This window comes from Podarcis muralis, chromosome 13 (assembly GCF_964188315.1).
Source record: "Podarcis muralis chromosome 13, rPodMur119.hap1.1, whole genome shotgun sequence".
Taxonomy (NCBI): domain Eukaryota; kingdom Metazoa; phylum Chordata; class Lepidosauria; order Squamata; family Lacertidae; genus Podarcis; species Podarcis muralis.
In genome coordinates this window covers 22,387,024-22,458,226 of record NC_135667.1, presented here as the reverse complement: position 1 = coordinate 22,458,226, position 71,203 = coordinate 22,387,024, and the positions used below count along the sequence as shown (strand labels likewise).

The 71,203-nt window shown below is 41.2% G+C and overlaps 6 protein-coding genes across 6 annotated transcripts in view; all 6 read right to left on the bottom strand.

Annotated features, from left to right (window-relative positions):
• Window positions 1-2,960, bottom strand: part of LOC114583171 (vomeronasal type-2 receptor 26-like) — an 8,423-nt gene extending 5,463 nt beyond the window's left edge. Inside the window, exons 1-2 of the mRNA XM_077918167.1 lie at window positions 2,861-2,960; window positions 1,589-1,662 (exon numbers count right to left, since the gene is read on the bottom strand). Coding sequence (XP_077774293.1) covers window positions 1,589-1,662; window positions 2,861-2,960 — 174 coding nt within the window. The remainder of the gene's footprint in view (window positions 1-1,588; window positions 1,663-2,860) is intronic.
• A 9,410-nt stretch (window positions 2,961-12,370) lies between these two features.
• Window positions 12,371-20,320, bottom strand: LOC114583170 (vomeronasal type-2 receptor 26-like). Its single transcript, XM_077918166.1, has 6 exons — window positions 20,109-20,320; window positions 18,434-18,725; window positions 15,817-16,515; window positions 14,517-14,738; window positions 14,013-14,139; window positions 12,371-13,272 (listed from the first exon to the last, which is right to left on the bottom strand). Exons 1-6 carry the CDS (start codon window positions 20,318-20,320, stop codon window positions 12,371-12,373), a joined length of 2,454 nt encoding a protein of 817 aa, XP_077774292.1.
• Window positions 20,321-25,886: 5,566 nt separating this feature from the next.
• On the bottom strand, window positions 25,887-38,168 carry LOC114583169 (vomeronasal type-2 receptor 26-like). Its single transcript, XM_077918165.1, has 6 exons — window positions 38,011-38,168; window positions 32,647-33,388; window positions 30,476-30,703; window positions 28,195-28,260; window positions 27,207-27,333; window positions 25,887-26,788 (listed from the first exon to the last, which is right to left on the bottom strand). Exons 1-6 carry the CDS (start codon window positions 38,166-38,168, stop codon window positions 25,887-25,889), a joined length of 2,223 nt encoding a protein of 740 aa, XP_077774291.1.
• A 5,029-nt stretch (window positions 38,169-43,197) lies between these two features.
• On the bottom strand, window positions 43,198-53,263 carry LOC114583176 (vomeronasal type-2 receptor 26-like). The gene is made up of 6 exons (XM_077918164.1): window positions 53,046-53,263; window positions 51,648-51,939; window positions 48,022-48,870; window positions 47,283-47,504; window positions 46,868-46,994; window positions 43,198-44,099 (listed from the first exon to the last, which is right to left on the bottom strand). The coding sequence occupies exons 1-6, from the start codon at window positions 53,261-53,263 to the stop codon at window positions 43,198-43,200; spliced, it is 2,610 nt and encodes an 869-aa protein (XP_077774290.1).
• A 1,088-nt stretch (window positions 53,264-54,351) lies between these two features.
• Window positions 54,352-67,663, bottom strand: LOC114583177 (vomeronasal type-2 receptor 26-like). Its single transcript, XM_077918163.1, has 6 exons — window positions 67,518-67,663; window positions 66,157-66,448; window positions 65,021-65,878; window positions 63,753-63,980; window positions 62,993-63,119; window positions 54,352-55,262 (listed from the first exon to the last, which is right to left on the bottom strand). Exons 1-6 carry the CDS (start codon window positions 67,661-67,663, stop codon window positions 54,352-54,354), a joined length of 2,562 nt encoding a protein of 853 aa, XP_077774289.1.
• Window positions 67,664-70,400: 2,737 nt separating this feature from the next.
• Window positions 70,401-71,203, bottom strand: part of LOC114583178 (vomeronasal type-2 receptor 26-like) — a 6,461-nt gene continuing 5,658 nt past the window's right edge. Inside the window, exon 6 of the mRNA XM_028704518.2 lies at window positions 70,401-71,203. This exon is cut by the window's right edge and continues 108 nt beyond it. Within this exon, the coding sequence (XP_028560351.2) occupies window positions 70,401-71,203 (803 nt within the window).

The window sequence follows — 71,203 nt, the reverse complement described above, 5'->3', positions numbered from 1 at the left end:
TTAATCAACATACACTTATAAGTATTTCAATGAGAAGCATGGGCCTGGTTTTGGCTAATGAGATGGTCAATATCCGGTTCCATATTTGTCACTGCTAGTCGTAGCAAGTGATGCAACTGTTCATCAGTTAATCTGGATCTTGCTGGAGATTTCAGATGTTTCATGTGGGGAAAAGTCTGTTCACAGACATAGGTGCTGCCAAAGATGGTTGCAATTTTGAGTGCATGGTTCCTGAGATTAAGATATGTCTCAGAGTGCACCCACTTCTACACTGTCACCCACTGCAAAGCGGGATAAATTATTTTGTCACAGAGAGCTTTTCTTGTGTCAGAGTAGGAGCATGGGTGACTCATAAGGAAAGCATCAGTGTAATGCTGGAGTCGTGCGTGTACGGGGAGCAGAATCCATCCCATTCGCCGGGAGTGCAAGATGCAGGAGGCCCCTTTGTTAGGATATTTCCGTTCCACCTTAAGAGGGAGCAGGCTGTGAGTCCCTGGCAGTATCCCAACACCCTTCCCCAACTGCTGGGTGCACAGCGTGGCCAAACCAATGCCGTCCCTGCCAGCAGATGGTTCCCTTCTGGCCTCGGGAGACCAGAGAAGAGGAGACCCCGGAGAAAGGGAGGATGTGGAGAGGCGAAAGAAGAAGGGGCTCCTCCTTCACCTTTGGGAAGTCGCCACTTGCATCAGGCTTCAGCGACACCAGCAAACATCCCCCTTCCCAATCCCTGCACTTCCAGGGTCCAGCAGGAGCTCTGTCCCCGCTGGATTCTGGCCACCCTCCTCCCTGCCTCTGTTTCCACACATGCGGCTTGCAGGCTGGTCTTGCTCACCGTGGAGCCCAACAGGCTGGAGGCTATCACGCCACTGCCCAGCCTCCAGAAAGCTTGCTTCACAAACAACAACACCTCTGCCACCCTGCTGCGCAAGGGCATTTAACCGACGGCTGCTCAGCGTCGCCTCCCTTGGCGGTTTTTCTCCTGCCCCTCCCCATGTTAGTGGGAGAAAACGGGAGGAAGCCGCACTGCACGGGCGCCAAAGGGTTAATGTGCCTTCATGGGGTGGGGAATGAAGGAGGGAGGGAGAGGGCTTAGGGCAGTTGATGGGCGGTCCGGATCTAGGACCCCAGCAGTCCGGATCTGGCCCACGGTCCATAGTTTGAGGACCCCTGTTCTTAAGAATCAGGGAAAGAGATTCTGACTAGATCTTTTGTTCTGTCAGATTAGCTACTTCAACATGTAAGGGAAAGGTCAACCCTGGCAACTAATCTATCATTTTACAATGTGAACACAGTGGGGGTGGTAAGTATTCTGATCATTAAAAAAAAAGGCACCAATATAATCATAGTCTAAATTCACAACAATTTTCTTCCTCTCCATTGTGAAAGTACAAGTGTCCTTGACTTAACATATGGCATTCAAATATATTTGAGTACATAAAATGCACCTATTTCTGTTGTCAAACATGAGGTGTAATCTGCAAGGATTGTGGATGTGTGCAGAAGTGTTACAGTTCTATGGTAGACATATAGTAGACATATAGGTATATATATAGACATGTACACAAAAATATACCCATACACATCTTACCTGGGGCATCTTGTATATATCCAAGATATTTGCCACATGAAGGGAGGTTTCAGAGTCCAGTCCTCCAATGACAGCTATTAGGTTATTCGGGGTGTAACATACATAGTTAGGGAAAAATCTCTCCAATGTGGACAAGAGTAACATGGTGGCATGATAGGTCCTCATTGCGTGTGTAGGTCCCCAGGTCACCCCTCAAATAACTTCACACATAACACGTAATTTTGTTTTGGTTTTTGGGCACTATTTTGGCCACAACTTTATTCAAATACAAAATCAGTGAGTGGTTGTTTAGACATTGGTTATGACTATCTGTCCCCCCGCCTGGGACAGAACTGGCACCCGAGGTCCGATCGGTAGCCAGTAGAAGAGAAAGTCAAACTGGGGGGTCACTTGAGCTAAGCGTCGGACCCACGCCGCTCACCCCAGCAGCTCCCCGAAAGCTTGCCTGCCCGGTCCTATAACAAGGATTCCCATAACAGGGATTGGGCGGCCCTGGTCCCATAACAGGGATTGGACGAAATCGTGGCAAGCCCCAGGATTCCTTTAACGGAATTCCCTTCAGCGCAATAGGAGGGGCAGACCCAGGCTGACCCCTCCACCACCAGCATATTATAACCAATGCCTAACCGCCACACGAGCTCTAACGCTCGCCGCCAACCACTCACAAACCCAACCATGAACCCAATTTAGTAGCCACCACATCCAGCCAAACATCATTCCCCAAATTGGAGAGGTGCACTCCATCTGCCCAGTAAAGGGCCTCAGCCTTAAAATTAATGTCTGGGTGTAAAATCACCAAACCACCCAGCTCCAATACCTTCCCGCAAACAGCAGAGTTAATGCGCTTCCTGGCCCTTACAGCGGCCTCCGGGCGGGAAACACCGCGCCAGGTTTGCCTCTGCAACAGGTGAGACCAAATTATTCTCACTGAAGGTAATAAGGCTGCCAATGCCTCCAAATCCCTTTTTGGATTGAGGTACGCAAAGCAAGGCAATCAATAGTTGCCACATCATTTTCCCCCAGCTGCACCACTATGGCCATGGGGTGGGGAGGTCCAAGAGCAGCCAGCGACCAATCAGCGGCATAAACTCTCCCCATGACATTCCACGTCTGGAAAACCATGACACCTGCACGTGCTGTGGGAGGCCGAGACACGCTCCCCTTGCAGACTGCCTCGCTCTGCTGCCAGCCCACTGAACGATGCTGTGTCCCACTATCCAGATGCGGACCAGCGTGGGATCTACAAGGGTTGAAACAAACAAGCATTAGTACCAAACTCAGCATTTCTTTCGCACATAACCCTTGAAAGCATCCGATTTCCATGTCCCAAATCCTTGATCCTGGCAGCTGAGAAGCCACAATGGGCCGCCATAGTCGCTGCACCTATGCAAAAGGAATGAGGGGCGAAACCAGAGGCCAAGATCCCACAAGCAGAGACGGCCTTACGCAAGACTTTTGTGAACTAGTGTCGCACCATTTTCATGCATGAGTAGGGGGCCGTCCCCAGGAGGTCTCAAGGCCAAGTACTTCCTTACATCCTTGACCAGGCACGGGCCCACCTCCCCAGTCGCTGGGAGGGGGACAACCTCCCCCTGACCCAGCTGATCAGTTTTGGAGTTGCGCACTACAAGTCTCAACTCCAAAAGGGAAACACATATATCCTGAAGGAGCAACCCATGAGAACCAGCAACTTCTAGGATCGAGCCAGCCCCACAGGGGAACGAAAAGCCAAATATTTCTGGTATCCAATAACAGGGCAAGGGCCCACCTTACCTGTGACTGGAAGCCTGATGATGGCAACCCTGCTCACTAGGTCTGATTTAAAGCTCCAGACACTTATGACAAGCTACAAAGCAAATAAGGAAAAAACCTGAGGCAATAAGCCTCCAAACTCTCAGCCCGGTGCTGGCTCCAACACAATTTCCCCAACCCCCAGCACACCAAAATTACAATGGAATACTGAAAGGAGTCTCGTCTAGATCTAGAACCAGGAGACAAGCCTTAACTTGTTGCGGATACTGCATAGGTCAAGATTGACCGGCTTCCTGCCTGCAGTCCTGTGAAGGCTGGAGTCTTTTCCAACCTTCCGAGACCCTGCGCACGACACACTTTTAGAAGGGTCTCTGAAAAATTAAAGCTTTACTCTAGCAGACATTGCAGCAGACTGAATTCTGGTAGATTTAACAGTGCGTCCGATCTGCAGCAGGTAGGCCAATTACTGCAGGTCCTGCTCAGAGAATGGAGGCAAGTTCCTCTGAATAGCAGAGGACTGCCAGCTAAGTGCTAAGAAATCAGTCCAGGCCTTCTCATAAGACCTGAAAGCAGAAGGGGAAATGTAAGCTACTACTCCTCTTAATTATCAATTGTTGCCAAAGCGCCACGGGAGCTCCAGAAAATCCGGCTATAGCCTGGCGTCCGGAGCCTAGGATCTGAGCACTCCAACTGAAAACGGGATAGAGTGACAGCAAAAACATTAGTTGATCCCGTAATAGAGCGAGCAGAAACGCAATATTAAACCTTAAGCAGTGCAGCTGGAAGGCACATAAAAGGGGGCGGAGACTCTGCCAAAGCATGAGGACCATTTTGCCAGGAACCTCACACTGCCTGGTTATCAGACCAAGACAGACCCGACGGTCCCTGTACTCCTCAGTCCAGATGTGCGCTGACACTACAATGGGGAGAACTCAAGAAAAGTTAGGTCACATGTGATAGCCTTGCCCTGCCAGGCTCAAGGCCACTGTACAGGATGATGAAGGGACCCTGGGCCATGAGACCACCTGGCCGAGCAGGAATGGAAGGGGCAGCCTGGAACAACCACCCTGCATGCCAATTTTTAACTGACTTAGCAACGATAGAATCTGACAAAGCAATATTTGCTATCAGAGGAAGTATTACAAGAATAATGTCCTTCACGGCAAACAGCATTTCCACAGGCAAGCAGAGGTATGAGCAACGATATCCAGCTAGCCCCCAAATGCGTTAAAAGGGGCAGTAGGAGCCACTGTCCTATCCACTGCCAACGGAACACCCAGCTCCTCAGGGAATATAAGGGGCGTGCAGTAAGCCTAAGCAGGGGCTGGTGTCACATGAACCAGCCAGTGAGATAATCCAAATAATGGTACCCCCAGTTAAACGAGTCTTGACTCGCAATGTTCAATCCAGAAAGACACTAAAGGACTCGAGTGCTGCACAGCCTATAGCACAACCCATTGCCATCGCCTTATCAATGTAAGGACCATCCAGTTAAAGCCCAACTACTTATAATCTTGAAGGTGAACCGGCAGCAGCCTAACAGCCAATTCAATAACGCATAATGCCAACCAGGCCCTCATCCAATTAGTTGGTAAGCTCAAGATGCATATTTCACTCAGTCATTCACTGAGGTGCCTATGGGATGCGATAAATATGGATTATATGGGGCATCCTTAGGGACGATCCCCAAAGGGGATAAATGAAAATCAGGAATAGAAGGAGAATCAAGGGGATCCCACCAAACGTCCCAATGAAAGCTGCTTCCTAACCTACTTATTTGCTACCGCAGGTAGCTCTCTGACAGGCTTTAAAGTTGCTGTATTCTGAGCCACTGGTTGAAAAGCCAGAGGAATCCCAAACCTTGGGAAAATGACCCATCTAGATAACCTTTTAGCCAGGCTTCCAAGGAAGATATTTTTATGGAAATATGGGCAAGAGGTATAGAGTTATAGCTTGCTAGCCCCCAGCCCCCACTTGGGCAGAATGCCCTGCCTTGAGTTGCCACCAAGATGTGTAAATTTACAGGGCCAACGCTGGCCAGAAACCCTAAAAAGTCCCTGCAAAACTGCTGCTGGGCCAGCTTCCTGCATACCAGCTTAAGTACTATTGCTCAGGGAATTTTCATTTGAAATGTGGAGCTGCGCAAGTGGTCCACATGTCCCTGTCCCTGCGATCCTAGCAAGCTGAGGGGGTGATGGCAGCCCTGCATCTAACATACCCAGAGTGAATTGCAACTTAAAGAATAGTGGGGTGGAAGGGACCCTGAGGATCATGTAGTCCACTCTCCCACAATATCATCATCATCTATTTGTACCCCGCCCATCTGGCTGGACATCCCCAGCCACTCGGGGCAGCTTCCAACAAAAGATTAAATACAGAAATGCAGCAAACATTAAAGGCTTCCCTAAACAGGGCTGCATTACATGTCTTCTAAAAGACTGGTAGTAGACATCTGATGGGAGAGTGTACCACAGGGCGGGTGCAACTACCGAGAAGGTACTACACATGGTGCCCTGTAACTTGGCCTCTCACAGTGAGGGAACCACCAGAAGGCCCTCAACGCTGGACCTCAGCGTCCGGGCAGAGTGATGAGGGAGCATGCAGCTGTCCCATATAGGGACCAATCCAGCAACCTAGGGATTACCGGCACCATACACTGAACAGCTGAGCTATCCAGGATGATCCCTAAAGACCCATGATTGATGTACCTGCAAGGAGGTGTCAGCATCATCCCTGCTCCCCTTTTCCCTGCTCCTGGATCGCCACCTCTGAAGACGCTTCCTTCTGGAAGAAGGCACCTAGGGCACCAGCAAGTCAACCTCTGCAGGAGAGGCAAGCTCTGGAGGCATCTGCAAAGGCCCTGTCATAGTCTGCAAAAGACTAAATGTGAGGAACTGGTGAAACCAATGCTTTGTGCATCACATGGGGAAGCTATTCAGGCCGGAAACCCTGCCAGTGTCCATCAAATTCTAGGGCCAAGCGGGCCAAACCCTAAGATCACCTGCTAGGCCAGACATAAATGTTTCCAATGAGATAACAAACTCGAGGCAGCCCACTGCCTGACCAGGTACCCCTGTTGCACTTTAGAGGGAAGCACGCCCTCAAGAAACCCAAAGTTCTTTTTGGGAGCAATGTCACAAGTGGGCCGGACTACCCAGCAACAGAATAGTCCAAGCGGAGCAGTTTGTTTTGTTTTGATAACAATGGCTAAATGGGGGATATGAACCCTGACTCCCAGGTCCTAGTCCTACACTCTGGCCACTAAGCCACAGTGGCTCGCCTCTAAAATGGCAGTTGCCACTATCAGGGCAAAACAAACTAGAAGAAAATAAACTTGTTCAGAAACAGCATAATAAAGAGCATACACAGAGTGCTCACTGGAGGCACAGAGAGCCTCTGGCTCCACTCTGTCTGCCTAAGATATACATTAGCAACAAGTGAGCCTGCAAACAAACAGATAAATTCTTATAGAGAAAATGAGTCACATGTCACATAGACTTAACAATTTACTGTACTGCTAACTGTAGCAGGCTAAGGCTTGAAAGATATGTGCAGGCCGAGCAGGCCGTGAAGGCCTACCTGCTTCAGCTCTCTGCCTTTTATAGTCTCATTGCAATATTAAAGGAACTCAATATAGTGCTCCCACCCAAGGCTAGATTAAAACTTGGCCAAGAGCACTGCATGCACCCAAAATAAAGCCAACCTTAGGGGATACTATAAACGAAAGTGATACCAGCTAAGCTGGGAACAGCCCTGACTAGCACCACAATTAAACAAGCAAAAATGGGGGAAACCTTTTTGCAAAGAAAGCCCCTAATGGCGGCTCCCTCCCTATTGGGAAAGGCAACCACAGATACAGGGAGAATCTTCCCACAGGGCAGGGTAAGGGGTGGGGTGAGAAATCAAACAGGAAAAAAGGGAAAATAGATTAATTAAGGGACTAGAGAGGATTAAAAAGAAGGGGGAAAATAAAATAGAGAGGATTAAAAGAAGGGGGGAAATAAAGAAATGTAACCAGACATGAGAAGATTGCTCCTGATCCGATGCACTCTGCAAAGAGAAAGAGAAACTAGAGTGCACCAATATATAAAGACTATGGTCCCACCCACCCAATTTGCAACATACAATTTGCCCCAGCAACCCGGTTACCCAATCATGATGCCAGGCAACAACTATTAACCTGCCTGGCAACAAGAGGCCTGGCCTGGTGGCCCACACCGCAACACGTGCTCTCATTTATTGGAGAACACGCTTTGCAGTAAAATGACTGTCATAGATGTCGAAACCCAAAGTGACATTGGGTAAGAGCTGAGGGTTTTCATTGATCTCCTTTATTGCAAATTCCAAGGCCAAGATGTGCTGGTAATTTTTAGGTACTACTCTAAAACAAGAGTTACATTCTGTATTAGAATAGATACATTACAATGATAGTATGCAGAATTTCACATTTTGATGAACACTATCAGTTGTTTAACACCATCAGTGTTAAAACTTGGAATTCCAGATAATGTTGTGATAATTTATTTATGTAGAGAAGGCTCTACTGTAATGATTCTACTGTATATGATTCAAAATAGCTTGGAAACACTATTTTGCACTCCCTCACACATAAACACTGTTTCTAATTATATTTCTAATTATGTTCTAATCCTACAGTATGTACATTCATACAAATAACCTTCTTATTATATACTATTAACATTTACCATCCATTTCTATGTGCGGCAGTAGTCAAATTACAGATGCTTAAAGATTCTTATGATGTAAATCAGACTAAAGAAACAAACTACTTTTATGTGAAAAAATATCAGAAGGAATGTGAACTTAGAATTAAGGTGAAAGAGAAAATTGTGAGCTCGAATAATAATTTTAGAGAAGCTTGGTGTGCGGTACTAACTGGTCATAGTTTTTGGGTGGTTGGGAGCTCAAATTGATTCTAGTACTGTCTCCCCCATCCATGATAAGAAGCAGATATTTGCTGCAAGCATAAACGTTAAGGTCAATTGAGAGAGAAGACATCCATGATCAGGATTTCCTTTGGTATTTAAGTAGTTAATAGGAGACAAAGTGAAAAGGACAGATTCAGATCACTGAAGGTCTGCACTGTGTTATGATGCATGGGTTTAAATATGCACTCAGACATGAAACTCTCTGGGTGATTTTGGGCCAGTCACAATCTCTCAGCCAAACACACAGGGTTGCTGTGATAATAAAATGGGGAGGGAAAGAATCACATTGAGCTCCTTGGAGAAGTAAGTAAGTAAGTAAGTAAGTAAGTAACGTTCATAGGACTGATCTCATCACACCATGACACTACTTACTCTGCACAAATGAAGAAAATGGAAAAAATAATTTAAAAAAATCTTACATCAACTCTTCAGCTGATACTGGAGGTGGTATTTCAGTGAATGATATTGAGCTGGACACAATGAAACTTTGAGAGGCAATGACACCAATGATGAGGTCTCCTTTCTGATGGTATTTGTGCAGTGGACTGTGTGGATACTGGACCCTGCATTTAACGGGAGCCTTGCATGCCATATGAGGAAGCCGAATGAGCAGCAACACCACAAGGACCATCATTCTCAGCACAAGTGCAAATACTCATTCTATATGCAGATTCTCTTATTTCCATCTACAGAAACGCCACGTGTGCCACCATTATTACAATGGTCTGATGGACTTGAAATCTAAATCTAAATCTCAAAATACACTGTATATATTATATCCGTTCTTAATCACTAGACCTGTCTCTGAATGCTTGAAATTATTATTTTTTACATTTAGCAGACTGTGTTATGAGTGGAAACTACAGCTCCCCAAGGGTTTTTGAAAGACAACAAAAATAATTATAGGTCTTTAACTGCAGGGTATGATAATCATCAAATTAAAGTTAGAGCCATTCTGGTGATTTTCAGGGAGGAGGGGGGATGTTTCCGACATGAGAAGAAAAGCTTTCATTTTTATACTTGACAGGGTGTTGAAAGGTGCTTGGGGTTTGAATGACCCATCAAGAGTAAAGGCTACCACAAATAGTTGAATTAACATCTGATAATAAGATAGGCCTGCTTTTGAATTTGAGGCTGACAATGTGAATGCTTTGAACCCTTGCTTGACAGTTAGGCACTGCAACACCCCCCTCCTCAGTAGTAATTAGTGATGTCACTGACATCCTCCCCAATATGAGACTGTGAGCATGCAGTGTTGTTGATCAGTAGAGCAGATGTACAAAAGGACAATAATGTAAAGTGTTAAGTGTGTACTCTGAAAGAATCCTTCTACATCACTGAGCATGTAAACAGCCACATTCTACAGTGATTGAGAGAAAAATCCCCCTCAGTGCTAAGTGAGCCTTGGGCATGTGAACACAACATGTGCTCTCTCTGGAGGGCGTTCATTCAAAGTCTTTGAAGTCCTCATAAAGAAAGTATGATAAAGAAGGCCACTGAAGATGAGCTCTCCTGGCTGAAAGTACTAGTGATGAATGGAATGAGGAGCCCACATTCTGCAGATATCAAAACAGGTTTTGCACACCATGTGTGGAATCAACAACAGCACATATCACTACCATCCCTATCCTGAACAGAAATCTTACATCTGATTGAAAAGTCTTCTATTCACCTCTACTGCATGCTTTCATTAGCCATTATGATTAAAATAACCTGACTTGAATCAAGTGATTAAGGATCAAATTTGATGGAGCCTTGCCTATCTCTATTTCTAGTTTCCTGATCCAAATAGTAATGGGTTATATATGCATTATTTTTCAATGTCTGAGTACTCCATTGGTGAATCAGCAGGTTGCCCAATTCACTGTAGTTCTTCTGATAATCACACATTACTTAACACAAAGTTGTGTATTCCCTGTAGTCCTGCTGAATAATGTTTGCCACATCTTCAGTAATTGGATAGTCTTGAATCATAGCAAGGAATGCAGCTAAACACTTCGTTTTGGGGCAAGAGATGGATTATTTATAATAAATGGATTATTTTGTGACAGAACTGCCACACATGAAGATACAATCGCATCTCAGCTCCTGAACACCTTGGGAGTCGAACGTTCCGGCTCCCCAACGATTGAAAACTGCAAGTGAGTGTTACGGTTTTTGAACATTCTTTTGGAATCCGAATGTCTGATGGGGCTTCCGCAGCTTCCGATTGGCTGCAGGAGTTCCCTGCAGCCAATCAGAAGCCACACTTTGGAAGTCGAACATTTTGGAAGTCGAACGGACTTCCAGAACGTATTTTATTCAATTTCCGAGGTACGACTGTACATTAATATTTTTTATTCTGGAGTCTACAATCTTTTTAAATTACTGAATGTATTTTCACTGGCTCTATATGGCTTAGAAATTCTATTTTCATGGTTGTTTTCCTGCTATGTGTATAGCAGAGCTGGAATAAAGAACCAGTGAATAAAACCTGGTTTGAGTGATTTCAACATTCATGCTGAGGCCAGTGTCTCTGGAGCAGCTAAAGTTTTAATAGATTTTGGTTTCTGGTTATGTCACAAGTCAATGGCGATAGCTCCCCACTGCCCTCCACAGGCAGCAGGAAGGTTCAGGCAGGGGAATGCCTGGATTTATGAGGCAAAAATCCCTGCAATGCTCCCAATGGGGTCTGGGGAGCTCGCTGCTTCCCGCTGTGCTGCTCAAGCCTGTGTCTGCCAACTTGAAAGGCAGAGTGGGTGTGACCTGGGAGTGTGTCCATGCCATGTATGAACCTCTGTCTCCAGCATGATTTGTGGTTGGTTCCTCCTTAATCTGGAATATTGTCGTTTAATCAAGAGGTACTCCTGGACCGACATGATAATGGGCTGCAATCAATCAGCTGCCAAAAGAACTGGGCTTGGCTCTTTGAAGGCATTTGAATGTTTATTTCTGAAGAGCCAGGGACTGGGCTTGGCTCTTTGAAGGCATTTGAATGTTTATTTCTGAAGCTTGACTAGCCTCACAACAGCTATGGAAGGAGGGGGGGGGGGCAAGGTGTTTTTTGCTTTCATATGGTTTTCAAATGCTCTTTTTTCTTGTCCTCCCCTATAAAATGAAAGAAATGTGTGAAGCTGTAGCTATGTTATTCTGGCTGCTACCATGGAAAAGAGGGGAGAGGCTTTTGATTTATGCTCAACAAGGAATTTAACAAGGTTTTATTATGCCCTCCCCCCTCGACCAAGGTTGAATGGACTTTATTGAAAATTGTATTTGGATTGGAGCAGGAGTGTGAAGGAACAATGAAGAGCAAGAAGACTGAATGGCTGCTGAATAGATCTGTTAAGAGGCCAAATTTGAGAAAAGATTTTGCTTTTAACTGTGTGCCAAGAAAGAACTCCACAGTGGAATTTTAATGGCGGAGAGTGGACATGGACATGGACATGTAAACAGCAGAAAGAATGGAATGTGACCTTGTCCCATTTTGATAAGCACTGCAAAGAACTGAACAATGGAAGATTGCTTCTTCCAGCACACCAGGTCTGAAACAACAAGGTATATGAAGGACTACACACATGAAATGGATTTTTTTATTTAAAAGATGTAACAAAGGCACTGCTTGTAAGGAGGAAAAATAATGTGGTCAGCTGGAAGAATGGACTAACGACAAGTGAAGGATCAATTGGACATTAATTAGGAGATGATGCGGCTAAGGGAGGAAATGATTGACTTATGTTTGCAACAGGAGCAGGAAGCCTGATTTTGAGAAATTGTATTAAATTAAAGTAATTTGATTTGATTTGTAATAATTTGGAAAATTAATAAAACACTTTTTAAAAAAGTCTTAATAAATTTCACAACAGCCTTCTTTTTTTCTTTCATTGTATGTATATATGTTTGCATTTAAGCTGTGGCAACTTTCCATATACATACATGCATACTTTTCATACAATATTTTGGATAGTGACAGGATCGTGGGTGACTTTCAAACTGTCACATGTAATTTGATTCATTATATATCTTAGCTAATTTTTTATTTTTATTTTTTGCTGTGGAAACTCCACTTAACAGCAAACAGCAAAGACTCAGAAATATGCATTCTTCAAGGCTTCCTTCTTATTAGCTGTTCCCGATTGTTCAGCTCAGGTCTCAGCAAAATAATGTAACATTTGGGGGAAAAGATGCAACCCAGCAACCCAGCACTGGAGGCTAAGATAGAAAAGATCTCCACTGCTACCATGTACTTCCCCTTAGTGCTCAGGTAGGATGGAATAAAGGATAACCAAACACTGCAAAAAAGTAACATACTGAAAGTGATAAACTTGGCTTCATTGAAACTGTCAGGCAACCTCCTGGCAAGGAAAGCCACAGTAAAGCTCACAAAAGCCAGGAGCCCCATGTAGCCCAGAACACAGTAAAACATAGTCACCGATCCCTCATTACATTCTAGTACAATTTCTTCAGTCAATGAGTACATGTCAACATCTGGGAATGGAGGATTGGCTACTAGCCAGGTGATGCAGAGTTCTACTTGAACAAAGGAGCAGGAAAACACAATGGTGTTTGCCAGTCCTTTCCCTACCCATTTCCTCAGCCTGGATCCTGGTTTGGTGGCCAGGAAAGCCAGAACTACTGTGATGGTTTTTGCTAACACACAAGAAACAGCCACTGAGAAGATGATGCCAAAAGCAGTTTGCCGGAAGAAACATGTCACATTGTGAGGCTTGCCAATAAATAGCAGAGCACTCAGGAAACAGAGCAGAAGTGAAACAAGAAGGGTGTAGGTGAGGTTCCGGTTGTTGGCTTTGACAATGGGAGTATCCTTCCACTTCACAAATATTCCCAGCACCAAAGCTGTGATCAAAAAAAGGCAAAGAGCAAAAGAGGCTAAGATGATCCCCAAAGGTTCTCCAAAAGTCAAGTAGCTGATGCGCTTGGGAATGCATAGATCCTGATTTTTATTTGGAAAAGTTTCATCTGTGCATTCATAACAGTCGCTCAGATCTGAAAAATAAAGGTGTGCTCTTACTCTCAGATATGTGTACTAAATTTATTCAACATGCCATAACAGTACCTCTTGCGTAGATACAAGGGATATATTTGTAATTTGTATTCCACCTTTCAATTTAAAAAATGTTAAGACAGATAGAAGCAAAACATGGGAAACAATTAATTAGCTTCTTACCGAAATGAACGTTACCGTTTTGCACTTTGAGTTTGGCATTTCTTTTCAATTAAAGTATTTGGAAATGATAGCTTTTGCAAATGGCAATGACTCATCATTTTACTGATGGTTTTCAAAGCAAAAGTCAAAAGTAAAATTGAATATGCAACACTGAACAGAGGTGCCTCCCACATTACCCAACATCCCTCTTTTTGTTGTCAACTTACCAATGAGTCTCAGCAACCATTCAAAATGGCTTAGAAAAAAACAAGGAATTAATTCTTTGACTTGAATCCAAATTGAAATGGTGTTGGACATTTCATACAGTTGGACAAGGTATTAATTTCATATTGTACTCTGTCCTCAAATATCACCAGGATTATATTTTTCTTTAAATTGCCATCCAGACCTACCAAATCATTCTATTAAACAAAGATTTGTATGGAACTTGTAAATTAGGGCTGCCATACGCCTGGGTTTTCCCTATGTATGGCAACCCAATGTAAATACCAAAGGAATGCAACCCCAGAATTCATGTTTTGCCAAATTACAACCATTCTAGGTAGAGTGTATTTCTTACCTTCACGGTCTGAAACCTTCCCTTCTGGACATGGAATGCAATCATAGCAGCAAAATGGTTTCCCCTCCTTCACTTTCTTGCTAAAACCAGGATGACAGCTGTCAGTACAAACTGAGAGTGGACGACTCTAAGAAGGCAAATGAAAGAGAATAGCAGTTTTGAAAACAATGCACTTTGGTAAGCCCAGAAAAGATTGTTAAGTTCTGAGAAGGTACTAATGCACTATTTCTTTGATTATATTTCTATGCAGCTTTTCATTGGAATGGATCTGAAAGTGCAATAAATAATAACAACATGATAGAACTTAATAGAACACCACCAATGCAGCATAAATCATGTAGAATAATTATTCATATCATCAGTGAAACCATGATGGTTATGCCAAGTTGCTGGAGGCTGGAGAATTATAAATTGTTACTTCAGAGATAAACGACACCCAGAAAACTCCCAAGAAATTCACATTGCACAGGAGGGCAGCTCAGTTCCTCAACAGCAGCAATTTACCTGGTTAAACCAGCTGTGCCAAATTATGACATCCTCATTGATAGTGAACACTTCGTCTGGAAAAGCCTCAGGATCTAACTGGCCAATTTTCTGTTTAGTTTGGTTTGATGAAAATATCCAGTTGATGACATCAAATCCAGCCATTAGCTCCCCATTCTTGTCAAAGGAAACTGTGTCCCCAGCACTGTTGTTAAATGAGACAGTTCTCAGGGAATGATGGACCTAAATTGAAAAGGGAAAGGGTAGATTGGGAGAAATGCTGTTACGTATCTTCATTGCAAATTCATACATGATTATATAAGACTATGTCCAGGGGCAGACTTCAGTAATATGGCACCCTGGGCAAAGACAAAATTTGGTACCCCCAAAATATTTCTTGTTTTAACAATAATTCATTTTTCTTTATTATTATTTTGTGGCCCCATCGGCTTGGTGCTGTGTGTGGGAACTGCCTGCACTACCCTAAACCCAGCGCTGCTATGTCCTTTTGAACTAAGTAAAATTGGCCTCTCTATGTATAGTTTTGATCGTCTCATACCTAACTGATCACTGTGCTCTGTTTGGGATTGGGCTTCTGCTCCTAGCTAAGGTTTTCTCATAGTCTTCTATTAGAAGCAGCTCTGAAGTAGTGAACCCAACAAAACTAGGGGTTCGATCCTATGGATGGTTTATTTATTTATCACTTTAGGCCGAAAGGTAAGATGGACCAATGTGTGATGGAAGAGCTCAGGTATCTCAATGCTTATTGACTCTTAGATAGCAGAAGGAGTATGTCATTCAGACAATGCAGACACAGTGCTATTTTTCTAGAAAAAGAGGTGCTGGAATTCACCATGAACACCTCCCTCATTCTCTTAGAATGGCAATCACGCTCACTAGAGAGGTGCAGGAACTAAATTCCATTGAGTTCCTGCTGGAAAAAAGCCCTGTGCAGATATATATACTGCACTGTGCTTATGTTACACAGAGAGATAATGGAGACAAATAATTTAATTGTAGAGAGTGGAAGGAGGGTGAAAATGGGAACACTGATACAGTTTGGGGAGACATTTAGTACATGGATGAAGGTGTAATTTCATCCCCCCCCAAAAAAAAGGTGTGCACTGCCATATAAGTTGGCAAAGAATTCCTACATTACCTGCCATGGATGTAGATTCTGAAGCTTCAGTCTCCCTCCATTCACCAGCCCCATGTATTTGAGTCTAGAGGAGGACATGGCTTGCAAAGCATGGGCCACAGCATAGATAGCATTGTAGATGCTGTAGCTGTGGCCAATCATACTCATTTCAAAAAATGGTGCCGTAAGGCTCTCCAGCTTCTCTTCCTCAGTGCAAATGTCCCCTTCCACCACATCCATATCTTGATGCAGAAACACACAGCCGAAGGCATTTTGCCAGAAGTCCCTGATGAAACCATCTCCTGCCGTGTTAGAGGGTTTTCTGCTCTCAACAAATTGGTGAAAACGTGGGAGATCACTGGAGTGAATTTGTAAGGATATGGCTCCAGGGAAAATTTGCATATCCCAATCCTTCTGAAAAACAAATGAAGTGAGCTCCACCTGGGCTGTTCTAATCCACACTTTGCCTTTTGGATAATCTGACACCTGCTTTTCTTTTGATAAAAATGGGAAAAATCTAAAAAATGCCATGGAATAAGATGGCCCATATGCCAGCATAGCACTGGCTTTGCTGGCCATCACTTGGGCATATGTTTTTTCCCCTTGGTCAAACATCTCTTTAATGTTGGGGACAAAAGTTAGTGTGGGGATTCTTACTATGAAATCAAAACAGATGCCATTCTGGGAAAACATTGGAACCACAGTTTGCACAAATCTTTCTCCTTCAGTAGTATCCATAAGAACAACCCCAACCCATGTCCATTTGAAATGCAGAAGCAAAGACAGAATCCCCTCATACTGAATGGTTTCCTTTGGAATCATCTGATAAAAAGGGAGGCCTGGTGTTTTATCATTCATCACCGGGGCAGGGCTATATACTAGCTAAAAGAAGATTTAAGAGAGAAGGAAATGAAGATAAAATAACTATATGTAAAGGTAAAGGTAAACGACTCTGGGGTTGCGGTGTTCATCTCACTTTACAGGCAGAGGGAGCCGGCATTTATCCACAGACAGTTTTTACGGGTCATGTGACCAACATGACTAAGCCGCTTCTGGTGAAACCAGAGCCATGCATGGAAACACCTTTTATCTTCCCACCGGAGCGGTACCTATTCATCTACTTGCACTTTGGGGCGTGCTTTCGAACTGCTAGGTTAGCAGGACCTGGGACTGAGCAATGGGAGCTCACCCCATCGTGGGGATTCGAACCACTGACCTTCCAATTGGCAAGCCCTAGTCTCAGTGGTTTAGACCACAGCGCCATGCGCGTCCCTCTGTCAACCACCCTACTATACAATTTCCATGGGCCTTTCCAGTATTCTGAGGCATTTGCTTTCTTTATAACAGCAATCATTATAATTGTTGTTGTTTGCATTTATCAGTCACGTTATACAATAATAATTCTCAAAGTGATTTGCACAGAAAAAAATATGTCACATAAAATAAATTTGGGGGGGAAAAGAAAAAAGAAATAAATTTAATACATAACAATTTAAGTTAATAAACAATACAATACAATGCTTAAAATGTTCATATAGAAACATATTAACAAGTAGAAGTCCTACCCACCCCACTTAAATGTAAGCACTAGAACAAAACCAAGAATAATGCATTTGTTATACAGTCATACGTCGTGTTTGCTTCAGGTTGAGTGTTTTCAGGTTGCGTCCCGTGTCAACCCAGAAGTACCAGAAAGGGTTACTTCCGGGTTTCGCCGCTCGCACATGTGTAGACATGCAAAATGACGTCATGCGCATGTGCAGAAGCGGCAAGTCACGACCCGCACAGACGTGGGTTGTGTTCTGCTCATGTTGTGAACGGGCCTCCAGAACAGATCCCGTTTGCAACCAGAGGTACCACTGTATGTATTTGTTCTTGTATTTTTCAGATTGGGAGTATATAAATATCCTATATTGTTAAAATAGGGGGAAAATAATATAAAAAGAATTATGAAAAAAATAAAAGGTAACCACTACTACCATTGGAGGCAACATTAATTAACCAAAACCCAAGGTAAGGAAAGTGGTCTTGAAGACTGAAGGCAGACAAGGACGGTGCTAGGCAGGTCACACTAGGGACAGTATTCCCCACATATGATTTTACCAGTGAAAAATCACATTCTCATAGGGCTCCACTTTTCCATCAGGTGGGGAACACATACGAGTGTGAAGACCACTAGGTCCAATTTTGAAACACAACTGCCATATTGTCTTTCGAAATACCTCTGCTCCATATATTTATCTCTAAGGGAAGTATTGGAATGGGGATTACCCAGCTCATAATGCCATTATATTTAAACATTATATTTCTTACGTCATTATGTGTATATATTGCCTCCAGCACTGGAAGCAGTAAGGCTCTGGATACCAGTAGCTGAGGAGTTCATTCATTAACAGATACATTACTCTTAAGAATCAGAGATAGATTCTGGCTGGATCTTTTGTTCTGACACATTAGATACTTAAACATATAAGGGAAAGGTCAGCTCTAATCTATCATTTTGCAATGTGATCAGGGTGGGGTGGTAAGTATTCTGATCATTTTTTCAAAAAAGTCACCAACATAATCATAGTCTAAATTCACAACAATTTTTCTTCCTCTCCATTGTGAATGTACAAGTGTCCTTGACTTAACATATGGCATTCAAATATATTTGAGTACATAAAATGCACCTATTTCTATTGTCAAACATGACGTGTAATCTGCAAGGATTGTGCATGTGTGCAGAAGTGTTACAGTTCTATGATAGCCTTTTACATATGTTGACATGTACACAAAAATATACCCATATACATCTTACCTGGGGCATCTTGTAGATATCCAAGATATTTGCCATGTGAAGGGAGGTTTCAGAGTCCAATCCCCCAATTACAGCTATTAGGTTATTCGGGGTGTAACATACATAGTTAGGGAAAAATCTCTCCAATGTGGACATGAGTAACATGGTGGCATGATAGGTCCTCATTGCAGTAAAATGACTGTCATAGATGTCGAATCCCAAAGTGACATTGGGTAAGAGCTGAAGGTTTTCATTGATCTCCTTTATTGCAAATTCCAAGGCCAAGATATGCTGGTAATTTTTAGGTACTACTCTAGAACAAGAGTTACATTCTGTATAAGAAGGATATCTCACATTCATCACTTATTCTATATCAGTGTACCAGTGCCGTTTAATGTGGTAGTGTGTGCTATGCACATACAGTTCTACCTGATTACATTCCCTTACTACTGATTTAAGAATAAAAATAACAACACATGCTGAATGAAGCAAGCTGCTACAGTAAATGATTTATTGAACAACTCTGTTAAAGAGGAGGTTGCCTTCCTTTTATATGCTTTTCAGCAATTCCACATCTGTTCCAGCAATTACACATCTATAGGCATCTTCACTTAGTTAACAAGTCAGGTTGTTCTATAAACATGGCAAAACAAATTATTTCTCCACCATTCCTCCTCTGCCCAGTCCCTGACAGGAATACAACTGTTGTGGGCCTAATTTATTATAATGTGAGGTACAAAAAATAATACTTGAAGATAATAGATACAATACCATGACAATATTTAGAATTTCACATTTTGATGAACACTGATAGTATCAGTTGCTTAATATCATCAGTGTTGGAAATTTGGAATTCTGGATAATGTCTTGATAATTTACCAATGTAGAGAACGCTCTACTGTAATCTACCGGTATATGTTTCAAAATAGCTTGTATTCCCTCACACATAAACAATGTTTCTAACTATATTTCCAATTATGTTCTAATCCTACAGTATGTACATTCATGTGAATAACCTTCTTATTATATACTTTTAACATTTACCATCCATTTATATGTGTGGCAATGGTCAATTAAAGATGCTTAAAGATTCTTATGATATAAATCAGACTAAAGAAACAAACTACAGTGAAGCAATATCAGAAGGGATGTGGACTTAGAATGAAGGTGAGAGAGAAAAAATGTGAGCTCGAATACAGTAATTTTAGAGAAGTTTTCTGTGAAGTAGTAACTGATCATAGTTTTGGGTGGGAGGCAGCTTAAATTGATTCTAGTACTGCCTCCCCCATCCATGATAAGAAGCAGATATTTTCTTCAAGCATAAACGTTAAGGGCAATTGAGAGAGAAGACATCCATGATCAGGATTTTCTTTGGTATTTAAGTAGTTAATAGGAGACAAAGTGAAAAGGACAGATTCAGATCACTGAAGGTGTGCACTGTGTTATGATGCAAGGGTTTAAATATGCACTCAGACATGAAACTCTCTGGGTGACCTTGGGCCACTCACAATCTCTCAGCCGAACACACAGGGTTGCTGTGATAATAAAATGGGGAGGAAAAGAATCATGTTGAGCTCCTTGGAGAAGTAAGTAAGTAAGTAAGTAAGTAAGTAACGTTCATAGGACTGATCTCATCACACCATGACATTTCTTACTCTGCACAAATGAAGAAAATGGAAAGATAAAAAAATCTTACATCAACTCTTCAGCTGATACTGGAGGTGGTATTTCAGTGAATGATATTGAGCTGGACATGATGAAACTTTGAGAGGCAATGACACCAATGATGAGGTCTCCTTTCTGATGGTATTTGTGCAGTGGACAGTGTGGATACTGGACCCTGCATTTAACGGGAGCCTTGCATGCCATATGAGGAAGCCGAATGAGCAGCAACACCACAAGGACCATCATTCTCAGCACAAGTGCAAATACTCATTCTATATGCAGATTCTCTTATTTCCATCTACAGAAACGCCACATGTGTTACCATTATTACAATGGCCTGATAAACCAGCAATCTAAATCTCAAAGTACAATGTACATCCATTCTTAATCACTAGACCTGTCTCTCAATGCTAGGTAATTTTATTTTACATTTATTAGGCTGTGTTACTAGTGGAAACTACAGCTCCCCAAGCATTTTTGAAAGACAACAAAAATAATTATAGGTCATTAACTACAGGGTACTATAATCACCAAATTAGAGTCATTATGGGGAATTTCGGGGAGGAGGGGGGATGTTTCCGACATCAGAACAAAAGCTTTCATTTTTATACTTGACAGGGTGTTGAAAGATGCTTGGGGTTTGAATGACCCGTTCAAGAGTAAAGGATACCAAAATTACTTGAATTAACATCTGATAATAAGATAGGCCTGCTTTTGAATTTGAGTCTGACTATATGAATGCTTTGAACCCTTGCTTGACAGTTAGGCACTGCAACACCCCCCTCCTCAGTAGTAAATAGTAATGTCACTGACATCCTCCCCAATTTGGTTCAATATACAAATTTATCCATCATTTAATAATGATGGCCCTCATGCTCACAGTGTTAGCATGAGATGGTGAGCATGCTGTGTTATTGATCAGTAAAGCAGATGTCCAAATCTAGTTGCTCTGTATGTGCATGAACTGGCTGCATTGTATATTCATGTACAAAGCGACAATAATCTAAAGTGTTAAGTGTGTACTCTCAAAGCATCCTTCTACTTCACTGGGCATGTGAACAGCCACATTATAGAGGGATTGAGAGAAAAATCCCCTTCAAAGCTAAAAGAGCCTTGGGCTTGTGAACACAACATGTGCTCTCACGTCCTACTGCCCAGTGTTCACCAAAGGGCAGCCCAAGGATACTACAGGCTATGGAAGATAACTCAAGAGTGCTCTTAACCGAATCATGCTTTAGGGTTTCTGCTAATTATTAAATTCCCTTACCTACCCACACTGAATGACAAGATCAAATAAGTATACATATGATCAGAAAATCAAAACACCATGTGATGTGGAGTAGCCAAAAATGAGGAGTCTCAATGACCAATCAGGAGCTCACCAAATGTTCCTACTAAGCCCCTATTCAGAATTCCTCAACTGTCATCAAACTCTGTCGTGCAAAAAAGAAAGAAAGAAAAATAAGTCCATACTGTAGAGCAGGGGTGGCCAACTCTCAAGAAACTACAATCTACTTTCAGAATCAAAAGCTGGCAGTGATCTACCCCTGTTTTTTTTTGGGGGGGTCAGCTTTTTTGGGGGGGGTAAAGGCAAGAGACAAAGGGGTAAAGTCACTCACAAAAAGATCACTATGTATGAAAACAGCAGCACAGAGAAAGCTCCATCTTCCCTTCCAGAGATAAAACAACAATGGCGGGCGGGGCAGGAGTCACTTTTAGCAGCGCTAAGGAAAGGGCCCCTTCATGGATCACTGCCTTGCCGTGGCGAAGGGGCTTGAAGAACTCAGAGAAGCTATGAACTATGCCGAGCAGGGCACACAAGATGAACAGGTCATAGTGGAGAGTTTTGACCAAACGTGATCCACCTGGAGGAGGAACCGGCAAGCCACTCCAGTATCCTTGCCAAGAAAACTCCATGGACAAAGACAACAGGCATATAAAAGTTATGAGGCTGGAAGATGAGCCCCTCAGGTCGGAAGGCGTCCAACATGCTACTGGGGAAGAGCGGAGGGCAAGTACAAGTAGATCCAGAGCTGATGAAGCGGCTGGGCCAAAGCCGAAAGGACGCTCAGTTGCGGATATGCCTGGAAGCGAAAGGAAAGTCCAATGCTGTAAAGAAAAATATTGCATAGGAACCTGGAATGTAAGAACCATGAACCTGGGTAAGTTAGAGGTGGTCAAAAATGAGATGGCAAGAATAAATATTGACATCCTGGGCATCAGTGAACTAAAATGGACGGGAATGGGCGAATTCAGTTTGGATGACCATCACATCTACTACTGTGGGCAAGAAACCCGTAAAAGAAATGGAGTGGCCATCATAGTCAACAAAAGAGTGGCGAAAGCTGTACTGGGATGCAATCTCAAAAATGATAGAATGATCTCGATACGAATCCAAGGCAGACCTTTTAACATCACAGTAATCCAAGTTTATGCACCAACTACTGGTGCTGAAGAAACTGAAATTGACCAATTCTATGAAGACTTACAAGACCTTATAGAAGTGACACCAAAGAAGGATGTTCTTCTCATTATAGGGGATTGGAATGCTAAAGTAGGGAGGCAAGAGATAAAAGGAACAACTGGCAAGTTTGGCCTTGGAGATCAAAACGAAGCAGGGCAAAGGCTAATAGAGTTCTGTCAAGAGAACAAGCTGGTCATCACAAACACGCTTTTCCAACAACACAAGAGACGACTCTACACATGGACATCACCAGATGGGCAGCATCGAAATCAGATTGATTATATTCTCTGCAGCCAAAGATGGAGAAGCTCTATACAGTCAGCAAAAACAAGACCTGGAGCTGACTGTGGCTCAGATCATCAGCTTCTTATAGCAAAATTCAAGCTTAAACTGAAGAAAGTAGGAAAAACCACTGGGCCGGTAAGATACAATCTAAGTCAAATCCCTTATGAATACACAGTAGAAGTGAGGAACAGGTTTAAGGATTTAGATTTGGTGGACAGAGTGCCTGAAGAACTATGGATGGAGACTCGTAACATTGTACAGGAGGCAGCAACGAAAATCATCCCAATGAAAAGGAAATGCAAGAAAGCAAAGTGGCTGTCCAATGAGGCCTTACAAATAGCGGGGGAGAGAAGGCAAGCAAAATGCGAGGGAGATAGTGAAAGATACAGGAAATTGAATGCAGATTTCCAAAGAATAGCAAGGAGAGACAAGAAGGCCTTCTTAAACGAGCAATGCAAACAAATAGAGGAAAACAACAGAATGGGAAGAACCAGAGATCTGTTCAAGAAAATTGGAGATATGAAAGGAACATTTCGTACAAAAATTACCATAATAAAAGACAAAAGTGGAAAGGACCTAACAGAAGCAGAAGACATCAAGAAGAGGTGGCAAGAATACACAGAGGAACTATACCAGAAAGAAATGGATGCCTCGTACACCCCAGGTAGTGTAGTTGCTGACCTTGAGCCAGACATCCTGGAAAGTGAAGTCAAATGGGCCTTAGAAAGCACTGCAAATAACAAGGCCAGTGGAAGTGATGGTATTCCAGCTGAACTATTTAAAATTTTAAAAGAAGATGCTGTTAAGGTGCTACACTCAATATGCCAGCAAATTTGGAAAACTCAGCAGTGGCCAGAAGATTGGAGAAGATCAGTCTACATCCCAATCCCAAAGAAGGGCAGTGCCAAAGAATGCTCCAACTACCGCACAATTGCACTCATTTCACACGCTAGCAAGGTTATGCTTAAAATTCTACAAGGAAAGCTCAAGCAGTATGTGGATCGAGAACTCCCAGAAGTGCAAGCTGGATTTAGAAGAGGCAGAGGAACCAGAGACCAAATTGCAAACATGCGCTGGATTATGGAGAAAGCTAGAGAGTTCCAGAAAGACATCTACTTCTGCTTCATTGACTATGCAAAAGCCTTTGACTGTGTCGACCACAGCAAACTATGGCAAGTTCTTAAAGAAATGGGAGTGCCTGATCACCTCATCTGTCTCCTGAGAAATCTCTATGTGGGACAAGAAGCTACAGTTAGAACTGGATATGGAACAACTGATTGGTTCAAAATTGGGAAAGGAGTACGACAAGGCTGTATTTTGTCTCCCTGCTTATTTAATTTATATGCAGAATACATCATGCGAAAGGCTGGGCTGGATGAATCCCAAGCTGGAATTAAGATTGCCGGAAGAAATATCAACAACCTCAGATATGCAGATGACACAACCTCAGATATGCAGATGATGGCAGAAAGTGAGGAGGAATTAAAGAACCTTTTAATGAGGGTGAAAGAGGAGAGTGCAAAATATGGTCTGAAGCTCAACATCAAAAAAACGAAGATCATGGCCACTGGTCCCATCACCTCCTGGCAAGTAGAAGGGGAAGAAATGGAGGCAGTGAGAGATTTTACTTTCTTGGGCTGCATGATCACTGCAGATGGTGACAGCAGCCACGAAATTAAAAGACGCCTGCTTCTTGGGAGAAGGGCAATGACAGGCCTAGACAGCATCTTGAGAAGTAGAGACGTCACCCTGCCAACCAAGGTCCGTATAGTTAAAGCCATGGTTTTCCCAGTAGTGATGTATGGAAGTGAGAGCTGGACCATAAAGAAGGCTGATCGCCGAAGAATTGATGCTTTTGAATTATGGTGCTGGAGAAGACTCTTGAGAGTCCCATGGACTGCAAGAAGATCAAACACATCCATTCTCAAGGAAATCAGCCCTGAGTGCTCACTGGAAGGACAGATCGTGAAGCTGAGGCTCCAGTACTTTGGCCACCTCATGAGAAGAGAAGAGTCCCTGGAGAAGACACTGATGCTGGGAAAGATGGAGGGCACAAGGAGAAGGGGGCGACAGAGGACGAGATGGTTGGATAGTGTTTTCGAGGTTACCAGCATGAGTTTGACCAAACTGCGGGAGGTAGTGGAGGACAGAGGTGCCTGGCGTGCTCTGGTCCATGGGGTCACGAAGAGTCGGACACGACTAAACGACTAAACAACAACAACAACAACAAAGGAAAGGGAGCCAGAGATCCACCGTGATCTACCAAAACCTTGTGGGGATCTACCAGTAGATCATGATCGACCTGTTGGACATCCCTGCTGTAGAGCAAGTGAGGGTGGGTGCAGCAAAAGAGGGAGGAGGAGGGGCAAAGCAAGTTTAAACAGCAGCCTGATCTCTCCCTGCCTATTGGGCACTGCTTCCCATGTGCTCGCAAAGATCTCCTCCCATGGGACACACCAACTAATCTCTTCTTCCAAGATAGAGAATTTGTGTGGCAGATTCCTTCTTCAAAAGAGCAGGAGTGGCATTGCTAAAGCTATCAAGACTTCTTATTTAATATAAAGACTCCTGAAATGCCTCACTCCTGGGATATGAAAGCAGCATTAGTTAAGGTATAGCTCAGAACATTCAAGACCAATGGTTCAAAAGACAAAAAATAATTGCTTCTCCTAGAATAGATTCCACTAGTGGTAGTTTGCTATTGTATAGCTGAGAGTACCCTGAGATAATAAATTCTATGGCTATGGTCTATAAGGAATTTACTAGCTGCATACGTCTCAGCATCAGCAAAGACTATAAACCCATCTGATTCTTTAAAAAAAATGTTTTGGAATTTTAAGAAGAGCTGCTGAAACACAATTTGAAGGGAAGAGCTTGAGTAGGCATACATGATGTTTTTTATTTAACAGGGTTTCAAATTAATCGTCTATGATCTATACTGTTCGTGAAGATTTATGTAAGACAGCTAATGGGAGAGGAAATCATAAAAACTGTGGTGAATGCACATACAGCTCTGGATAGCAGAAAATAGCAAGGACACAGATATACTGCACATAAACGTCAACATTTTCTTAGCATTACCTGTTCTCTGTTATTCAACTCTGGTCTCAACAAAATGATGTAACATTTGGGAGAAAAAATGCATCCAAGCAAGCCGGCACTGGAAGCTAAGATACAGAAGATCTCCACAGTTACCATATATTTCCCCTTTGTACTCAAGTACGTTGGAACAAAGGAGAACCAAACACTGCAGAATACCATCATGCTGAAAGTGATGAACTTGGCTTCATTGAAACTGTTGGGCAACTTCCTGGCAAGGAAAGCCACAGTGAAACTGGCCATAGCCAGAAAACCCATGTAGCCCAGGACACAGTAAAACATAGTTGCAGAACCCTCGTTGCATTCTAGAACAATTTCTCCATAAGTTGAGTGCTTATCGACATCTGGGAATGGGGGAGAAAATGCCAACCACATAATACAAATGGTTGCTTGAATAAAGGAGCAGCAAATCACAATGGAGTTGGCTAGTCTTCTTCCCACCCATTTTCTCATCCTGGATCCTGGTTTTGTAGCAATGAAAGCCAGTACCACAGTGATGGTTTTCGCTAGCACACAAGAAACAGCCACTGTGAAGATTATGCCAAAAGCACTTTGTCGGAGGAGACATGTTACCTTTTGTGGATGACCAATGAATAGCAATGCACAAAGGAAGCAGAGTAGGAGGGAGATGAGGAGAGTGTAGCTGAGATCCTGGTTGTTGGCTTTGACAATGGGAGTGTTGTGGTGCTTCAGAAACAATGCAAGCACCAGAGCTGAAATTGAAGAAAAGGAAAGAGCAAAACCAGCTGAAAAAATCCCCATAGGTTCTTCAAAAGACAAGAAGCTTACATCCTTAGGAATACATAAATTCTTTCTCTTGTTTGGATAATTTTCATCTGTGCATTCATAGCAGACACCCATGTCTGAAAAAGAGAAGAGGTGATATTCTAATATATTCAATAAATCTCACCCCAAGTCCACAACTTGGACAGTTGCAAGTTTATTATATGTTTATTATTTTCATTACATTTACAAAATATCAGGGCATCTTATAACAAATGTGTTTAAAATAACAATTTTTAAAAACCTCAGAGCTGGAAGCAGATGAAATATTTAAGGGGGCAATAAACAACTGAAAAGGATAGTATTGGTTGAAATGTGGTGTAAAACCGGGGAGAAATGGTAACCCAAACATATAGTGGTCAGATTATTTCCATCTAACCCATTCTTTTATAAATATTCCACCATATTTGAAACATGAAAGATAAGAAACTGTGGTGTAGATATCCATAATTGGACCACATGCAAACTGTTTGATAACTGCATGCTAAAATTGCTCACCATTTTGGTCTGCAATCTTCCCTTCTGGACATGGGATGCAATCGTAGCAGCAAAATGGCTCCCCTTCCTTCACTTGCTTGCTAGAACCAGGATGGCAGCTCTCAGTACACAAAGATAGGGGTTGGACCTAATCAACATATGAAGGAATAGCAACCTTGAGAATAAGGTGAGGGGTGAAGGCCGCTCCCTGCAAGGGCCTTTCCACCTGGCCTAGGGGGCGGGGCCCAGACTCACCAGCCCTACTATGTCTTCTGTAGTTAACTGCCTTTGTGATGTTTTATTTTGAAATCTTTAAGATAATATTTTAGTTTTCTGTAATGTTGCTTTGACTGCATACTCTATATTTGACTTTCTTCAGATTGTTTTATTTTTGTTTTATTGATTTAATATGCTGTAAACCACTTTGAGATTTTTCTTAGAAATTTAAAGCGGTATAGAAATTAAATAAAATAAATAAATGGGTTCCTTCAGATTGTGACCTTTGCGGAGCAGATGTTAATGAGACTACACAAGACCCACTAATTCATGACTTCATCCTATACCTGGGGTTGTATTTGTGTGTTTTAAAGAGAATGCTTACACCTGATCCATACTTTATGTTTATATGCGCATTGACCAATTAGTTTATTTTTATATAGCAAATATCTTTTTTAAAAAAGGAAAAGAAAGCAAATTACTCTTTACATCAAGGATCTCAAACTGCTGATTGCTCAATCCTGGTGGATGTGTCTCCTGTCCTTTGGTTTTACAGACAAAAGAGATTTATGATTCTCATTCTAATTTTAGATTTACCACTCATCATTTCAGCACCTGCCAGACTAAAGATGTTGTATATCTAATAAGATGCCTGTGCAATCTACTCTATATTGGATCAACCACATGAGTGAGCGGTGTTCAAATAGGAGAGCATCGTTCCCACATTAGAAATCGGGTTATGGATGCACCACAGGTAGAGCTTTTTGTGAAACACCAGCAGAGAGACACAGACCTTCTTTACATGGTTCTCTGGGTAATTCAGAGACAACTCGGAATGAGGAGAGATCACGTTAGATTGCTACATCAACAAGAAACTAAATTAATTTTCTTATTCAAATCCCTGTATCCTGGGGGTTTGAACACGAAATTAGACTTCAATTGTTTTATTTAATTGTTCTGATTATATGACTACTGCTGTCATTCACTGCATTAAATGTTGGATTCTGTATCTTTAAATTTTCTGAATTGTACTCTCAGGATGGCCTATATAATGCCTCAGCCCTCAGTATCAGCTTTCTACACTTCTAACCGGCCAATCAAATCAAATCAAATCACATCACATAAATTCCGAATTACAAAGCCGAATTTTAAATTTTGTTGAGGGGACCTATATTTCAAGATCCGAAGGGGGATTCTAATCATCTTCTTGCTACTGCGTTAATGTCCAAATCAGTCCAAACAAAGTTCATAATTCTATCCAGTCTTATCTTACTGTTTCCACATCACATCTTGTTCATATATTTTTTCTTTTTTCTTTATGCTCTCTTCTGATAGTCTCCTTAAGCCGATAAGCACCAATAATAATCCTGTGTGAATTATTCCGTTCTTCCAATCCTCAAATCGAGATGGTTTCCATATATCACCGCCTTCATAAATAACAGCGCTCTTTCCATCATTAATTACAGAACTGTCGTTCTTAAGTCCCACTGAGGAGTTTCACCCACAATATAAAAACAGCTCTATTTCTCTATTTCTCCTCTCAGACTTAAGTCCTCTGACAGAACTTCCCAATATGGCGACGGTATTTTTAACTGCGTCATTCCAAAGCCCTTATACATTCCACGCTCTTCTTAAAACATGCTTTGGTTCGAAAGTTTATCTCCACACAGCCTTAAATCCACAGCTTAAGTCCTTAAAACGACATTTCTGACTTGTGGGGGGGGGGATTCTTGTTTAATCACATAAAAGAAAGAAAGGAAAGTTTTTTCCCCTCCCCCATCAGTCCCTTTGCCATACCGAGTCTTGGCGTATCTTCTCATGATTTATACTTGTTCCTCCGACTCGTCTTGTTTTATCAGAGATCTCTTCTGCTAGCAGTCTTTACTCCCCCTTCTTCCTTGAAATATGTGCATCCGCTTCATCCAAAGTGTTCTTTTGAAGTTCTTGCAGCTAGTGGCGCGGATCAGAGACGGCGTCCAGGAGCGCCGAAATCCCACAGGAGGGCATTGTGCCTAGTGCCCCCATCCCCACAAATTCGGGGGTGGTATAGGGCACAGCAAGCAAGGGCAGTCCCCCCCCCCCCAATCCTGGGGGGGGGGGGTAGGTAGGCTATTTACTCCCGTCACAGCCTCCAAATTACCTCATGTGGGTCAGAGAGATGTTATTGTCAGCCATCTTCTGATGCGCCCCTAGTGGCCCCTTGATCTTATGCTACTTGAGGTACCTGCTAGGACCATTCATATGGTATGTATTCATTATTCATGATTGGTTAAATTTACAGGATTATCATTCTTATATTTATATTGTATGCAAATATAATGGATTTTATTTTACATCATCGCCAGCTGATGAAGAATTACTATCAAAACCATTTGTCGCCTGGAAAAACTGTACTACATTTTTGGATCATCCATTATCGCACAGGTACAGGATTGTGACTGTTGAAAGGCTTGTTTGCCTCTTTCAATACCGGTGGACTATATTGTCTAATTTTGTTTGCCTCTTTCAATACCGGTGGACTATATTGTCTAATTTTGTTCGTGCAACAGTGATAGACTTTTATTTTCTGTGATTCTATTACATATTCTCTGTTTAAGAATTACTATGCTTGGAGCTTCTATTATCACATGATTAGAGGATTGGGGCTATTGAAAGGCTTGTTTTCCTCTGTGCTATTTATTGATTACTTTCTCTAATTTTGTTCATACAATATTCATTTATTTTATTATTTGTATCTCCATCATATATTCTTTGTTTAAGAATTGTGAAATAATACAGGATATATATATATATACAGTGGTACCTCGGGTTAAGTACTTAATTCGTTCTGGAGGTCCGTTCTTAACCTGAAACTGTTCTTAACCTGAAGCACCACTTTAGCTAATGGGGCCTCCTGCTGCCGCTGCGCTGCCGGAGCACGATTTCTGTTCTTATCCTGAAGCAAAGTTCTTAACCTGAAGCACTATTTCTGGGTTAGCGGAGTCTGTAACCTGAAGCGTATGTAAGCGTATATATAGTTAGAACATTATTAGCCATGTATTGCCTGTTATTGCTTAAAGATAGCTCAATCCTACCTTGTTAAACCAGCTGTGCCATGTTATGGCATCCTCGTTGATTGTGAAGGCATGGCCTGGAGAAGCTTGAGGATCAATCCTCCCAACTTTTACTCTCCGAAAAGATTGGTTTGGGAAAAAAATCCAATTGATAATATCAAATCCAGCTATTAACTCTCCTTTCTGATCAAAAGAAACCTCATCTCCAGCACTGTTGTTAAATGAGACACTTCTGAGAAAATGATGGAGCTAGATTAGGGAGGGAAAGGAAAAAGTTTATAAAATGCTCTAGTTGTGTTTTTCAGACTAAGGACAATGAATCTTGCTTCCCAAGCACTGAGCATAGGACTGGCAATTCTGTATCATCCTTGTGTGTGTGTGTGGAAGAGGGACACATTTGCCCCACCCTGCTCACTCTAGAAGAGGAGAGATATCCTCCCCAGCAGGGAGGAGTGTGGTACAACCATGTGTCACTATTTGGCCCTATGGTGGGGGAAGTGGAGATCAGGCTACTTAAGCAACTCCCCCATCTTCTTTGTGACATATAGGGAGAGTGCAGTATCGTATTGACCCAAACTAGGCCAAAGCCAAAGCATTTATGTCCATCTCCATCAGCAGCAGCCACCTTTTTCATAGTGGGTCACTTATGGGGATTCCAAGAAGAGGAGGAGCTTCAGTTGATACCTACCTGAGTACCCACCACCTGCAATCCACTCTCTTTACTTACCTGTCTTTAATACTGTGCTGTAGTAGATTGCCTATCTACCCCATAAGCTATTGATCTCTGGTGCCACAAGTTCTTCTGCAGACTGTATGTCAGCCCTCCCAACCCCCACCTTTAACCCACTCCCTTAGTTTTCACTGCATTTCTTGTTTTCACTTCCCACCTCACCCCTTTCCCCTTGTTTGTGTTGATTTCTTTGCAAGGATTATCTCTCATAGGAGCTCATTTGCATATGCACATGCATTCTCATTGGTATTCTCCTCTGGCTTCTCAGTTGGGCCTGCTGCATGAACAATACTCAGTTAGACAGTCCTTTGTCCTGTATGCCAAATTTACTGTCGCTTTGCCTTCTGTATTTGATTTATGTTTCTTTACAGGCTATCACCCATAAGCTGCAAAAAGGGGGTCTCTGCGGTCAAGAAAGCCCCCAAGTGGTTGCAGCCAGATCCCACCACACCTTTGTGTTACTGGCCAAGGTAGGGGCACTGGAAAAAGCCCATTCCACTCATTCTGAAGCCCAATGGATAACCCAGTATGCAGAGATCCACACGTAAAGCATCAAAATCCAATTTATACTGTGAACTGTTTGATAGGGTGTCTGTTCTTGAGGGTTAGCTGTGACATCTGTACCTATCCCCTCAGCTATGGCTATGGAGACACCAGTAACTGTTTCTTTACTTTCCACACCTGCACCAGTTCCTGCAATACCCCACAGTGGTTCAGCACCCTTAGATGGGTTTGCAGTAGTTCCAGCACCTGCTTGCAGTGAACTTAGCTGTCCATACACCCCCTTCCCCGTCTAGTGGAGACTTCACTTCTAACTATTGCAAGTGAGTATTCTACTACTACACACAACTAACTTGCTTTCAGTTTGGCTATGTCACTAGTTACCCCTGCCTCTTTGCCTTCTGTTACAGCACTCTCAGTGCCTAGTATGGCTGCCAGGATGACACAGGTGCTCCCTCCTCTTCCTCCACAATATAACTGCATGGGTGGCTTCTGGGGCTCATAAAGAATCAGCTCCCATGGCCATCAGTGGTGGTCACCCTTTGACAGAGGCCACAGGTAGACGTTACAGCACCAGCCTGGGCATTTCCCTTCCACCAGGGATTCTTCTCTGCCCCTGGGGGACCTCTTAATATGGGCAATGAAAGAAAATATTTGGAGGATGGGCATATTGATGTTTTTCAAGCACTTGTCCCAATTGGTTGAGTGCATTCAACATTTACCTATGAATATTCACCCCATGGTCTTTCCATGATTAAATAACAGAACAAAATCCACATTACATTCAGGGATTTTACAGGTGGTGTGTGGTTGCACTATGACAAGAATGGCTCTTTGTGCCAAAGAGCAGCCCTTGACCCTACCCTGCATTGGGATGTCAAGCATCTAGGCCATGGCTCCATGGTATGCTATTTCACTCAAAATAGTCTGCTGTGTCACAGAAGAAAATAAAGTCCATTACCTGCCATGATGGTTCTTTCTGAAGCTTCAGTCCACCTCCCTCCACCATTGCTCTGTGTCTCAATCTAGATTTAGATATTTTACACAAAGCATGGGCCACGGTATAAACAGCATTGTAGATGCTATAGCTGTGGCCAGTCATACTCATTTCAAAGAAAGTTCCTGGAAGGCTTTCCAGCTTTTCTTCACCAGTACAAATATTGCCCTGGGCCTGTTCCTGAAATCGCATTGGAAAAACACAGGCAAATGCATTCTGCCAAAATTCTGTGATAAAACCATCCCCGGCTGCACTGGAAGGATTTCTGCTCTCAAGAAATCTGTGAAAATTTTCTAGATTATTTGAATGAATTGTTATGGTTAATGCACCTTGGAATATTGTCATATCCCAAGTCCTTTGAAAAACAAATGAAGTAACCACCAGCTGGGCTGTTGCTATCCACACTTTGCCTTTTAGTGTCGTTGTTATGAGTTCTTGTTCCGTTAGATATGGAAACCATCTAAAAAATGTGAAGGAATAAGATTCCCCATTAACCACCAATGCATTGGCTGTACTGCCCAGCAATTTATCATGTATTTTTGCCCCCTCTTCCAACACATTTTTAACATCGTTGACAAAGGTTAATGTGGGAATTCTTTCTATGAAGGCAAAACAAACACCATTCTGGGAAAACATTGGAAAAACAGTTTCCACAAATCTTTCTCCATTGCTATTGTCCATTACAATAACCCCGATCCATGTCCACCTGAAATGCAGAAGCAAAGAGAGAATTCCCTTATACTGAAGATTTTCCTTAGGGACCATCTGGTGGAAAGGAAGACCTGGGGTTTTATCATTCATCACCGGAGCAGGGCTATAAATAAGCTAAAGAGAGATTTGGAACAAAACGAGAATTAATATTTCTATAGTTTTAAGGTTTATTTATTTTTTAAAAATAAATAAATCTACAGCTTTAGAGCTTTGATTGATTGGATAATGGTTTGCCCGCATGCATCTGCTGTGTGAGATACCTGAAATTGAGATTGTTTGGCTGATAATTCCTATTCATTAACTCTTACATTGCTTAAGATGTCAGACCTATAGATTTGACAAGGATACATGGCTGTGTATGCACAAGATGAAGTGTTAATTTTAATCCAAAGACTCTCCTCCCTGAAAGAGAGGGGAGTGGTTGTGGGTGGGAGCCCGAGCACCGCCCAGCAGGGGGTGTTGCCCCCTGCCTCCAGCTCACCTGGCTGGCGCTCACGCCCATATATATATATATATATATATATATATATATATATATGCAGGTTTTGGTGTCCTCGGGTGTCTTCCCGTGTAAAAGTTGGGGTGTCTAGGCGACGTTTCGACGAGGTCTCACTCGTCATCTTCAGGCTGGTGCTTTCGGCTTCTTGTTACTGGAACAGAGCAGGGTCTCAGTGTTTGAGTTCCTATAAATACTGTTGAGGTGTGGTGTATAGCCTCCAATGTTCTGGGCCGAGAGGGAGTTCCCAGGCTAGTGTGCCTTTTCTTCTTTTGTTCCTTAATTGTTTGAGGGATATCTTGAGTGATTTCTTGAGTGATATCCTGAGTACCACTTAGGTGGGTCATTAGGTGTGGATTAGTTGCTAAAGCCTTTGTGTCTTGACCTCTTGAACTTTGTGAAGAGTTTTTCTGAGAAGATGGCTGTACTGCATTTTGTTGTGCTCTGGCTTGGCTTCGTGTATAGGCTTCGTGTATACACGAAGCCAAGCCAGAGCACAACAAAATGCAGTACAGCCATCTTCTCAGAAAAACTCTTCACAAAGTTCAAGAGGTCAAGACACAAAGGCTTTAGCAACTAATCCACACCTAATGACCCACCTAAGTGGTACTCAGGATATCACTCAAGAAATCACTCAAGATATCCCTCAAACAATTAAGGAACAAAAGAAGAAAAGGCACACTAGCCTGGGAACTCCCTCTCGGCCCAGAACATTGGAGGCTATACACCACACCTCAACAGTATTTATAGGAACTCAAACACTGAGACCCTGCTCTGTTCCAGTAACAAGAAGCCGAAAGCACCAGCCTGAAGATGACGAGTGAGACCTCGTCGAAACGTCGCCTAGACACCCCAACTTTTACACGGGAAGACACCCGAGGACACCAAAACCTGCATTCCTATACCCGTGAAAATCTACGAAAGCATATATATATATATATATATGCAAGGTAGGGTTGCATGGCATTTGAATTCCCTTCCTTCCTGGATGTGACAGCTTATCTAGATCCCTTTCAATGCTATTTTGATTTCAGTTTTAGAACTGAAACAAATTTTGGCATGCCACCTGTTACCCTTCACTAGCAGATAAAAAGGAGAAATAAAACTGTGTTGATGGACTTCTCATTATCTTATGTTAAGGTTAAATACATGTTCACAAAAAGGACACAAACACAGTTTGTACTGGTAGCCATTAGAGGTTTTCTTTTAATATCATTTTGCAATTGTTAACATATTAATTACAGCTCCGACTGTGTAAATCCTAACAATGGTCCTTATACTGACCATGCATGGTGGCTCTTAAGGGTGGATAAACTTTATACTTATAATGAGCAGGGGGGGGAATAATACAATTCATGCCAGATAATTGTCACAAAACACCAGGACCAATCAAGAAGGACAAAGAATATGGTCCCTTCCTAAACCACACATTCACAGAACTTAATACACACATACGTATATCCCACCTGTGGAATCTTGTAGATATCCAAGACATTTGCCACATGAATGGAGGTTTGTGAATCCAGTCCCCCAATGACAGCTATTAAATTTTTCTGGGTGTCATATGTGTAGTTAGGGACAAATTTTTCCAGGGTGGACATCAGAAGCATTGTGGCATGACAGGTCCTCTTTGCATTAAAATAACTGTCATAGATTTGGAAGCCCAAAGTGAGATTTGGTAGGATATGTGAGTTTTCATTTATCTCCTTTACAGCAAAAGTCAAAGCCAGGATTTGCTGGTAATTTTTTGGTACTACACTGAAATTAGAGTTACATTCAGTATCAGAAGGTGATTCTATCATGAATAAAAGTATTGTCATATACATAGTTTTTTATTAGGGGAACTTATTCTAAAAGAAATGTCTGCTAAAAGATTCAACAACTAACAAAGTCAGTGTACATCGTGAAAACATGAAATTGTGACTACTTCTTTGGTAATGTACTTACCAAAGCTGATCTATGTGCTTCAAACTCATTAGAAAATGTCATTCTATGCACCCTCAGCAATTAATATTATTTCCAAGTACATTCTAATCATATGTTACTTGTACTCATAACTTACCACTCAGTTTCTTAAGAAGGCATTTTCAATGTGATAGTATTCAACAAAATTATGACATCAAAGAAAGCAAACAGATACAGAGCTGTTAAAAATAAGCAAGCAATTATTTCCCCGTGCTTCAAACAGTATCAGAAGGAAGGCCAGGTGAAAATAAAGTTATAAGATAACTGAGAAGGGTGTGTAACTACTTGACATGATTTGGGCACTGGTAAAGGGGACAGTTTCAGTTCAGTTCAGCTGAACTATTTAAAATTTTAAAAGATGATGCTGTTAAGGTGCTACACTCAATATGCCAGCAAGTTTGGAAAACTCAGCAGTGGCCAGAGGATTGGAGAAGATCAGTCTACATCCCAATTCCAAAGAAGGGCAGTGCCAAAGAATGCTCCAATTGTGCTGATTTCACATGCTAGCAAGGTTATGCTTAAAATTCTACAAGGAAGGCTCAAGCAGTATGTGGACCAAGAACTCCCAGAAGTACAAGCTGGATTTAGAAGAGGCAGAGGAACCAGAGACCAAATTGCAAACATGCGCTGGATTATGGAGAAAGCTAGAGAGTTCCAGAAAGACATCTATTTCTGCTTCATTGACTATGCAAAAGCCTTTGACTGTGTCGACCACAGCAAACTATGGCAAGTTCTTAAAGAAATGGGAGTACCTGATCACCTCATCTGTCTCCTGAGAAATCTCTGTGTGGGACAAGAAGGTACAGTTAGAACTGGATATGGAACAACTAATTGGTTCAAAATTGGGAAAGGAGTACGACAAGGATGTATATTGTCTCCCTGCTTATTTAACTTATATGCAGAATTCATCATGCGAAAGGCTGGGCTGGATGAATCCCAAATTGGAATTAAGATTGCCGGAAGAAATATCAACAACCTCAGGAGGCAGTGAGAGATTTTACTTTCTTGGGCTCCATGATCACTGCAGATGTTGACAGCAGCCACAAAATTAAAAGACGCCTACTTCTTGGGAGAAAAGCAATGACAAACCTAGACGGCATCTTAAAAAGTAGAGACATCACCTTGCCAACAAAGGTCCGTATAGTAAAAGCTATGGTTTTCCCAGTAGTGATGTATGGAAGTGAGAGCTGGACCATCAAGAAGGCTGATCGCCAAAGAATTGATGCTTTTGAATTATGGTGCTGGAGGGACTCTTGAGAGTCCCATGGACTGCAAGAAGATCAAACGTATCCATTCTGAAGGAAATCAGCCCTGAGTGCTCACTGGAAGGACAGATCGTGAAGCTGAGGCTCCAATACTTTGGCCACCTCATGAGAAGAGAAGACTCCCTGGAAAAGACCCTGATGTTGGGAAAGATGGAGGGCACAAGGAGAAGGGGACGACAGAGGATGAGATGGTTGGATAGTGTTCTCGAAGCTACCAGCATGAGTGTGACCAAACTGCGGGAGGCAGTGGAAGACCGAAGTGCCTGGTGTGCTCTGGTCCATGGGGTCATGAAGAGTCGGACACGACTAAATGACTAAACAACAACAACAAAAGGGGACAGTGGAAAAACTTAGGGCTACAATCCTACCTGCATTTGACTGGGAATAACTCTGTTCAATTCAAGAAAACTAACCTTTGAGTAGACATGTATACAGTTGTGTTACAAATAAATTATAAGACGTTTCCACATTGGCCATGATAAAATAGAGATTCTTCCGTTAAAGACTTAGGTCAAATGATATGTAACCATGGAATCTACATATCACTGCAGAACAACACTGTGCTAGGCAGTTTCAGGAAATTTTGTGTCCCTGATGCGTATGTGGTGTCTGTACGTTTACATGAAAGGACAATAAAATTTCAGAGAGGCAATTCAGATTTAGAAAATAGCTTCTGGAGACCCATAACTTAAAACAATTGTACAAATTTGGCTACTTTGAAATATTCCTATGTAGCACCTTTGGAAAGATGGGCATCACTTAATGATTTTATTTATTTATTTATTTATGAATGAATGAATGAACGAATGAACAGGGCGCTGCTGAAATTTGACAGTCCAAAGTCTGCCACTGTATCCATGCAAACAAAAATTAAAGTACTGAACTCCTTACACAAACTCCTCAGGCAGTGCTTGAGGGGGCTCTTCAGTGAATGCTATTGAATTGGAGACGATGAAGCTCTGAGAAGCAATGCCACCAATGATGAGGTCTCCTTTCTGATGATACTTGTGAAGTGGTTGATGTGGGTACTGGAGCCTGCATTTAGCCATGTGAGCTTTGCAAGTCATGTGAGGAAGCAGAACCAGCAGCCAGACCAATAATGCCAGCATCCTGGCTACAAGTACAAATTTACAAGTCTTTCATGATAGCCCTGTAGCAGGTCTGAAATCTACAAACCTAATTACAAAGAATCAGTGATCATATACACACAGCTCCTACGCCTAGCCCTGTCTCTGAAAACTAAGAGGTATATTTATAGTAGCTCTCAGGTACTGTGTTATTAATTGTAATAGTGGAAGCTGCAATTACATCCCTATGAAGTTTTTGACAAGCAGCAAAATTAATTGCAGTCCTCAATATAATTAAAGGGGAAGGTAATAACCAAGTAAAATTGAAGATTCCATGTGGAATTTCTAAACAAACAAAGATAGTTGGACAGCTTAAAAAAAAGCGTATCACATCCAAACAGTCACATGGACATTTTTGCCTCAAAACTTGCCCTGTATACATAGACATCTCTTTTTCCTAGGGAAAAAATACCCCCAAAATGCAAAGTTGAAAGCAGAAGCATGCCACCCATTTGGCCCTTGCTCAAACGGGTATATTTTTTCTCTCTCCACCCCAGTCTATCATGGAGATCCATTGTAATGCCATTCATAAAATTTATAAAATTTAAGAAAAGAAGAAGAAGAAGAAGAGTTTGGATTTGATATCCCGCCTTTCACTCCCTTTAAGGAGTCTCAAAGTGGCTAACATTCTCCTTTTCCCTTCCTCCCCCACAACAAACACTCTGTGAGGTGAGTGGGGCTGAGAGACTTCAGAGAAGTGTGACTGGCCCAAGGTCACCCAGCAGCTGCATGTGGAGGAGCGGAGACGCGAACCCGGTTCCCCAGATTACGAGACTACCGCTCTTAACCACTACACCACACTGGCTCTCAAAGTTTCTGAAACACAATTTGAAGGGGAAATTGTGTCCACACATTGTGTCCCAATAGGCAGACACATGAGCTGGAATTGAACTGGGTCACTGGTATTTTGATCTTAAATTAAAATCAGCCAAGGGGGATGACTTTGGGATGGAACGAACTTAACTGGATAGCTATAGCCAATGGGCGACCCAACCTTGCCTAAGGAATTAGGGCATAGCTCCCTAGTCTGGGACTGTGGGGTAGGATATAGCTTGATAGCCCTTGAGGCTAAATTGCTTCATAGGCATAAAGTTATGAAGTCTTGGGGAGTGCAGCAGCATAGGCTTTCCTACACACCTTCATGGTGTGGCCTGGGAATGGGAGGCAGGCTGGAGAGCAAAACCTTCAATTCCTGCAGGCAGGGGTTTGGGCCACATCAGAGGCTGCAATAATACTTTATAATAATAATAATTTATTATTTATACCTCACCCATCTGTTCAGGTGTTCTCCTGCTCCGGTACTGTTTTTCCTCTGCAGGAGTTTTTAATGAGTTTTATTCTGAAATAAAGTGGCCCTAGTTTAGGCCAGCTTCTCTGTCTGTCTTTTTCTTTGACCCAAAAAAGAAAATAACAGAACACCTCTAGTCATCACATACAGCTCCCAAGTTAAAACAGTACAACGCATCATCAGAGATCTACAACCTCTCCTGGACAATGACAGTTCTCTTTCTCAAGCTCTGGGAGGAAGACCTTTCATTGCCTACAGACAGCCACCCAATCTTAAACAACTCCTAACCCACAATAATACTACAACCAGACTTAACACGGACACTGGCACCAGAGCCTGCAATAAACCCAGATGCCAACTTTGCTGCCACATACACCCGGACAACACCATTACTGGCCCCAACAACATCACACATACCATCTCGGGACTATTTAATTGCTCATCGTCTAACATTGTGTATGCCATCAAATGCCAACAGTGTCCTTCAGCTCTCTATATTGGACAAACAGACCAAACTTTACGCCAAAGAATAAACGGACATAAATCTGACATCAAGAATCACAAGACAGAGAAACCAGTAGGAGAACACTTCAATCTCCCAGGACATTCTATACAAGATCTCAAAGTAGCTGTTTTACTACAAAGGAATTTCAGAAATAGACTGGAAAGAGAAGCTGCTGAATTGCAACTCATTATCAAACTTAAAACCATGGAGAGACCTGGTCTGAACAAAGACATTGGATTCTTATCCCATTATACATGACTAAGCCATTTTTCACCTTCTCACCCCTTGCTTTTTCCTGTAAGACCTATTGCAGTCGTTAAGAGTCGTCAACAGGCTCATCACAGCTATCTGCCAATCACCCATTCCCACCACCCTTCTGAGTAATACCCCTCCCCACCTTCTCACTATATAGAAGGATCTGGCAACTTCTGTTTCAGTGTATCTGAAGAAGTGTGCATGCACACGAAAGCTCATACCAAGAACTAGCTTAGTTGGTCTTTAAGGTGCTACTGGAAGGAATTTTTTTTTTCTTTGACCATCAGGTTGCAGTGTCTGGACAGGTCTATCATTATATAAAGGAAGGAAGGAATAAGCAAACAAATTTATAAACTGCAGTGCATTCAATAAATACCAGAATTGTGTACAGAAATTGAAGTATAAAGTTAATCCTAAAACAGTATTGAAACATAAAACCAAAGAAGTATTAAAAACTGCAGGGATGAAATGTTCTAATTTGGGAAATCTTAGAAGAAAAATGAAGGTTTTAAACAAACGTCAAAACCATATTGCCATGGCTCCTTCATTTCTAAGAGAATAACATTCCAGAGAATTGATGCCACAACTCTGAAATCATTTGCCCAATTCACAGTATGTCTTACCAAAGGGGTATGTGGCAGATTTTCCTCCCCACATCAGTCCAGCCATTTATTTTCCACCACATTTGTTAGTTCTTATCTGTTTTAATTATCATATTTTATCCATCCATTATCTGTGTTTAATCTTGTATTTTATTCAGATGTTTTATCCTATGCTTGTTTACTTGTCCTTATTTGCTCCAACATTCATAAATCCTAACTGCTATTTTATTTATATGTTGTTTTTTTATCCTGGTCAGTGACCATAATAAAGTTCATTCATTCATTCACCACATTTGAAACAAGAAAGTAAAGAAACTATGGTCTCGATATCTGTGGCGATCACACAGGGCCCCTGGACATTTGATGGTCTATTGACCCTGTGCCACCACTGTGATTGCTTTCTTCGCTGCCACCACCCCGCTTCTCACGGGGACACATGGAGTCCAGACAATTGTTAACAATAACAAATAATCAAGTTTATTTTTAAATGTAGGAACAAGCTAATGGTTTCAGTTAATTTTTATTGTCAGTTTCTTAACTCTTAGTTCCTAACAACTTCAAACTGATTATTCCCAACTTTCTATCTGACTCCACCTGACAATTCCTCTCACTCTCTCACAATACAACTCCACCAACCCACACCTAATCCTTCCTCTTCCTTCTTCAACTCCCAAACCTCAACTGACTTTCAAAACCTCCCACTCTAACTCTTACTCCTCCCTTGCATTCCCACTGACCAATCACATCTCACTCATTTAACCCTTTCCTTATGACCCACCTAGGAGGCAAACGCCACAATATCCGTCACTGGACTACATGCAATGATCAAACATGATAACTCTTCATGCTAAATTTCTCATCATTTTGGTCTGAAATCTTCCCTTCTGGACATGGGATACAATCATAGTAGCAAAATGCTGCCATGGTTATATTCCCCACCTTCATTTGCTTACTAGAACTAGGATGGTTGGGCCTGAGCAACATATGAAACAATAGCAACCTTGGGAAAAATGGACATGGATTCTTTCAGATTTGGACCTTTGCACTTTTTTTGAAGCTACATGCAAGCCACTAATCGATGATGTCACTCTATACCATCATATACAAGCAAGTCAGTGTTATAAATGGTAGGACGATATAGCTGATGCCCAGCAAAATAGTTTCAAAGTATTGAATCATCAGATTTAAATACATTCTTCCAAATAGTCAATTGTCAATAGTCCATGAAGAAGAGAATAAATTTTGTAGCGGCCCATAATAAAAAAATAGCTCTACAAACTGATAGATCCATTTCTACTGGTGAAAAAGCCAGCTCATTTAAATTCTTGCTCATTATTATCAAAATTATGTGGCTCATTGTGACAGCATACTTAATGTCACATATTGTGACTACACATGGTTCAATACCGATTTTAAATTTTCAGGATGTATGTGTGATTTTACTGTAAGTTTTTATATATAGCAAAAAAAAATTAAAAGAATATAAAGAATTTAATTTTGGACATCAGGACAGTTACTCAATCTGAACTCAAGGATCAGACCTTAGGACTCAAACTGCTGACAGTTTGACCAAATCAGCTGTGCTATGCTATGGCAATCTTATTGAACATAAAAGCTTGACCTGGAGAAGCCTTGGGATCAGTCCTGCAAAATTCCACTCTCTGAAAGAATTTGGGGGTTTTTTGTGGGGGGAGGGGAATCCAGTTGATAATATAAAATCCAGCTCCCCTTTTTATATAAAATCTACTATATTAAAAAAAAGGGGAAGAAAGAAAACTGAATTTAAGAATGGAGAACCAAGAAACTGAGAGAAATCAAGACTGGCAGATTTATTCTAGAACAGATCTAGTCCTAGGACAGATAATTAAACAGTTGGTCTCTGAGCAATTAGGAAAGGATGCTGTAATTACTAAGAACCAGCATAGATTTTACAAGAACAAGTCAGGCCAGGCAATTCTTTCTTTTTCTCTTTCCTTCCTTCCTTCCTTTCTTCCTTCCTTCCAACTTTGTGAAAGAGTTACAATCTTGATTGATCTGGGAAATGATCTGGATGTAGAGCATCTTGATTTCAGTAAGGCTTTTGACAAACGTCTCCCATGATATCCTTGCAGGGAAGCTGGTAAAATGTGGACTAAACAATGTTGCTTTTAGGTGGGCTTGTTGTTTATGGAACTCCAGAAAAAATGCTGATCCAATTTGAAACTAAAGAGTTTGATACACGCACATGTACTTTGTTCATAAAGCAAATGTTTCATGAATGCACAAACACCACTGAATCAAAGATACAGACTGATAAATTTTTCAACACTTTCTTCTAATTAGCATTTCTTTGTTATTCAGCTCAGGCCTCAATAAAATAATGTACCATTTTGGAAAAAAGATGCAGCCCAGCAACCCAAAGCTGGAAGCTAGGATAGAAAAGATCTCCACAGCTACCATGTATTTCCCTTTGGTGCTCAAGTAGGTTGGAACAAAAGAGAGCCAAACACTACAAAAGACCAACATGCTAAAAGTGATAAACTTGGCTTCATTGAAACTGTCAGGTAACTTCCTGGCAAGGAAAGCCACAGTGAAACTGACAATGGCTAGCAGGCCCATGTAACTCAGAACATAATAAAACATCATGGCAGAACCCTCATTACATTCTAGTATAATTTCTTTAGTCACTGACTGTGTATCAACATCTGGGAATGGAGGAGATATCACCAGCCACACAGTACAAATGCCCATTTGAACAAGTGAGCAGGAAACAACAATGAAATATGCTTGTTTTTTCCCCACCCATTTCCTCATCCTGGATCCTGGTTTTGTGGCCATGAAAGCCAGAAACACCATGATGGTCTTTGCCAGTACGGAAGAAACAGCCACTGAGAAGATAATGCCAAAAGCAGTTTGCCGGAGGAGACATGTCACCTTCTGAGGTTGGCCAATGAATAGCAAAGCACAAAGGAAGCAGATCAACAGGGAGGAAAGGAGGGTGTAGGTGAGGTCCCGGTTGTTAGCTTTGACAATAGGGGTGTCATGGTGCTTCATAAAAGTCCCTAGCATGAGAATTGTGATCAAACAAAATGAAAGAGACAAACAGGCTAAAGTGAGCCCCAGTGGTTCCTGAAAAGTCAAATAGCTTACTTCCTTGGGAATGCATAAATCTCTGTTTTCATTTGGGTAATTTTCATCGGTGCATTGGTAACAATAATTCATATCTGAAAAAGAAAATATTTGCTAGAAGTCTTGGATAAATGTTACAAATCTCCCAACTATCATATGTGACACACACACACACAAACACACACACACACACAGCTCTTTCAAAGTTCATAATGGAGTTCATAATGCTATTATTTATATCCACACTCTCAGTTAATAATAATAATAATAATAATAATAATTTATTATTTATACCCCGCCCATCTGGCTGGGTTTCCCCAGCACCTCTGGGCGGCTTCCAACTGAATATTAAAAACAGTACAGCATCAAACATTAAAAACTTCCCTAAAGAGGGCTGCCTTCAGATGACTTCTAAAAGTAAAATAGTTGTTTATTGCTTTGACATCTGCTGGGAGGGCGTTCCACAGGGCAGGAGCCACTACCGAGAAGGCCCTCTGCCTGGTTCCCTGTAACCTTACTTCTCGCAATGAGGGAACCGCCAGAAGGCCCTCGGCGCTGGATCTCAGTGTCCGGGCTGAACGATGGGGGTGGAGACGCTCCTTCAGATATACTGGACCGAGGCCGTTTAGGGCTTTAAAGGTCAGCACCAACACTTTGAATTGTGCTCGGAAACGTACTGGGAGCCAATGCAGATCTCTCAGAACTGGTGTTATGTGGTCCCGGCGGCCACTCCCAGTCACCAGTCTAGCAGCCGCATTCTGGATTAATTGCAGTTTCCGGGTCACCTTCAAAGGTAGCCCCACGTAGAGCGCGTTGCAGTAGTCCAAGCGGGAGATAACTAGAGCATGCACCACTCTGGCAAGACAGTCTGCGGGCAGGTAGGGTCTTAGCCTGCGTACCAGGTGGAGCTGGTAGACAGCTGCCCTGGACACAGAATTAACCTGTGCCTCCATGGACAGCTGTGAGTCCAAAATGACTCCCAGGCTGCGCACCTGGTCCTTCAGGGGCACAGTTACCCCATTCAGGACCAGGGAATCCCCCACACCTGCCCGCCCCCTGTCCCCCAAAAACAGTACTTCTGTCTTGTCAGGATTCAGCCTCAATCTGTTAGCCGCCATCCATCCTCCAACCGCCTCCAGGCACTCACACAGGACCTTCACCGCCTTCACTGGTTCTGATTTAAAGGAGAGGTAGAGCTGGGTGTCATCTGCATACTGATGAACACCCAGCCCAAACCCCCTGATGATCTCTCCCAGCGGCTTCATATAGATATTAAAAAGCATGGGGGAGAGGACGGAACCCTGAGGCACCCCACAAGTGAGAGCCCAGGGGTCTGAACACTCATCCCCCACCACCACTTTCTGGACACGGCCCAGGAGAAAGGAGCGGAACCACCGTATAACAGTGCCCCCAGCTCCCAGCCCCTCTAGACGGTCCAGAAGGATGTTATGGTCGATGGTGTCAAAGGCCGCTGAGAGATCCAGCAGAACTAGGAAACAGCTCTCACCTTTGTCCCTAGCCCGCCGGAGATCATCAACCAGCGCGACCAAGGCAGTTTCAGTCCCATGGTGAGGCCTGAATCCCGATTGGAAGGGATCCAAATGGTCCGCATCCTCCAGGCGTGCTTGGAGTTGTCTGGCAACCACCCGCTCAATCACCTTGCCCAAGAATGGTAAATTTGAGACTGGGCGATAGTTGGCCAAATTGGCTGGGTCTAAAGATGTTTTTTTAAGAAGCGGTTTAATGACCGCCTCTTTCAGCGGGTCTGGGAAGGCTCCCTCATAGAGGGAAGCATTCACCACCCCGCAGAGCCCATCGCCCAGTCCTTCCCGGCTCGCTTTTATCAGCCAGGATGGGCAAGGATCCAGGAGACAGGTGGTCGGTTTCACTTGTCCAAGCAGCCTGTCCACATCCTCGGAGGTAACAGATTGGAATTGATCCCATGTAACAGGACCAGACAGAACTCTAGCACTCTCCCACCCTGGCCCTGCTCCCACGGTGGAGTCTACCTCCTTCTGAATCTGAGCGACTTTATCTGCAAAAAACTTTGCAAAAGCATTGCAGGAGATCTTGGGGTCCCTACCAGGCCCCGGTGGTGCAGGTGGTTCCGATAGATTGCGAACTACCTGAAAAAGTCTCCTGCTGCTGTTTTCTGCAGATGCAATGGAGGCGGTGAAGAAGGCCCTCTTCGCCGTTGCCATTGCCACTTGGTAGGCTCGACGTTGAGCTCTAGCCCGTGTCCGGTCTGATTCAGAATGAGTTTTCCGCCACCGGCGCTCTAGCCGTCTCAACTATCAATCTCACCAAAATGTCAATAGCATAAGTTACAGGCACCTCAGAGGCAGGGTAAGATGCTGCCTGTGGAGGGTGGAACTGAACTGCTTCTCTCCCAAAAAAAGCACTGCTGCTGCTTCCCGCTTTGTGGATTGCTGGCCCCCACAATTTTATTATTGTGGGTGCCCAAGCACCCAGAGTACCCTGGAGTTGGCTCCTATGTTTCAAGTATCCTCATGAAAATGAATGCTACTTTATGAGGGTTCCAGTTTTTAAGCATGGTTTTGAAGCATGTATTCAGAAACCACTTTTAGAGCTTACTGCTGATCACACAAAGGTCAAGAGTGGAGGAGGTTTACTGGTGAAGTTTCCGAGGGGACAACAAACATGCACCCACCTTTATAAATTTGTTTGCATTCAAGTATCCAGGCAGAACACCTATTTGACTATTTGGCGGGATGTATGATTCCACAAAAATGTACAGATCGTATTTAATTTTTGTCTAGTTCACATCCATTCCAAATAGTAGAAAATAAATTAGGTCTTTAAGCTTTCCTGGATTGCATTCAAATTTTGTACCCAATCTTACCCTCACGGTCCGAAATCTTCCCTTCTGGACATGGGATGCAATCGTAGCAGCAAAATGGCTCCCCCTCCTTCACTTTCTTGCTAGAACCAGGATGGCAACTCTCAGTACAGACAGAAAGAGGCTGGACCTAATCATAAATAAGAGAGAGAAAGCCTTTTGATATGAAAACTACATGTGGTTGATTATGTTATGGCTTCATCCCACAATATTGTACCAGTCCTGGAACACTATAACAGGCTCATCACATATACAAAATCAATAAAATTCTATTTCAGATGGTCAGTTGCTGTATGTTTCTATACATATATATTTCTTTTGCTCATGTTTAAAATAAATTTTAGACAACATGATGGTGACTTAGCACTTACAAAGGTATCAAAGAACAGCTAACAAATTGCTGATGGATGCCTTTTACCTGGTTAAACCAGCTGTGCCATGTTATGGCATCTTTGTTGATGGTAAACACTTGGTCTGGAGGAGCCTCGGGATCTATCCTCCCAACTTTCACTATAGACTGGTTTGAGGAACTAACCCAGTTGATAACATCAAATCCAGCTACTAGCTGTCCATTCTGGTCAAAGGAAACCTTTTCCCCAGCACTGTTGTTAAATGAGACACTTCTCAGGGAATAATGGACCTACAGTTAGAAGAACATCAATCACTACTTCTTCTGGAAGCAAATTCGAGTATAGAGTATTCCAAGTTTGGCCACATTCTAGATTTGTATAAATGCCTTATGATGCTTGCATGTTTATGAGTCTGTTGCTATTTTGGGGGGTGGGAGTGTGTTAAATGGAAGGAGAAAAGGCCAATTCTTAATCTTAAAGTTAATGCCAAATACCACAGATATCCGTTCCACAGGCACACAAATGTGCACAATTACTTTACCTCTACCTCAGCAGGGAAACCTCATAGGAAAGAGTATTTTCCAATGAAGTTTAATTTTTCTAAGACATACTTGAGCAGCCAAACAGCATAAAAATTAATTAATTAATTTGTTTGGCATTTCAAGGAAGGAAAATAATACTAATTCATTTCTGGAATGAAGATGAAATGGAGACCACGGGGGGGAACCAGCAAACATTTAGTCACAGTTCGTGAACTACTACATCTCCATAATATTGTGTTTTATCTGACAATGTTAAGTTCATTACCTGCCATGGCAGTTGGCTGTGAAGGGTCTGTCCACCTTCCTTCATCACTGATCTGTGTACAGATGATGACATTTTATGTAAAGCATGGGCCACAACATAGACAGCATTGTAGATGCTGTAGCTGTGGCCAGTCATGCTGATCCCAAAAAAAGAATCAGGAAGACTTTCCAGTTTCTCCTTCCCAGTGCAGATATCCTCCTTCTGTTCATCCAGAGCTTGATTTGGAAATACACAGCCAAAGGCATTTTGCCAAAAGTCCCTTATGAAACCATCTCCTGTGGTGCTGGATGGGTTTGTGCTCTGAACAAACTGGTGAAACAGTGGGAGTTCACTGGAGTGAATTTTGAAGGCAAGAGCACCATAGAATAGTTCATCATCCCAAGTCCTTTGAATAACAAATGCAGTATGTTCCACCTGGGCTGTTGCTATCCACACTTTTGGTTTATTTGCCATGCTTTCTTGCTGTGATAGATATGGAAGATATCTGAAAAAAGCCATGGAGTAAGATTCTCCATAGGCCACTATGACATTGGCTTTGCTGCCCATCACTTTATCATGTATTTTTGCACCATCTTCCATCACATATTTAATGTCTGTGACAAAAGTCAATGTTGGAATTCTTTCTATAAAAGCAAAACAGATCTCATTCTGGGAAAACATTGGAACCACAGTTTGCACAAACCTTTCTCCATCTGAGGTATCCATAACAATGAGTCCAATCCACTTCCACCCAAAATACAAAAGTAAATAGAGAATCCCCTTATACTGAATGACTTCCTTGGGGATCATCTGGTAGAATGGAAGGCCTGGAGTTTTATCATTCATCACTGGAGCAGGGCTATATATTAGCTAAAGATAAATGAAGAGTAGAGATTGAAAAGAAGATAATAACATTTCTGTAAAACTCTCAGGTATCCAAAGAAATTCCATAGCTTTATATGAATAGTCTTTACAGTTACCCTGCAAAGTAGGTGTACACTTTAAACATTTCTTCTAAATATTTGGTACTGAGATGGAGAGAGCTGTGGCTTCCCTTTGGCAATCTATTGGTTCCACATTGAAGGGAGACTTGGATTGGGCATTTCACCACTCCCATTAGTCCCATTTATTCATTGTTAAATCAATGCAGTCATCAGAGAGACAGAGACGGTGCATGAAGAGTCCAATAAGACTACAAACATCATAGTGAATGATGGTGTAATAGAACAAATAACACTAGCCTGGGGCACAAGACAAGGATGCCCCCCTTTCCCCAATTTTATTTGTATTGGTCATTGAAACTCTGGCCAATATAATTAGAGAAGGTGGAAATATAAAAGAAATAAGCAATAAAGAAAAAGAGAGAATAAGCTTATTTGCAGATGCCACCATGTAAACAATCAAAAATCCATTGGAAAATATGCAGGTAATAGAGGCACACTTGAATTTTTTTTTGAGAAATAACAGGGTTACAGATTAATTAGTCCAAATTAGAGATGATGATATTCAACTATAATGAAGATGAAAAACAAAATTTATTGAAGAAAATAAAAATAGATATAAAATCAAGATATGCAATAAAGTACTTGGGAATAAATATAAAAAGGATTTTAGAAAATTTAGAACAAGAGAATTTTAATAAATTAAATAAAATTAGAATGTTATCCATTAAGATATTGGAGACATAAATAAAGGGTTGGCAAAGTATGATCAATATTTTTTTATTGGGGATAAGAAACCTAGAATTAATAAAAGAATATGGTATAAACCCCAGAAAACAGGTGAACTGGGTCTCCCCAACATAAAGTTATATTATATAGCAAATCAGTTAAGATATATCATAGATGGGATAACAGAACAAGGAGTGTTAGAATGCTTAGATAGTTTTACACAGGAAATGAGGGAGGAGTTAGTGAATATATATTTTTATCATCCCAAATAGGCAATAGTGGCAGAAGATTAAAAATCCCTTATTAAAAAATACCATTGAGATATGGGCAAAAGATAAAGGAAAATTGATATCAGCAAATTCCCCACCAGCTCTGGTGGTGATGATAGAAGACTTCCCAGTAAATTTAAAAAAGGAAATTGAAAAAGAAGCGAAAGAAAAGAAAATATTTAAAATAAGGTATTGGGTGGAGAAAACAAATAAGAGAAGCTCTAACAGAAAGTAAAATAATTTGGTTTAACTGTATACTGTACAACTGGAGCAATTGTCAAAGAAGTGGTTAAGGGAAAACAAGAACTGCAAAGAATACACAAAATTTGGGGGGGAAAGATTATAAAAGGGGGAGATAAAGAAGAAAGTACAGTTATAAAAGGGGAAACCAGTGAAATTTATAAAATATTAGTAGAAATGGAGGATCAAGAAGATCAATTAATAGAGGTGAGGGGAAAGGAGACAACAGGGCGGATAGATTGTCAAAGCTGGGGGGAAATATGGGAGAATTGTGCATTGAAAATGTTGTCTATAAGAATAAAAGAAAATGATTATAAATTAGTATAGAGATGGTAGTTAACACCAGTCAGATTAAATCAAATAAACAAGGAATATTTGGTGTTATGTTGGAGGGGATGCCAGGAAATTGGAAATTATCTTCACATATGGTGGGGGTGTAAATATGTACAATTTTTCTGGCAAAGTGTGTTTAAGGAGATAACAGAAATCACTGGGTTAAAGCTAGGTGAAAGTTCGGAGGTAGCATTATTATCAATTTGCAATGGGGTGGACGGTTTGCAGGCTATAAAGGACTTGCTCACAAAGTTATTGACAGCTGCAAGAATTATGATAGCTAGGAGGTGGAAGGGGCAAGCAGAATATAAAATGGAAGAATGGCATAAAGAGGTGTGGGATATAGCTATTAAGGATAAATTAACATGTGCCATTAAGATAAGACGGGAAATACGCAGGAGAGATTATTTTGAGGACCTGTGGAAGGTGTTTGTAGAATTTGTATTGTTAAAATGGAAAGGGGTCAAACCATCGCAAGAGGTGTTGAAATTTGGGGAGGCTGGATACTTACAATGGTATGGTCTCAGTGGTGGGGTGTACACTTTTATTCTTATTTATTTATTCTTATTATTTTGTCAAAATCAAAAATCAAAAAATATATTTTCTCTTGGTGGGGGGGGGGGGAAGAAAGAAGTGAAACAAGCAAACAAACAAAAAGACTACGAACAGAGGTAGTTGGAGTTCCGGGGATTTTTGTTTTGTTTTGTTTGAAGTGCCAAAAAAAAAAAAAAAAGAGACCTCTTAGCAGCTTCTTCCTTTGACCATCATTTTCTGAGCATCATCACCTGCAGTCATTCAAAAATATTCTTTACTGAAACTCTCACCCCCAATGATTCATTGTGATTTCCAGCATGCAACAACCTTCCTTGTCTCTTGTAATTTCATCCTCAAATTTCACCTTTTCCAGGAAGCTTTTCGAACATTCCCTTGTCCTTACTGCAACTATGAAAAAGTATGAGTAACAGAGTTCATCACATATTATTCCCCTTTCTAACTATGTCACAATTTAACCCATTGCTCTACATCCATTTTGCACAGGAAGTTCCTTGGGGTGTGGACTTGCCTTATCTGTTCTTTGTCATGCACTCTGTGCTACTAGAACAAAACAACTACAACCAAAAGACATACATTTTACCTGTGGAATCTTGTAAATATCCAAAACATTTGCCACATGAAGGGAGATATGGGAGTCCAGTCCCCCAATGACTGCTATTAGATTATTCCTGACATCACATATATAATTGGGGACAAATCTCTCCAGCGTGGATGTAAGTAGCATTGTAGCATGGTAGGTTGACTTTGCACTGAAATAGCTGTCATAAATGTGGAAGCCCAAGGTGACATTGGGCAAGATCATAATGTTTTCATTTATCTCCTTTACTGCGAAGGCCAAGGCTAGGATGTGCTGGTAATTCTTTGGTACTACGCTAGGAAAAGAGAGCTGAATTTTGTATCACAAAAATATAACAACAATGACAAAATGCCACTCTTTAAAATCTGCCTTCCTTTACAATTATAGCATTTATAGACATCCTTTATTGAATTAATCTTATTCTAAAGTGATATATCAGAATATAGAGCATAGATAGTATCAATGATTTCATCAAAAGATGTGGTGTGGTATAGATACTTAGCAAATTACCATTTAGAGTAGACTGCAAGAAATTAACCTATTTCACACATATCTAGTCTTTGCAATTGTGATCTATTCTACTAGCAGCATTCATCACCCAATGTATTATTATTTAATTCCTTTTATTGAATTTCCCTAAAACAGATAGGTACAGGTGCCAACTCCCTGACTGCACTCCTTGGGTGCCCGAGCACCCACAAAATTCCCCATGAAGGGGCTGGGCACCCAGAAATTTTGGTGAAAGGCCATGCACGCTGCCTCCTGCACCCCATTCACAGTCCAGTTGCACTCCCCTAAATCTGCCTCTGAAGAAAATGTAATAAAACTGGATGGAGGAACTAATACACTTTAATATGCAGGTCTTTGACATGATGGTAGCAGCTGCTTTCATTTGTTGAAAGTGAGCTGGGCTGTTGAACAGTGATGAGTAAAGGCATGAGTATGCTTTTTGTCTCCCACACGAGTTCATTCCCCACTCTTGTTGCCTTTCTCCAGATCTTCTACACTCATTGACAAAGTTGTGATATTTATAGCAAATGCAACTGTTTATGGGTTTTCTCTTACAGGGTATGGGGCAAAAATCCTTGAGCAGACTCTAATTTAATTTTTAAAATGTTAATAGGAGTTAAGATGGAGAAATCAGATGCCCCCCCTTCAAATAGTGCATCTTCACATGCTACCAGGTTAATTAGCTCAGATTTAGAAAATGGCATGTGGGAAAGGGATAAATGCTCTTTCTCTGGTGCCAAAGACCCATTCTTTAACAGGAATACTAGCATATCTTATGGGGCTGTACACAATTAAGGTAAGGTCCTGGATCTTACCTAACTTTCATACTCCCCCTGAAAAAAGGGTGAAAAGGAAGTAAATGAAACTGAAAATAAACTTATAATTCCTTACATAAACTCTTCATGTAGTGTTGGGAGGGGTTCTTCTGTGAAGTCTATTGAACTGGAGACAATGAAGCTCTGAGAAGCAATAGCGCCAATTATAAGGTCTCCATCCTGATGATATTTGTGGAAAGGATGGTGTGGATATTGGAACCTGCACTTAAGAATGTGAGCCTTGCATGCCATTCGAGGAAGCATTACCAGAAGCAAAGTCACTAGTATCACCATACTGATTACATATGCTAATCATTCCTTTATATATGCAGATTTCCCAGTTCCATCTATAACACTTTCAGGAACATCTCTATGATTGCAATGCTCTGATCTGAATGTTCAGATAGTCTTCTATCAATAATGAAATCTAGATCCCTAAACTCAAATATTAGTGACATTATTGGTATATGTGCTCCTGTCCCTAGTCCCTAGACCTGTATCTGAAATATAGAGCATATATTTATGGAATTGTCCTTCACATGAGGGAGGGTTTTTTTGACAGTTGTTTTTACTGTTAACTGAATGCCCCATGTGATTTGATATTTTTGTGTCTGCTTTTTGAGACAAACATCCAAGTTAATTACAACCTTTATGATAATTAAAGGCTAAGGAACCCACCAAGTCAAATGTAGGGAATCTATGTAGAATTTCTTATTAAAATAATTTTTTGTTGTATGTTAACAGAATTTTTGACTTTGTACTTAGTTGGAATAGGAAATTGTGATGTAGGCTTGGATTGATCCAAAGCAAGGAAAATACATTAGAATTAAATGTTCTTGCCATAGAGCCAGAGGGGAAAATTAAATCCTTGAACATGGGATTTGACTCATTTGGAAATGATTTTTCTGGAAAGATTGAAAGACTGGTTTTACTTCTTGCATGAGAGGGAGACATGGCAAACTTCCACCTCGCTTTGCCTAATAGTAGGCAATGCATGTTTCCCTCATCTGGTCACTAGAAACCAACTGAGGGTAATTTCTGTAGTGTGTGCGTGCGTGCCCAGGCGTGCGCGCACACACGTGTGCACCAATATTTTTACATCACAGTTTTCCTTTAATTTTGATTCAGTTTTCCAATGGAATATTAAAACAAAGGTCAGCTTTGAGAAAGTTGTATCAAGCAATGGTTAAGAGGAAACTCAGGGCTTTTAGCCTCTCCTCTCTGGATTGCAAAGTAAAGCTCAATGAACAAACATTTGCATTCTTCAATACTTCCTTCCTATTAGATGCAAGTTTTTATTATTCAGTTTAGGCCTCAAGGTAAAGATGCAAAATGTTGCAAATGCACACATAATACACAGATTTAACAAAATGCACACATGACTAAACCCCTTCAGATTTTCTTCTGATTAACTGATCCTTGTTGTTCAGCTCAGGTCTCAGCACAATTATATAACATTTGGGGGAAAAGATGCAAACCAGCAAGCCAAGGCTGGAGGCTAAGATTGAAAAGATCTCCACGGCTACCATGTATTTTCCATTAGAACTCAGGTAAGTTGGAACAAAGGACAACCAAACACTGCAAAAGACCAACATGCTGAAAGTGATAAACTTGGCTTCGTTAAAACTGTCAGGCAGCTTCCTAGCAAAGAATGCTATAATTAAACTGACAATTGCCAGGAAGCCCATGTAGCTCAAGACACAGTAGAACATAATCACAGATCCTTCATTACACTCTAGTACAATTTCATCCATTATTGAATGTCTGTCAGCATCTGGGAATGGTGGAGATGTTGCTAGCCATAAAGTACAAATACTTGCTTGAATAAGGGAGCAGGAGAAAACAATAGAATTGGCCAAACTCTTCCCCAACCACTTTCTCATTTTGGATCCTGGTTTGGTGGCCATGAAAGCCAGAACTACTGTGGTGGTTTTCGCCAGAACACAAGATACAGCCACTGAGAAGATGATGCCAAAAGCAGCTTGTCGGATGAGACAGGTCACCTTATTAGGTTGTCCAATGAACAACAAAACACAAAGGAAGCAGAGCAGGAGGGAGATGAGGAGAGTATAAGTGAGCTCCCGGTTGTTTGCTTTGACAATTGGAGTATTATGGAGTTTCAAAAATATTACAAGCACTGAAGCTGCAATCAAAGAAAAGCAAAAAGCAAGAGAGGCTAAAGTAAGCCCCAAAGGTTCCTTGTAAGACAGAAAGCTTATATGCTTGGCAATGCATGAATTCTGGTTTCTGTTTGGATAATTTCCCTCTGTGCATTTATGGCAGTCATTCATATCTGAGAAAGAAAAGATATAGTCTTCATCTCAAAAAGTAAAAATATCAGAAAGCACAATGACATACAATGTTCTTCCCACTGTTCTTAAGTGTATATGAGCTAAATTCTTTCTGATAGAATTGAGATCAAGTTCATCTATAGCATGGGTGGGGAACCTCTGGCCCATGGTCATCTTGGCTCACCAGACTGCCATGTTTAGTTCACAGGACTTTCACTGTTAACCTCATGGCCATGGGTTCAAGCCCCACATTGTGTGAAAGATTCCTTCATTGCAGGAGGTTGGACTAGGTGATGCTCACGGTCCTGTCCAACTCCATGATTCTATGATCTATTATCTACCTGCCCTACATCTGAGATTAATCAGGTAAAGATGAGACTGGGTCAATGAGAATTTGTAAGCAGTGCTAATCAGTCCCGTGCAGAGCTGATAGTTTGGACTTTTCACTTCCGGTCGGTGCCAGCGCTTAATGGCGGTCCTCCCTCCGAGCTCCGGAGAAGGACTGCTCCGCAAGTTCGGGTCTTACCCGCTACGGCGAGCGGGGGACCCCTAAAATCCCAGGCGCTGAAGCCTGAGAGCAAGGAGACTCGGTGGGCACCTTTGCGCCCCCCGGTACTGTGAAAGAGCCTTTTTAAAGGCTCCGGAACGGCATCGGGAGTGAGCGCGGTGCTGAGAGTCGCTACCCAGCCTGCGGAGTGAAGCCGCGTCGCCATAAGCGGAGAGCGCCGATTCCTTCCTGAAAGAAAACCTGGACTGGATTCCCGTGAGTAAGAGCAGGAAAAAAGAAACGGGACCTTTAAAATTTTGAAAATTTGGCTGAAAACGGGAGGGCATAAAATAAGGAAGTCTGCCCCCCCCCCCCGGACTGCAGAAATTTAAAGCAACGAAAGACCTCGCTGCAGTTATAAGAAACTTAGTTGCGAACTGTCAACCCTGAGCTGTCAAAAGTATCTCTTCCCCCCTGATCGGCAGGAGAAGGGGGAAAAAAGACAGTCTTGTGAAGATACTCTTAATTCAAGGGAAACAAAGTTTTTCACTGCCCTGATCCCCTGGGGACGATCTGCCAGGAGTTAACACCGGGAAAATTGCTCTTTAAAATAGGTTTGAAGTGGATATAGACTATACCTTAAATGGTGAAAAAGTTTTAAGACTTTTAAGACTTGAATGAGACTTTGTTATAGATATTTGATTGCCTAAATCTAACTGGAGAAAAAGTTCTAAATAACTTTAATGGCGGACTTTAGATTCTTTACATCCGGCTTTCTGTTTCTTTGTTTCTCCCAACTTGGATACTATTAATTGCTCCCTCTTGAGGACTAAGAGGGAAAAAACTGCAAAGTAACTGACTAACAGTGGGATTTTCCATTGCAAGTTTTTCCTGTGAGAACGGCCTTGGGATATGAGTGGCACGGCAGAGGAGATAAGAACCAGATCTAAAGCTAAAGTGACACAAAAGAAAAGAGGCTCAATCTCTGGCAATACAGTGCCTGCACCGGAAAGTGTGACAGCAGCCTCAATGGAATCTATGACACAGGCACTGCTTAAAATAAATCAATCTCTAGAGGCCTTAACAAAGCAATCCACAGAAAACTCAAAGAAATTGACAGAACTCACAGCAAGATTGGACTTGAACACTACGTCAGTGGCAACTAATACAGAATCTATAAATAGACTGATTCAGGAATCTACAGAAACTAGGAAAATTGCAGAGAGTGCAAGATCTGTTGCAGGGGAGACACAGGAAAAACTTGCGCCGATAGAGAAAAAGGTGAATGAGCATGAAGCGGCCCTCTCCTTATTGGAACTACAACGGAAAGAACGGAATTTGAAATTAAGACAGGTTCCAGAGAATGAAGAGGACAATCTGACGGAATTTCTCACAGAGGCAATTTTGGAAAATTGGCAAGGAGATCTGGAGGAAGATGAAGTAGAGATAACAACTGCTTTCAGACTTGGTAGAAAGCAAAGCAAGAAGTCAAGGGATTGTCTGATTACCTTCAGAACCAAAGAGGAAAGAGACAAGATACTGAACCTCCACTATCAAAAAGCTTTGGTAATTGGAAACATTCAAGTTCAAATCTTTAAGGACATCCCTAAATACATCTTGGAAGTGAGGACTTTTTATAGAGACTTGGCCAATTTGCTGAGGAAGAACTTTATACTCTTCAGGTGGGAATTTCCACAGGGGTTGTCCTTTAACTACAAAGGGAAGAAAGTAAGAATAAGAACAGTGCAGGAAAAAGAACACTTTTTGGAGAGAAACCTAGAGGACCTACAGAAAGGTACGGTGGACCCGGCAAGAGAAGGACAAGGATCAACACCAGAAGGAGGAGGGCTAACGGACATTGCAAATCTATCATTTGGTCTACCACAACCGCCAACTGAAGAGGAAGAAAAGCTTGGAGCAGTCGGAGGGTCAAACATCTAACAAACAAAATGTCTCTGCAACTTCTTAGCTGGAACTGTAATGGTTTGAACCTCCCCAGAAAAAAACGACAAGTTTTCCACATTTTGAAAAGGGAACAACTGGATCTGTTATGTTTACAGGAAACCCATATAACCAGAGCACACAGGAAACTGTTGGTGAACAAAAGATTAGGACAAGAATTTATATCTTCTGATAAAGTAAAAAAGAGAGGAGTAGTGATTTATGCAAAAGAAAAATTGGACCCAAAAATGAAATTTAAGGATGAAGAAGGAAGATATTTGGCAATTGAAGTACAGATTCAGGGGAAAAAATATTTGATAATTGGAATATACGCACCAAATGATGGGAAGGCAGAATTTTTTAAGAAGTTGCATGAGACCTTACTGGACTACCTCGACTGCAAAATAATAATGATGGGGGACATGAACGGAGTGGTCTCCACAAACATGGATAAGGCACAAAGACAGACAATTTCTAAAGAAGGAAGACTACCAAAGACTTTCTTCGAGATGACGGAAAATATGGACTTGATTGACATCTGGAGAACAAGGAATCCTCTCGAGAGAGAGGGAACTTTTTTCTCGGAATCTAAAATGACATGGACAAGAATTGACCAAATCTGGGTATCTAGTGTGATGGCTACAAAGATTAAGAAAGTAGAAATCTGCCCAAAAACCTGCTCCGACCATAATGCTGTAAAGATGGAAATGAAAATGACAACAACTGGATCCTTTAGATGGAGAATGAATGACTCCCTATTTAGAGATGAACAATTTTGTAAAAAGGCCCTAAAGACATTGAAAGATTACTTTGAGATAAATTTGAGAACAGAAGTTGAAAAAAGAACAATTTGGGACGCGAGCAAAGCCGTGATGCGAGGCTTCCTGATACAACAGAATTCAATCAAGAGGAAAAAGCAAAATGAAAGGAAAGAAAGAATTTTAGAAAAAATGAAGGAAGGAGAAAAGAAACTGAGGTCAAAACCAAAGTCTCAAGAAATTTTGAGAGAAATAAAGTATTACCAGATGCAATACATGGAGCTGACAAATCAAGAGATAGAATGGAAAATCAAACAAATGAGACAAAGGACTTTCGAGTCAGCAGACAAATGTGGGAAGCTTCTTGCATGGCAATTGAAAAAGAGGCAAAAATTGAATACAGTCACTTGTTTGGAGATAGAGGGAAAGAATATTCATAAGCCAAATGAGATAAGTAATTGTTTCCAAAGTTTTTTTAGGAAATTATACACACAAGGGCCAGTGAACGAACAAGAAATAGATGAATTCCTTAAAAATCATGGACTACCTAAAATTTCAGAACAGGGCAAGTTGACTCTGAATGAGAAAATAACAGAACAAGAAATAGAGGAGGCCATTCAAAAAGCACAACTGGGAAAGTCTCCAGGACCAGATGGTTTGACGGCCAGATATTATAAAGCTTTGAAAGAATGTTTAGTGCAACCATTGAAAGAAGTCTGCAACGAAATACTGGAGGGGAAAAAGGCACCTGAAACGTGGAAAGAGGCTTTTATCTCACTTATACCAAAGACTGAGACTGAAAAGAATCAGGTTAAGAACTACCGCCCGATATCATTACTAAATGTGGATTACAAAATTTTTGCAGACATTTTAGCAAAAAGACTGAAGAAAGTTTTGATAGGTGAGATTCATAAGGATCAAGCTGGCTTTCTCCCGGGAAGACATATGTCTGACAATGTGAGGAACATAATAGACATTGTGGAACTGTTGGAAATGAACATTAATAGAAAAGCGGTTTTGATTTTTGTGGACGCGGAGAAAGCCTTTGACAACATTTGTTGGAGTTTTATGAAAAAGAATCTCCAAGGGATGGGGGTAGGCCAAGGTTTTGAAAATGGTATAGGTGCAATATACTCTGAGCAGAAGGCAAAGCTAATTGTGAATAATGTGGTAACGGAAGAGATAGCTATAGAGAAAGGAACACGACAGGGATGCCCTATTTCCCCTCTACTTTTCATACTGGTCCTGGAGGTTTTGTTAAATATGATTAGAAAGGACCAGTTGGTTAAAGGAATTCAGGTCGGAGTGAAAGAGTACAAACTAAGGGCATTTGCAGATGACCTAGTTTTGACTCTACAGCAGCCAAACACTAGTACAAAAATAGTTTTAGAACTGATTGAGATATTTGGTCAAGTCGCAGGATTTAAATTGAACAAACAAAAAACTAAAGTGTTGGAGAAAAATCTAACAAATGAAGAAAAAGAGACATTTCAGAATGAAACAGGTTTGGGGATAGCAAAAAAAGTGAAGTATTTGGGGGTGAATTTGACAGCGAAAAATGTGAACTTATTTAAAGACAATTATGATAAATGTTGGACAGAAATTAAGAAAGATTTAGACATATGGTCAAGGCTGAAACTTTCCTTGTTAGGTAGAATTGCTGTTATCAAAATGAATGTATTGCCTAGAATGTTATTTCTGTTTCAGACATTACAAATAATAGACAAGATGGATTGTTTCAAGAGGTGGCAGAAAGACATTTCGAAGTTTGTTTGGCAGGGCAAAAAGCCAAGAATAAAATTTAAGACGTTAACAGATGCAAAAGATAGAGGGGGTTTTGCCCTGCCGGACTTAAGACTTTACTATGAATCAGCAGCGTTTTGCTGGTTGAAAGACTGGCTGCTCCTCGAGAATACAGACATTTTGGATCTTGAAGGATTTGATAACAGATTTGGTTGGCATGCATATATATGGTATGACAAGGTAAAAGTGCACAAAGGTTTTAAGAACCATATGGTGAGGAAAGCTTTGTATAATGTTTGGATAAGGTATAAAGATTTGTTTGAAAGTAGAACCCCTAGGTGGCTGTCACCAATGGAGGCAAAAGAGGTGAAAAAATTGAATATGGGTTCTAATTGGCCTAAATATTTTGAAATCATAGAACAAGATGGTGAAAAAGTAAAATTGCAGAGTTTCGAGAAGCTGAAGTTTAAGGTGAGAGATTGGCTACATTACCGACAGATAAATGAAGTATTTAAACAGGACAGAAAGAAAGGCTTCCAAGTGGAGAAGTCAAAACTAGAGACAGAACTGTTAGAACCCAATACTAAAAATTTGTCAAGAATGTACAACTTGCTGTTGAAATGGAATACCCAAGATGAAATGGTCAAATCTAGTATGATTAAATGGGCACAGGATATGGGGCATGACATTGAGCTTGCTGACTGGGAGCAGTTATGGACCACTGGTGTTAAATTCACGGCATGTAATGCCTTAAGAGAAAACATTATGAAAATGATCTACAGGTGGTACATGACTCCGGCTAAGTTAGCAAAGATATATCATTTGCCCAATAACAAGTGTTGGAAATGTAATGAAACGGAGGGAACCTTCTATCACCTTTGGTGGACCTGCCCAAAGATTAAGGCTTTCTGGGAAATGATCTATAATGAAATTTAAAAAGTTCTGAAGAGAACCTTTATTAAAAAACCAGAAGCCTTTCTCTTGGGCATGGTGGGCCAAATGGTGCCAAAGAAGGATAGGACATTTTTTATGTATGCCACAACAGCAGCAAGAATCCTTCTAGCAAAGTATTGGAAGACGCAAGATTTACCCACGTTGGAAGAATGGCAGACGAAGGTGATTGACTATATGGGACTGGCAGAGATGACTGGCAGAATTCGAGACCGGGGGAAAGAGGCGGTGGATGAAGATTGGAACAAATTCAAAGTTTATCTTAAAAACTGTTGTAATTTGGAAAATTAGGGGCTCAGGGCAATAAGAGATAAAGAACTACAGTTGTATTAATAACTTATGGAAGTTAAATCTATGAAATATAAACAAGTTTATTACGAAAGGGTTGCTGAAAAATCTTGAAACAAGAATGCAGAAAAGGGGTGGTACGGGGAAGTCGATTTTGTGTTTGTTTATGTTTTTGCTTTGTTTCTTTTCTACTTGTGAAAAACTAATAAAAATTTATTTCAAAAAAAAAAAAAAAAAGATAGTTTGGACTTTCATGTGCTCTGCTTTGTAATGAGGATTAGCTAATAATCCATCCCGGAAAATTGGGTCATCTGAAAACATTGTGATAGCATTGACTGAGTGATGAATTCCCTCCTTCCCCACTTGTCAAACTTGTCACGTAAGGGAAGGGAAGGTAAAAGGTAAAGGGTAAAGGTAAGGACCACTGGACGATTAAGTCCAGTTGAACTTGACTATGGGGTGTGCCACTCATCTCCACTTTCAGGCCGAGGGAGCCGGCGTTTGTCTGCCAACAGCTATCTGGGTCATGTGGCCAGCATCACTAAACCACTTCTGGTGCAACAGAACACTGTGATGGAAGTCAGAGCACACAGAAATGCTGTTTACCTTCCCACCACAGCGGTACCTATTTATCTACTCACACTGGTATGCTTTTGAAATGGTACATTGGCAAGAGCTGGGATAGAGCAACAGGAGCACACCCCGTCATGTGGATTCGTACTGACGACATTACAATCAGCAAGCTCAAGAGGCTAAGTGGTTTAGACCACAGCACCACCCATGTCCTTATTGTCACATAAGGAGGTAGTTGAGAAAATAATCCAGCCCACTAGCCAAATCCAATGTAGGCTTTTTAATGGCCCAAACCAGCTTGTTGAATCAAGGGGAGACATGGCCAATGTATCTTTCTCTACAATTACCCTTCTAAACTACATGAACTTTCTAAAAGGTCTTCAAAATAGTCATGTGATGGGGTTCCATGTCTAGCTCTGGTGGCAGCAACCCGGTAGTGTTTTATTCGCTAAGCAAAATAGCCATGTGAATATTGCATTGTGTGGACCTGGAAACTTAGTGGTGGTGAATTAGATTTGTGTTTGATTTTCTACTCACATTTTGCATCCTCTCCAGTTCCATGTTAAGTGTATTGGCATGGAAATAATTTGACCTGCTACTTGCATTCCAGTCAGAGCTTGCAACAAATAACTCTTGGCCACCATCACTACCTGTACTTCTCCAGGCATTGATGAGTCCAAGAGCACCCTCAAGCGCCATACCTTGTTCATCAGAGGAGTGCATTCATGTGTGTAGAGACACAAGCTTTTTAAGGCTCAGGGAATCATACTATTTAACAGTTCTTTTATCTTCAAATGCAAATCCAAATGAAATGTAATACAATGGTCATATACCTGGTTGAGAACTGAATATTGAAATTGCAGGATTTATGAATATTTCATCCATTATTGCTTACTGGTGCTCTAGAAACTACCCAAGCTTCTAAGAATCTAATTGGAGAGAAGGCAGTCAGGTGCATCTCTGTGATAAGGTTCTGCATTCTATTTCTTACCCAGCTGGTCTGAAATCTTTCCCTCTGGACATGGGATGCAATCATAGCAGCAAAATGGCTCCCCTTCTTTCACTTTCTTGCTAGTACCAGGATGGCAGCTCTCAGTACATACAGAAAGAGGCTGGACCTAATGTTCCAAATATAAAAAGGGATAAAATAATCAGAAGGAAAATGAACTATGAATTATCAAGATGTGGGGGACCTGCCACATGTCATATAGCTGTCACGAAGGCTGCTATTATCTGGCTTCAACCCACCTAGCAGTGAAATGTTGAAATCCTGATTGCTCCTCATCTGGACAGGTGGGATAATGGGAGTAAAAGATACATCCAACTAGTTTCATTTTCAACTCTTTCCACTGTGAGGTGCAACAGGCACTTTGGCCTGTATTTGCTCTGAATGCCCTTGGTTATAGAAATATGGATCAGTATCACAAAAGGTGTGAAAGGTGTAGTTGTATAGTTGCTAAGAGTTCCCTGCTACACTGCAAACTATGCTGTTGGTATCAAGTCTCCAGATAAATTATGCACTGGCTGTAAATAAGGTCAGTGAAGAAACTGAAGCTGATAAAAGATGGGGACGTTGCAGTACTATAATGAGAATCCTTGGTAGTCGGGAGTTAGTATATTGCTGATGGGCTAATCTAAGCTCATTTCAATTATTTTAAACCAGTGGTATTCTGAACATCTATCGTTAGGGAAATCTTCCTTCAAAATTGAGTATGCAGTGTGCTTCTCAAGTCATTGACAATCAACCGTACCTGGTTAAAGCCCCTGTGCCATGTTATGATATCCTTGTTGATGGTGAACACTTGATCTGGAGGAGCCTGCGGATCCACCCTCCCAACTTTCAACTTACTAAAGGACTGGTTGGAGGAAAAAATCCAATTAATAATATCAAATCCAGCTGCTAATTCCCCATCCTGGTCAAAGGAGACAGTATCTCCAGCACTGTTGTTAAAAAATACACCTTTCAGAAAATGATGGAGCTGAAGTGAAGAGAAAAAGGTGAAGTTAGAAAATAAGTGCAGAATGAGGTATATTTGCCTTAGATTACTGAAAATTCCTTTCTTTTGCCATTCCCTTCCCTGCATTGCATATATTTTCATGTGTATTTTATGCTATGTCTTTTTTTAGTTGACTTGTGCTTTGAATGAACACTTTCAATAATTTATATTTGTAGTACTGTATGAATTTCAATGCATCTCCCCTTTTTTTGTAAATTACTACAAGATGACTTTGGATGTGTGGAGTGATTGATTGATTGATTGATTGATTGTGTGTTTACAGTACACACACACACACACACACAGAGAGAGAGAGAGAGAGAGAGAGAGAGAGAGAGAGAGAGAGAGAAGCTAAAAGTAAATTCAACTCATATTTGGTGGAGCCTGCAATGGTTTTTACTATATATTTTCTACAGTTTTAGATTACTTGTCCTCTAGATCAGTGTTCCCCAACCTTGGGCCTCCAGCTGTTTTTGGACTACAATTCCCATCATCCTTGACCACTGGTCTTGCTAGCGAGGGATGATGGGAGTTGTAGTCCAAAAACAGCTGGAGGCCCAAGGTTGGGGAACACTGCTCTAGATGAATACTTTTAGTATGTAAGATCTGCATGATTTCATTTATTTTTCTGCATTTTTACTTCATAAAGTGAATTGATATAGAAATACAATAAATTAAAATAAAACTAAACTCATTGTTATGGGGGGGAACTGTTTTATGCACACATGGGATAACACATGAATAAAAAAATAATGTTGTACACAAGGGGTCTTAAAACTTCATAGGCAAAACACACACAACACCCAGTATATTTTGGTTCCATGAACTATTTGCCATATTAGGACTTTTAGGAATCACAGATTCGTAGAGCTGAAAGAGACCATGAGGGTCATGTAGTCCAATCCCTTGCAATGCAGAGATCTTTTTGTCTAACATGGGGTTTGAACCCATACATACTGAATTTGGGAAGATGGCTAGGCAATTTAAATCCTGCTCTTACAACCAAAGATATGACACTTTACCTGCCACAAGTGTTGATTCTGATGTTTCTGTCCTTTGTCCACCATTGCACCATGTTTGACTCTAGATGAGGACATAGCATGCAAAGCGTGAGACAATGCATAGACAGCATTGTAGATGCTATAGCTGTGGCCAGTCATAATCATTTCAAAAAAGGTCCCAGGAAGACTCTCCAGCTTCTCCTCACCTGTACAAATATCTCCATTCACCTCTCTTGCATCTGCAGTTAGGAAAACACACCCAAAAGTCTGTTGCCAGAAGTCCTTGATAAAACCATCTCCTGTTGTGCTGGATGGGTTTCTTCTGGCAACAAATTGTTGAAATATTGGCAAATCATTGGAGTGAATTGTAAATGAGAGAGATCCATGGATTATTTCTGTATCCCATGTCCTCTGGTAGACCATTGAAGTGAGGTCCGCCTGGGCTGTTATTATCCACACTATGCCTTTGGGTTTATTTCTTATATTTTCTTGCTCTGACAAATATGGAAACCACCTCAAAAGTGCAATGGTGTAAGATTCGCCATAAAGCACTACTACGTTGGCATTACTATCAATGATGGCATCGTGTATTTTTGCCCCCCTTTTCATCATATCATTAATTTTTGTGACAAACGAAAATGTTTGACTCCTTTGTATGAAGGCAAAACAGATGCCACTCTTGGCAAAAAGTGGCAATACAGTTTGCAAAAATCTATCTCCATTCTCATCATTGAAAGTAAGGAGTCCAATCCACATCCACCTAAACTGCAGGAGCATAGACAGAATTCCCTCATACTGAAGCATTTCCTTGGGCGCCATCTGATAGAAGGGAAGGCCAGGAGTTTTGTCATTCATCACTGGAGCCGAACCATATATGAGCTATAGATAAATAGGTGCAAATGGGGGAATAGATGCAATGACAATGCCATTAACATGTATTACTTTTCAGTGTTCATTTTCACATATTTTGTCAACAATCTTTACAATAGCCCTATAAGTGGAAGTACAAGTTTTCCAATGCAATAGACCTGTTGCTAAGGTCGAAAATGCATAAATTAACACCCATGTATATATTCCAAATTCACCCGTATCATTCTCTCTCCAAATCAACAAATCAGAAAAATATGACATATGGACAATATACAAATACATCCTACCTGTGGAATCTTGTAAATGTCCACAATGTTTGCAACATGAAGTGAGGTTAAGGGGTCTAGCCCTCCAATGATTCCAAACAAGTTATTCTGAACATCACACTTGTAGCTGGGAACAAATCTTCTCAGGGTGTATATTAGGAGAATTGTGGTATGATATGTCCATTTAGCAGTGAAATAGCTATCATAGATATGAAAACCCAAAGTGATATTGGGTAAGAGGTGAGGGTTTTCATTAATTTCCTTTACTGCAAATGCCAATGCCAGGATATGTTGATAATTCTTAGGAATGACACTAGAATTAAAGATGCATTTTTAATAATAAGGAAATGCCAGGCCTTGTAAAATCTTTGCAGTGGTCTTCTACATCTACTTCATTGTTCTTTATTATGGTATTTAGATGCAATCCTTCTTTATAGCAAATCCATATCCTAAGGTAGTATATGTAATAAAGGAAAAGCCCAAATAATATCTGTGTTTTTCAGAACATAGTGTTTCAGAACATGGTGTTATGAGCAGAGCCATAGCTAGGTAATCTTACGCCCTTAGCAGAACCATCCAGATTGAGCCCCATAGCGACGTACAAATTAGCTCTTCTTTCCACTTCTCCAAACCCCCCCACACACATTCAATTCACCCTCTATTTAAAACCATTTTTATGAGGCAATATTCAATATTTATATTTATGGACATATTTTAGCCGATTTTGCACCCCTCCATCACCTGCACCCCTGGCGGGGGCCCACCTCACCACCCCCTAGCTACAACCCTGGTTATGAGCTATGGGGGTTGGCTGAATTCCGGAACACCCCTCCTTCTAATTCCTGGACCCCACTTATTCCTGGATCAAGTCATTTTTAACATACAAGCCAGGCCAGTTTCCTGACAAGAGAATTTCCTGGGAGAAGGATGATTAGGAAGGAAAAAAGAAGGTGATGTCCATTAAGAAAGTCATCAAGACAGCACAGGTTCTGTGCCAGTCGACAAAGAGGTGGAGACCCTCTCTCCGTTCAGAGTTAGTTTAGAAGAGAACACTATCTTTAAATATATTTTGCACCATCCAAAGTTATGATACATCAACTTTTCTTACCATTTCCCCTGTACAATCTCAATTTCTATTTCTATTGTTAACTCTTCACTCTCCTAATACTCCTGCATGCACTTTAGCACAACGTTGTCAGGGAAGAGGTTAAAACCCATACTATTGTCTTCTTTGAATTTAATTCTTTTATTTCTTTTGTAAATCCCAACGTCTTGTTACACTTCACTATTCTCTTAGCACCCTTCAGTACACAAAGCAAAAAGAAGAAAAGCAATACAGGTTCATAGGAAGTTGTTTTATTAAGAAAAAGTAAAATTCTTACGCAAGCTCTTCAAACAAAGGTGGTGGGGGTTCTTGGTTAAAAGTTATTGCACCAGAGATAATGAAAGCCTGGGAAGCAATGGCTCCGATGATGAAGTCTCCTCTCTGATGATACTCATGAAGTGGAGGGTGTGGATCAGCAAGCATGCAGTTATTGATATGAGACTTACATACCATGTGTGGAAGCAATAACAAAAGCAAGGCAATTAATAACACCATCCTGGTAGATCTGTTGCCTCTGGCATCAGATACTCCTCTTTTATCCATCTCTAAAGGCCCAGGACTAAAATATAAAGTATCTGAAATCAGACTGATACAGCTTTGTCTAATTTTACCCCCTTAGACCCAGTTCTGATTTCTGGAGGGGGTTTTTATACCATTCTTCATAGGCTGTATTATTAGCTTTGCTAAAGGCCACTGCTATTGTACTGGGGTATTGGAAAACAGTAGAGTTAATTACTATCCTTTTCACAATCAAAGGAAAAATAACCACCAATTTAAAGTTGAACATTCCCTCTGGAGTTGCAGAAGTAAACCGATTTGACACATTCAAAAAGCCGCTTTTTCTTTCACTCAATTAGATACCAAGGGACACCTGGGTTGGGAGTGACACATAGTAGGGAAATCACACAAGAGTAACTATAATTTTCTCCAGAGCCAGAAAGGAACATAAGAAGATTGTACTGGGTCAGGCTAATGGCTCAATTAGTCCAATATCCTGTTTTCACACTTGTTAACCAGATGCTCATGGGAAGTTTGTAAGCAGGACCTGAGGATAACATGTCCTCTCCCCATGTGTGATTCCACTTAGTATCAGAGGTATACTGCCTCTGACAGTGGTATAATATAGCAATTGTGGGTAGTAGCCATTGACAGAATTATCGTCCATAAATTTGTCTAATCCTCTTTTAAAGCCTTTCAAGTTGATGACATCACCACTTCTTTTCGCAGCCAATTTAATAATACACGTGCTGTCTGAAGGAATGCTTTTTTTTGTGTGATCCCTGTATTTTCCAGCATTCAGCTTCAGGAAGGAAAAGTGTTTGATGTTACGGCTGCCTTTCTTCAAAACAGCAGTAGGCAATGTATATCTTTCATATGTTTATTTTGTTGTTTTTTTTTATTTGATATAAATATTTTTACTGCTTTCCCTATCAGAACCAGGTACAATAAGAATAAAAATACAGTCATATCTAAAAATACAGATATAAAACTCCAAGCCAAGGTAAAATAATACAGCATCAGGTTCTGAAGGGAAAGCTCACATTCAGCCATTCCCAAATCACCGGATGAATAGTTGCACCTTTACATGTCTCCAAAATGTGTACAACATAGGTGCCAGGTGTCCATCCAGAAGGAGGGAGTTTCAGAGCTTGGGAGTCACTACTGAAAAAGGCTCTTCCACATGCTACCAAATCTTGAATCTCCAAGGGCCGTGGAATTGTTAACAGAGTCTGTGGTTCTTGAAGGGAAGTTCTCTTTCTGCACATAACTGTGGCCTTATGGGAAGTCTTGCTATGGGAAGTATTGCTTCTTTTCTCTGGCATTCTGGGAAGTCTCGCTTATAATCTTTTCTCTGCTTCTGCACACACTGTACAAACCTGTTCCAAATACCAAGACATTCCTTCCTTGCTCAGTTCATCTTAAATTCATGATGACCTGTTCTCAATGCATAGCTGACCACATCTATGGAACTCGATTATTATATTCTTTCATGTTATGATCAATCATTAGTAATTGTTTTAGTCATGCTATATCAATCTTTAGTTATAATTTAATTAGGAGGTTTCATGCCTGTCTAGTTCCAGCCTCCGTTTCCCAACCTTTAATCTATAGGAGATTAATGTTTATATGCAATTCCCGCCTTGTACTTATGTTAACCAATCAGCAACAAGTTGCTTTGTGTTTGTATCAACCAATCAGCCACAAGCACACCTGTGGCAATGTTTGTAATATTCAATAAAAGAGAGTTCCCGGGGCTTGCCCTGGCAGACGCCTCTCATGACACCTACTACTCGTCTGTCGTGATTTTCATTCCTACAGGTTCTGATCTGCACCTTTCCAGTTCAAGTTATTATTCAGGACAAAATTAGAATGATTACAAATGAAGCTTTGTTACCCACTCACCCCTTCACTGAAATGGAGACTCTAAAAATGAGCTACTTTCCTCCATTGACTTGAATTGAGAAATGGGTGATACAAGGATTACCAGAAAAAAACTTGGGTGGGGAAAATGGTGCTTAAAGTAGTTTATATATTTTTCAGTTCATTTATATGTAATAGCATTCAGTTTTGTGTCTTATAGTATAATACAAAGGACGAAGTCCATGTGTATTGCCTTCCTTGAGTCTCTTATTTTTCCCCCTAAGGGATTCTCCTTCAATAAAAGTTATGAGGGGATTAGTCATCCTTAAATTATAGAACCACGTGAACACTGGCTAGCAGAAACACAGAACCATATACCTAACCATTTAACTGTACATACACTATATTTGATGAGCAAGGTACCATTAGAACACATTGCCCCATTGCCCTGAAACATCTGAGAGAATGAGTTGTCTCCAGGGGTATTTCCTTAGTCAGAGAAAGGTGCTTGAATTGACAGAGGACATTTGTCTCAGTCAAAGCAAGGACTTTCCAAAGAATGAAAAATCTCCTCAAACCAAGAAGACTAATCAATACATTTTTTTTCTGATTCAGAGGCTGATGTGGATACATTTACAGGAAGACAAAAACTGTTTCCTCTATTCAGTAGCAACTACGGAAGAAATGGATCATGTAATATTATGAAACTAAATATATTTAGTAGGTTTCTTACAGAACATTTCATTCCATTTTGAGCTTAATAATTTAGAGAAATTTACAGGAAAAACAAAATGGACAATTAAATTATTTGAGGTTTTCTCCTAATTAGCTGTTCCTTGCTATTCAGTTCAGGCCTTAGCATAATAATGTAACATTTGGGTGCAAAGATGCAACCCAGCAGTCCAGCACTGGAGGCTAAAATAGAGAAAATCTCCACTGCAACCATGTGTTTTCCCTTTGTGCTCAGGTAGGAGGGAATAAATGATAACCAAACACTGCAAAAGACCAACATGCTGAAAGTGATGAACTTGGCTTCATTGAAACTGTCGGGTAACTTTCTGGAAAGGAAAGCCACAGTGAAACTGACAGTTGCCAGGAAGCCCATGTAGCCAAGAACACAGTAGAACATAGTCACACACCCCTCATTGCATTCTAACACAATTTCTGAAGCCAATGAGTGCATGTCAACATCTGGGAATGGGGGAGAGGTTGCAATCCAAAGAGTACAAATAAGTGCTTGGATGAGGGAGCAGGAAAGAACAATAGAGTTGGCCAAACTCTTCCCCACCCACTTCCTCATTTTGGATCCAGGTTTGGTGGCCATGAAAGCCAGAACCACTGTGGTGGTTTTTGCCAGCACACAAGAAACAGCCACTGAGAAAATGATGCTGAAAGTAGTTTGTCGAAGGAAACACGTTACCCTCTTGGGTTGTCCAATAAATAAAAATGCACAAAGGAAGCAGAGGAACAGGGAGATGAGGAGAGTATAGGTGAGGTCCCGGTTGTTAGCTTTGACAATGGGAGTGTTGTGGTGCTTCATAAATATTCCTAGCACTAAAGCTGTCATCATAGAAAATGAAAGAGCTAAAGTAGTTAAGCAGA

What these genes read in the sequence shown, in the direction of transcription:
- LOC114583170 (XM_077918166.1), bottom strand. Translation starts at nt 20,320, where the DNA reads ATGGTCCTTGTGGTGTTGCTGCTCATTCGGCTTCCTCATATGGCATGC. An exon ending in AGAAGCTGGAGAGCCTTACG is followed by an intron (nt 14,739 to 15,816) that starts GCACCATTTTTT and finishes TTTTCAATTTAG; the next exon opens with GTCCATCATTCCCTGAGAAC. An exon ending in GGCACAGCTGGTTTAACCAG is followed by an intron (nt 14,140 to 14,516) that starts GTAAATTGCTGC and finishes TTGCCTTCTTAG; the next exon opens with AGTCGTCCACTCTCAGTTTG.
- LOC114583169 (XM_077918165.1), bottom strand. Translation starts at nt 38,168, where the DNA reads ATGGCTAAATGCAGGCTCCAGTACCCACATCAACCACTTCACAAGTAT. An exon ending in CAGAGAACCATGTAAAGAAG is followed by an intron (nt 27,334 to 28,194) that starts GTCTGTGTCTCT and finishes TATGTTGATTAG; the next exon opens with GTCCAACCCCTATCTTTGTG. An exon ending in GAAGATTGCAGACCAAAATG is followed by an intron (nt 26,789 to 27,206) that starts GTGAGCAATTTT and finishes TCTCTTTTTCAG; the next exon opens with ACATGGGTGTCTGCTATGAA.
- LOC114583176 (XM_077918164.1), bottom strand. Translation starts at nt 53,263, where the DNA reads ATGGTGATACTAGTGACTTTGCTTCTGGTAATGCTTCCTCGAATGGCA. An exon ending in GGCACAGCTGGTTTAACCAG is followed by an intron (nt 46,995 to 47,282) that starts GTAAAAGGCATC and finishes ATTTATGATTAG; the next exon opens with GTCCAGCCTCTTTCTGTCTG. An exon ending in GAAGATTTCGGACCGTGAGG is followed by an intron (nt 44,100 to 46,867) that starts GTAAGATTGGGT and finishes TTTCTTTTTCAG; the next exon opens with ATATGAATTATTGTTACCAA.
- LOC114583177 (XM_077918163.1), bottom strand. Translation starts at nt 67,663, where the DNA reads ATGCTTGCTGATCCACACCCTCCACTTCATGAGTATCATCAGAGAGGA. An exon ending in CCTTTGTTTGAAGAGCTTGC is followed by an intron (nt 66,449 to 67,517) that starts GTAAGAATTTTA and finishes CTTTAATTCTAG; the next exon opens with TGTCATTCCTAAGAATTATC. An exon ending in AAAGATTTCAGACCAGCTGG is followed by an intron (nt 55,263 to 62,992) that starts GTAAGAAATAGA and finishes TTTCTTTCTCAG; the next exon opens with ATATGAATGACTGCCATAAA.